The 60948-nt window shown below is 47.0% G+C and overlaps 3 protein-coding genes and 1 pseudogene across 9 annotated transcripts in view; all 4 read left to right on the top strand.

Annotated features, from left to right (window-relative positions):
- The first annotated feature begins 2108 nt into the window (after positions 1 to 2108).
- LOC144111032 (putative hydroxypyruvate isomerase) lies at positions 2109 to 4103 on the top strand. The gene is made up of 9 exons (XM_077644126.1): positions 2109 to 2260; positions 2366 to 2586; positions 2665 to 2776; positions 2861 to 2960; positions 3022 to 3097; positions 3194 to 3243; positions 3319 to 3388; positions 3732 to 3866; positions 3956 to 4103. The coding sequence occupies exons 2-9, from the start codon at positions 2391 to 2393 to the stop codon at positions 4006 to 4008; spliced, it is 792 nt and encodes a 263-aa protein (XP_077500252.1). The 5' UTR covers positions 2109 to 2260; positions 2366 to 2390; the 3' UTR covers positions 4009 to 4103.
- A 3425-nt stretch (positions 4104 to 7528) lies between these two features.
- Positions 7529 to 44142, top strand: LOC144109419 (ATP-dependent DNA helicase PIF1-like). Of its 6 annotated transcripts, none has more exons than XR_013309586.1 (9): positions 7529 to 8263; positions 9843 to 10068; positions 12074 to 12345; positions 15071 to 15236; positions 19542 to 19808; positions 23756 to 24122; positions 25357 to 25471; positions 28751 to 28914; positions 43918 to 44142. XR_013309586.1 is itself a non-coding variant. In XM_077642206.1 (7 exons), exons 1-6 carry the CDS (start codon positions 7733 to 7735, stop codon positions 24082 to 24084), a joined length of 1791 nt encoding a protein of 596 aa, XP_077498332.1. In that variant the 5' UTR covers positions 7537 to 7732; the 3' UTR covers positions 24085 to 24122; positions 43918 to 44142. The 6 variants fall into 6 exon arrangements, 1 of the variants encoding a protein (XP_077498332.1); XR_013309587.1 differs by having other exon boundaries at positions 7537 to 8263; positions 25357 to 25475; XR_013309588.1 differs by lacking the exon at positions 25357 to 25471 and having other exon boundaries at positions 7537 to 8263.
- On the top strand, positions 24798 to 28743 carry LOC144110974 (uncharacterized; annotated as a pseudogene).
- A 2968-nt stretch (positions 44143 to 47110) lies between the features above and the next one.
- The window catches only part of Nelf-E (negative elongation factor E), a 21788-nt gene continuing 7950 nt past the window's right edge, over positions 47111 to 60948 (top strand). For both annotated transcript variants that reach the window (XM_077643907.1, XM_077643908.1), the window contains exons 1-8: positions 47111 to 47278; positions 49446 to 49515; positions 49807 to 49818; positions 49948 to 50003; positions 51519 to 51674; positions 53829 to 54070; positions 56469 to 56523; positions 58236 to 58344. In XM_077643907.1, coding sequence (XP_077500033.1) covers positions 47198 to 47278; positions 49446 to 49515; positions 49807 to 49818; positions 49948 to 50003; positions 51519 to 51674; positions 53829 to 54070; positions 56469 to 56523; positions 58236 to 58344 — 781 coding nt within the window. In that variant the 5' untranslated portion in view covers positions 47111 to 47197. The remainder of the gene's footprint in view (positions 47279 to 49445; positions 49516 to 49806; positions 49819 to 49947; positions 50004 to 51518; positions 51675 to 53828; positions 54071 to 56468; positions 56524 to 58235; positions 58345 to 60948) is intronic.

Here is a 60948-nt window from a genome sequence, read left to right as displayed (position 1 = left end):
ACATGTATCTCTTTGTACACTTCGCGCAGCTTAAACACGTTTTCTTTTAAGTAATTGCGGACAGACCGCGCATCATTGCAGTGTCTTGCAGCCACATCGTGCTTCACCAAATACTGTGCAGGCCAAAAAGGAAGAAGACATCGTATTTATAAAGATCCGGCTCAACGTCCAGGAATCGCATCCCATAAAGCCTCAAGGGTGAGTCTTTATTGCCCGCTGGAGCATATGTCCCAAAAGAGCAGTGCATCCCAGCAATCAATAAAAATGTGTTCTATTGTCTGGTTTGTGACACAGCAAGCAGTCAACTCTCCACTTAACTTGAGTTTTATATCGTCTCCAGACGTGCTGACAACCCACCAAAGCATAACCATGAGCCAACCAGGTTAAAACATGCTTTTGCACGTCTGTATAGACTGTTTACGTTAAAACGTTACTACATTTTTTGGAGACTAGTTTTGTGGCTCTTCTTCGAGTTTAGGACCTGGCAATTAACCCTGATTGGATATTTTAGAGCGAGCGCTGGTCACTTGGGAAAACACGGGGCGCACTTGCAATGGAGCCGGTGACGTCTACTATAGTGCGGGTGCTCCGTCTGAGTCTGTGCCTTCCCTTGGAGGAGGGGGTCGACCACGACGAAGGCCACGCAAGACTTGCAGAGAAGGCGGAGACCAAGGCCCGGTATGCTGAAATTCGGCGGCATCGTCGACAGGGGAATGCCGGACAACGGGCGAGTGTAATGCGGAAGAAAAGCGGCACAATTGCATGCGGTGGATAACAAGACACGAGCTGTAGAAACCGAGATTAAGTGGCTGAAGCGACAGGCGAAAAAAGACGCTGTCGCGTCTACTCTTACTGCGAAGCTAAGGAGTACTTCTAATTCTTTATTGATTGCGGATGCCCGAGTAGTCATTCGGTGTTTCACCAGGATGCTGCGCGGCGCAAAATGGTCTGAGGCTAACCGGGGATGGTTTTAAGGGAAGGGCTACATAACTGATCATAATAATGATTGGTTTTTTGGGGAAAGGAAATGGCGCAGTATCTGTCTCATATATCGGCGGACACCTGAACCGCGCCGTAAGGGAAGGGATAAAGGAGGGAGTGAAGGAAGAAGAGGTGCCGTAGTGGAGGGCTCCGGAATAATTTCGACCACCTGGGGATCTTTAACGTGCACTGACATCGCACAGCACACGGGCGCCTTAGCGTTTTTCCTCCATAAAAACGCAGCCGCCGCGGTCGGGTTCGAACCCGGGAACTCCGGATCAGTAGTCGAGCGCCCTAACCACTGAGCCACCGCGACGACACATAACTGATCAAAACAAGAAAAATGATGGTGGAGATGACAATTACCTAACGGGTGGCTGTTGAAAACGTATAGGAACGTGTATTTAATTTGTTGAGTGCAAGCTCGTAAATTAAAACGGTTTTGAGGAAAGGAAAGGGCGTAACTGCCTCGTTTAATTATCGGTGGACACATAAATCGCGCTATGAGGGAAGGGGAGGGTGAAAGAAGGAAGAGAGAAGAGTTGCCGTAGTGGAGGGTTCCGGAATAATTTCGCCCACCTGTGGATCTTTAACGTGCATCGACATATCGCGCAGCACATGGCCGGGTGCCTGTGCGTTTCGCCTCCATCGACACGCGGCCTTCAAACACCGCAGCGTTTGTGTTTCGCTTTTGCCTACCCTGTTATGTGCAGTTCCGACCGCAGCTGTGACACCAAAGCGTGCCATTTGCTTAAATTTGTAAGCCATGCGGAGGGTGCATTGCAAATTATTTTTACATCGAGCACCGCAGGGTACATTAGCGGTTATTTTGGTGGTTTTCAAAAATAAGCGTCTTTTCAGCAGATCTTTTTTGCCTGTTCAGGCAGATGTTTGGCAGTAGAAGTGACAACACTGGCGGTGTGTTTTCAGTTGGAGGATTGATGCAGCAAATCAAGGAAATGGTAAATTTGAAGAGAAAAAAAATAGTCAGACTATACATTTTAAAAGCGAAATTGAAGGAAAATGAAAAAAGTCAACAATAGAGGTATAGGCTAGGTGGCGCAAGCTGCCGCCCATACAAAGGGTAAAGCCAGCATCATCCATCCATTTATGTTATCGATAAAAGCAAGGTAAAACTCAAAAAGTAAATAGTGGCAGTTGTTATCTCTCGCCTCTCATGCATCTTCAGCATATATCGACACATGTAGATCTTGGATGTTGTGCGCTGGGGCTGCTGCATTAGATGTCGAGCTCTTCTGACTGCCTGTAGGTGCCTCAGGTAGGAAAAGGCATCTCTCTCTGTGCATGGCTTTCTGACAGCTCAAGAGAGTGCACCGTCAGGGAATGCGTTTCGCTTTTTGTTCCCTTTTCTTACTTAACACAGAAATTTGTCCGTCGCTGCATTCAAGATGCCACTGAAGTTTGCCGCCAATATCTCGACCATGTTTCGATACGAACCTGATATGTTGGCTCGCATCCGGGTAGCCAAAGAGAAGGGATTCAAGGCCGTTGAGTGTCAGTTTCCCTACAAGTTCAAGTTTCGAGAGCTCTCCCAGAAAACAGTCGAGTGCGGTATACCGCACGTGCTGATCAACTCGTATCCAGGTGAGCGACACTAACGTAAATGTAATCACCCGAAGTTAGATCACCCGCGGTCACTGATTGCGCTTGTGCGACTTTTAGGCACCATTGAGCGAGGCGAGCTGGGCTGCGCTGCCATACCAGGACGCGAATCCGAATTTCTGTACACCTTGGAGACTTCAATAAAGTATGCCAAGGCCTTGCAGTGCAAAAAGTATGCTTCTTTTGCTCACATGCACCTCGTTGACCTTTCTTTTTAAAAAGGGCGTTTGCTTACTCACCTGTGGTTCTTCCACAGAATACACGTTATGGCAGGGATTACAGGACCCGAGCCAGACGCTGTTATGGAGGCACTATATGTGAAGAATTTGTTGAGGGCAGCTCATTTGTTTGAAAAGGTAATGGTACTGTATGTTGTTGTATGTCTTCTTCTGTAATACCTGCACTGTTGTTTTTTAGGAGGGAATAGTAGGCGTCATAGAGCCCCTGTGCAAGGAAGTCAAACCGGGATACTTTCTGAGTAGTTACGAACAAGGTAACTCATGGGCCATGGTTAATAATTTTTATTTCGCCTCGTGAATTGTGTGCATGCAGAATTGGTTATGCCTAAAATCGTGTTTGTGCATTCCAGCGGCAGGTTACATCAAGAAAATAAACCACAAAAACATACGACTACTCATGGTAATCACAACTTTCAATTACTTTTTTTTGGAGATGGCTTACGTGATGTGCTGAATGTAAGAACATTTTTTACAGGACGTGTTTCATCTTCAAATGACTTCGGGAAATCTGACGAACACTATCACAACTCTTTTTCCATTTGTAGGTGAGTGAAGTTATTGCTCTTAATGAAAAACGCTTCCACATTCTTCACTCCGCAGTGACGAACTGGAAGCAACAGTTGCGCCTCATCCCCCCCCCCCCCCCTCTCCTGTAGAGAGTGAGCAGAATGGAAGGATGTTAACTGTAGCATCCATGGCCAGATGGATTACGTGAGCACAGTTACGACAGCGGCACCACATGACCTGGAGAATACTCTCTCTGCATTGACAGCAGTGCAGTGGTTTAGTGCATGCTGCCTGGTAGCTAATCAAACATTCCCTTGAAGCCCTTCAGTGTGTTGCCTCCTGAGGCCTGAATATATACTAAATATTTTTTCTCCTTTAAAGAGCACATACAGATTTCTCAGGCACCATACAGGACTGAACCTGGTGCACCTGGTGAGATAGATTACAAGTACATACTGAAGGTCATTGAAAAATTGGGTTATACCGACTGGATAGGCCTTGAGTTCACGACACAAGGTAATGATTTTTGCTTTCACTAAAGTTATGTTGTTGGTCTAGGGTGCTGCATATTTCCGTATGCAAATTTGGTTATTCTTTGTTCACAGATGAGACTGCTGACGGCCTTTATTTTTTATCGGAATATGGATACAGCCTGTAAAGACTGCCAGGGGCATTGTATATTGTTGTAAATATTTGGCCATGATAAAATGTATTTCTCTGTCAAAATAAAAATGCTAATTTTTTTTTACATAAGCACTATGGGTATGGAAACCTTTTGTATGGTGATGATGAAAACACCACTCTACTATATTGAACACACATGCACATACGTGCATGCACACACAAGTAAACAAAGGAGGAAGCACAGGCTCCATGAGCCTTTTTTTTCTATGAAATTTTGATGTGCAATGGGCAGATGTGTGGGCACAAAGGAATGGAATTCAGTTTTGCAAAGAAACTAGCTTTCTGGGAAAAAAAATCGTGTATTGCAAGAGATGGAAAACACTGGTTTTGCAATTTTGCACATGCAAGTTTGTTTGGATCTGTGCTGAACAAAACAAAATTTTGTGGAACTGATTCTTTTTGTTTACTAATTATAAAATTATAGGCAAAATGCTAGAGGCCCATGTACTGTGTGATGTCAGTGCACGTTAAAGAACTCCAGATGGTTGAAATTATCTGAAGCCCTCTACTGTGGTGTCCCTCATAGCCCCAGTCATTTTTGGACATTAAACCCCATAAAACAAAGCAATTATATTACAGCTTTTCATTGGAAACTGTGGAAAAAGCTTTTTTGGATTATGCAATTTCTAGAAAACAAATCTATATGTGTTTATAAAGTTATGTCGTTATGTGTTCTAAGAAACACACTTTTCTGGAAAATGTGACAAAAAGGAGAGAACTTGAGGGTGGAATTTTTCCTTGGTGTCCATTGGTCCTTCCTGCTACCAAGAGGCAAAATTTGGGCTTGTAGATGGGTAAGATTTTTAGTTGCGGATCGAAATCTTCTAGAATTTAAGAATTGCAAAAAATGGGAAACCGATTAAAAAAATATCGCCTGTTTTTCTTGAAATTTCACTGAAAGTCTATTACATTGCTGTTGAACAACAGTGCTTAATGCAAGCCATATTTTGTTTGGTTACCACTTATTTCTTTGTTTATTATACCTTCGAAAATTCATGGTACATTTATTCCCGTGGAGGAATTTTAGCAGGGTGGGAATAAATTGAAGAAACAAATGGCTGAGTGCACGAAAACAGTGGCAAGTTTCAACATCATGCAGTCAAGAAAAAAAGCAACAAGCACACTAAGACACATCGAACCAAGAACACTGCAGGTAGGTATAAGGCACAGTAAAGACTAGAAAAAAGAAAATCTACAAATCACCTTAAAATAATTTCAGGAATGGCTGTAATACTTCATTATTTGTAAGTATGTTCCAATGAGTAGCCATTCACATTACTCACATTAGATCAGTAATCATTATGGCACCACTTTCTCTTTCACTCCCACCTTCCTTCCCTTACAGCATGATTATGTGTGACAATTACTCTGTCATTTTCTTTCCTACAAAAAAAAGTCATTTCATTAGGGATAGGAGATGCAATAGGAATAATTAGTTTTGGGGGAAAGGAAATGGGGCAGTATCTGTCTCAAGGGCTGTAAGGGAAGGGATAAAGGAAGGAGTGAAAGAAGAAAGGAAGAAAGAGGTGCGGTAGCGGAGGGCTCTGGAATAGTTTCGACCACCTGGGGATCATCACACAAATTGAATTAAAAATGCGAAATATAGAACCCAAATACACAGTGTAGCTAAGTACCCACCAGTTATCCAAAGGGTACAAGCTTTCCCTCACCCAGTGCTCTTGCTTCTTTGGGCTGAAATGCTTGGAAAATGGATCTCAACCCCAACTTGTGTAAAGAAAAATACCTTGTGCCATGGCACTTTTTTGGCAAAGCTGCTTTTGCGCCATTAAAATTCAACATCATAATTTGACTGGAGTACTGAGCACGAAAACCTGACGGCAACTTGAGGTCGAATGAGATGTAAAGCAGCTCTGACTTCTTTATTGTTAGTAAAATGACTTCAAAGGAAGGCCACAGAATTACTTCCTATGACTACACGATCTATCCAAGCAGGATCAATGCATCATTGCGGGATCAATGCTCCGACTTGTAGAGGCAAGTCGGAGGCTATTATGCATAGTATTTTTGGACAGTAAGGGGGCATTCGACAATATGAATCAGGAAAAACTTTGGGGCCAGGTGAAGGGATACGGTTTAGATGGAAATCTGGTGTTTATACAACGTCTATATACAGATAATGAGGTTGTGGTAACTTCGGAGGAAGAAACTACAAAACCAGCTAAAATAAAAAGTGGGCTAAAAGAGGTCCATCCACTGTCGCCCCTGTTTTTCATGATATACATGAGTCAAATGGAAAAGAAGTTCGAAGCGAGTAGCGAGGTAGGAGTCGACGTGTGTTATATGCAAGGAGGCCAGAAAGCAAATCAGTTTTTAACAGGACTGATACATATGTGGATGACATTGTACTGCTAGCAGAGAAATGGGATAGGTTGTAGGAAGTAAAGATATTTGGGGGGGGGGGGGGGGGTGCGGAAAGTTGTGGCTATGGTTGAATAGAGATAAGCCTGGGATAATAGTATAACAGATCCACTAGACATACAAGGCAGTAAGATTGACCAAGTGGAGAACTATAAGTAACTATAAGTAGGTATAAGAACTATAAGTAGGTCATTGTTAGAGGTGTATGGAAAAGAATTATGGCACCAGGCTTCACTTTCGGTAATGCAGTTCTGTGCATGAAATCAGAAGTGCGGTTAAGCCTAGAAATCAGACAAAGTAGTGTAGGGAGGGTGGCCTTGGGTGCACATTGGAGCACTCCGATTGAGGGAGTCCAGGGCGACATGGGCTGCCCGTCCGAGGTTAGTGAGGATATTAGCAAATTAAGATGTGATCAGAGACTGCCGGAAATGGAGGAAAGAGTGTGGGCAAAAAGAGTGCACAAGTATCTATACATGAAAAGCAGCGGTACAAAACGGTCAGAGTGCGAAAGCCAGGAACAGGTGAGGGATGGGTCTCAGCAAAATACTGTTGTGGAAAAGGCGATAAAAGAGAAAGAAAGATGTAGAAGGAAAGACTGCAAGAAAAATAAGCGCTAGGGCGGAAATAAGAAGCATTTATTTGATAACTCGCGGGGCAGTTCATTGCTTTTCGAAGCTAGGACAATAGGTTGTAAGATCGAAAACGTACAGGGCTAAATCGTTAAATTTGAAATGCGTATATTATGCGCCGCCTGTAGAACTGAAATGATATTACACTTTGTTTTGAAGTGCACAAAGCCTACGTTACAAAGTTGCAGAAAACTTAGTGGCGCTGGGATCTACTGGGGAGCTTGGGGAGAACTGGGGGTAGGGAGTACGTACGTACGAATGTATCAGAAAAGCGCTGCTTTAGAAAGAGGTTAGAAGATTGGTAGAGGAAGTCAAGGGACGAGCGAATTTGCGAAAAAGATGGTCGGATTTCTTGGAAAGAGAAAGACTAAACTGAAGGGAGAAAATTTAACGGGGGAGGATTCGTAGACTAGGTGGCGCAAGCTGCCGCCGGCACAAAGGGTAAAAAGCGGTAAAATCATTATCATCCATCCATTCGCTCAGCGGCTGTTCGCGCTCAGATCATTCCTCCATGGCTCAGATGCTGGCCTGTTCGATTTGCGGTTTAAATCGTTTAAATATCTGGGTACCGGCTTGTAGATAACTTAGCGCATGCAAAGTCTTTTGTACCGCAGTCTTGTAATTCTGTTTTATTCGCTGGCTGATGGTTATTTTCCAGCCTCTTACTCCCGAGTTTAACGCGTTGACTCTATGGAAAACCCGTGTGTACAAATTTCGCCCGTTGCGATCAATGGTACCATCACCGTCGAGTATCTTCTAAACAACGGCGCGCCAGCGCGCAAAGTGACCCATCAGAACGCCGAGGGAACGCTTTACAGGAATGAATTTCGGGACATTCTACTCAGGGCTCACTTGGGTCCCCGCACCGTGGTGTACTCCCTACAGAATGCCGTTGTTCACAAGAAGTTCGCGCGGGAAGGCAAGATATCGGTCGCCCTCAGGGAAGAGAAAGTGCATCTCTATTTCTCGAATTGTCCTCCCGGCAAGTTGTGTGCGTTTGTCAAGTTCCTGGAAGCGAAAAAAGCGACGCAGGGGCCAGCCGCGTCTGCCCGCGAGCGCCTCAAATCCGACAAACCTAAAGCAATTCAGAAAATCAGCCCGCTAATGCTGCGTGATGCTAACGGGACCCAGTCGAAAGGTTTAAAGAGGCCTCTTCAAAATGACGAACAGACCACACCCACGGGAAAGAGGAGTCGGCCTATGGACGCCAGCAGTGTTAAGGTGAAGCGCAAAAAAATTTGCCTCGTAGTAATGCACTAGTTTTTTCCCCATAACCGCAACTATGTTTTACTGAGATTCTCGCTTATCTCGGTAATTTGCTGAATTAATGAAAAGTTCACCAAGGTGGTGTGCGTCGAAAAAATGCGTAGTTAGCAGCTGGCTTTCTCTTCGGCATATCCGAAAGGCAATCTAAATGCATATAATCTGTTGGGCCTCTGCGAGCTTCGCCTGTAAGGAAGATTGTAGGATGGAAATTAATCTAAGAAAGAGAAGCAACTTTTCTGAGCATATATAAAGAAGCATTCTGTATAATATTGCTTCATTCTTTGTGCAATCGTCAGTGATAATAAGCTTCAACATGCAAAAAAGGCCATAAAGTTCAAGGAATTTACATCATCATTTCACAGCAGCTGGAAGGCTAAGCTTTCGCGAAAGAAGTTCAGACTAGTCAACGGTACAAGGTTGGCCTCTTTATTCTGTGTGGCACTATTTCCTTGCCAGCTATCTGTCTTAGTTTCTCCTCAGCACCTAATTTCTTTAAATACATCTTATATACTGACCTTCAGTTCTCCATCTAACGTACTTGAGCGTGGATGTTATAACAAGCCTCATCTTTTCGCTTGTTCATTGCGAATTGAAACGAGATCTGCCACAGAAGTGCTATTTTTTATTTGTCTAGTTCTTTCACAGACTGACCTGCATATTATTGTGCATGTATTCTGTTGAGGCTGCACTGTGTTTGGAGGAGTGCTGATGTTAGCACTATAAACGTTTTGTATAAAAAAAAATGATGCAAGTTGTTTACACCCAGAATTGCACTTGGATTAAGTGCGCTGCAAATTACATTAGCTTTAGGACGTCAACCAAATTGCGCTCTCTGAGCATTTGCCTTCAGTACACTTTTTTTTTTTAAGCGAAATTTATTGCCCCAGGGCATCAATGATGGATGAAGGTGTGATGAATGATATAGTAGAGATTAAATGAATGGAAATGGGTTAGCTGATTTGATGAAGTCCAGTAGAGAACGATGGTACGGTCCCTGCGTCCAGGCAATGTATGAAGAAGGGTTGCTTGGTGAAAGACCTGCTACCATCAGGTGCCAGATCCTTGTAGGCTTGAGAGCTGGGCAGTCCCACAGTAAGTGATGAATGTCGGCCTCAATGTCCTCGTGTTTACATATCAGACATCCTGGCCGAGGAAACAATTCTCAGTACTGAGGCCACTTCCGAGTGATGGCTGGTGTGAGGGTAACCCCGACCCGGATCCTCCTAAGCGCTAAGCGCAACCTCCTCTGCACGTGTAAGACCGCGGGGGAGGGTTGCCGCACACGGAGGGATGAGAGCACGTGTGCGGCGCCGGAGGAGTTCCTTTCTTGATGAAAGGAGGGTAAAATTGTCCAAATGAAGGAGCCGAGGCGGTGATGAGTTTGGATTCGCAAAACGGGTCGCTAAATCTGCCTGGTTTTGATAGGTCAGCACCTTCAGTACACTTCCCTAATGTTGGAGACTCTTGACTGGTCGCATCATTGCTGAACCTGCGATAACTGCATGCTGCACACATTCTCTGCCATTGCTTGCAGCCTGGGAGAAGTCTCAATCCTGTGCAGCTAACGTTGGAACAGAAAACTGTCCTCAGTGCTGTCCTGGCCGGACGGAGCGTTTTCTTTACTGGTGGTGCTGGTACAGGGAAATCGTACCTGTTGAAGCACATTCTGTCATTGCTGCCCCCGCAAGACGCCTTTGCCACGGCTACGACTGGCATCGCGGCTGCTCAGATCAGTGGGACCACGCTGCACGCATTTGCAGGTGACCTGACCTTTGTGCTAGCTTGTGACTGTCACTGTCAACTTTGATGACCTGAAAAAAAAAAAAAAAAACTGATGTGTGCAGTTGCATAATGGTGCCATGGATTACTGTGGTGGCCCTAGGTTCTTTGTACAAGTCTGCAATTGGTTCAATAGCAGGTCACCAATTTAGTATTACATAGGCTAGTCACTTGGCTTGCCAATGTTGCTTGAGGTTGTAGATCTCACTGCACTAATCATGTACACTGCTGAAGTCTGCGTCATATACCAACATGTCACCTATCCTGCAGGCAATACTGCAGCATGCCTTGCGTAACGCTGACATCTGACATTTTTCCTGTGTAGGAATGACATCTGACAATTTAGTTTCAGTTTTGGCTTCAACAGCCAAGCAATAGCGATGATGTCAAAGGCCTGTTTAGGTCATATGAGGCATGAAGAAAACTGCAGTATGGTTGCTGATTCTTCACTCATTTTGAGTCTGGCTCTTGGGGCAGGCTGGCTGTAGCATTGTAGTGAATTAAAACGACGAAGCAATGATTATGTTTTTTTTTCATGCGTCGCGTGACCTTTATTAACCTTTTGCTTAATCCCTGTTTAATTTCGGTTGCAGAGGTCATGTGCTGTTTTGAAAAGAATAAAGACATCATTTGCCTATTTATATTTTCTGTAATTATTTTTTAACTTTGAACAGCAGTGCTCAGTTTGCTATTTGAAGCCATTTATTCTCCATATTCGTATTTGATTCATATCTTAGTATTTGCACACCCCCTAGATAAAGTGTTCAAAGGGTGCAGAGAACAATGCTATCAGATTGCTCTTCTGTGTAAAAATCAACTGGATGGCTTTTGTGGCTGTGTTGATGTTTGTTTGGTAGTAGAAGATGTGTTGATTACTGGTAAAATGAGATTGAAAAATGGTACGAGCATTTTTTCTCTGCTACTGAATTCATAGTTGTTGTGACATCAGTGATGAAAAGGACTTTGTGACCACCACTTGTGAATGGTAGTGTGGCCTAGCCTCAGAGATCTGCAACCAAAAATCAGCACTGACTTAACAGCAGTTGTTCTAATGGAAACCCCCAGTAGAAGCGACACTTTGATTTCATTTTTGGGCTTTTCTAGCTAACTGAGGCCCCATTTTTAATGAAGTCATTATACCATTGTCGTTATACCAAGATAATCGGTTGATGGTGGTATGTGCGGTTTAACACCCCGAAGCGACATATGGACTATAAGGGGCACTGTTGTTGAGGCGCTGGATTAATTTATGCCACGTGAGGTTTTTTTAAAGTGACACTGAGGGCTCCAGTAAATTTTTTACCAAAAATTTATTTTCTGGCTCTTTCTGGGTATGTCAGTGTTTCTCCGGCTGCAAAAAGCCCATTTGTGGGTGAGAAAATTTAATGAAAAAATTTTTACGCCACTCGATTCAAACTTGCGACACCCACATTGAGAAGAAATGCTATTGTTTTGAAGTATTTTGCAGTGTAGCATAGCTTCTATGATTTTTACTAAAAATTTTGCCTCGACGCACGTCACTTACTTGCGAAATCCCCCGATGATGGCGACACCTGTATATAGTTTTTTCTGTCTTTTCTTGGTAGTAAAAGCTTTATTTGCAGTGAGAATGGTCTCTTTGTCATTAGAATACCGTAACCTATCAATACGCACAAACTTCAATTTGCCTTCAGTGCATCAGTGTCCCTTTAATGTGCGATGACATCGCACAGCGCGTGGGCATTTTTGCATTTAACCTGCATCGAAATGCAGCCTCTGTGGCCGCGTTCGAATCCGTGACCTTGCAGGTAATCAGCTGTTATAGACCAACTTTAATAATTTGTTGTCAGTGTTCCTTGAACGGTGTGGATAAGCACATGACTAGAGTCAGCGGCCAGTTGAGGCAAAGTCAGTGCCATGTTTACCACTCCTGTGGTGTGGCTTTTGGAGCACCAGTGTTATTTATCCCTGACCCATTGTGCACTGTGTCGTGCGCTCTTTGAGCAGGTGTCGGGACAGGCACTGCGACGGTGGAGGCGATGGTGCAGCGAGCGATGCGGCCGCCCTGGGTGAACCACTGGCGGCGCTGCAAGGTGTTGGTGGTGGATGAGGTGTCCATGCTGGACGGCCGCCTCTTCCACAAGCTGGAGCGAGTGGCAAGGCTGGTGCGCCGTAGTGACCGCCCGTTTGGCGGCATCCAACTGGTGCTCTGCGGTGACTTTCTGCAGCTGCCGCCGGTGTCTCGCAAGGATGAGCCATCACCAGTTTATTGTTTCCAGGTATGGCAATCCTCTTGATTTGCTGGCTTCCCAGATATGTACGTAGGGATTAATGAAACAAAAAGTCAAGAAACTGCTTAAATGAACTTCTCACAAGTGATGACGCTGCTGTTGCAGAGTCATGCTCTTGCACAGTTATGATCTTGCGTAGTTATGTTGCTGAGAGAGAAAGAGGGAGAGTTGCAGAGAAAGGTAGTATTATAAAAAAACATCAATTCACCACTGAGTTTATGTTTACCCTTGTTGGAAAAGCTCAAAATATCAGTGTGTCTGTGTATTTAACATGGTTCCTTCTGAAGAGTCTGCTTCGTAGCGCTTTTTATTGTGACAGCTGCTAACCGCCCATTGGGTTTCGCGTTGTACTAGCTGTAGTGCTTAATCAGAGTGTGGTTACCAGGGAATGAGGATGGCTACCATGGAAGGAGGACGGTATGGTGAGAGCGTTGGAACGTGTAACCCTCTGGGTGGTAACTGTGTGAGGAGGAGGGTATGGCGAGAGTGGAGCAACCTGCAACCGGAGGGGACTGCCATGAGGACCGCCCAGACCTCGGAATGAGGAGGCTGTTGCGAGAGCGTAGGGAAGCGTAACCAAAGGGTGGTCACCTAGTTAACCATCCTGGGGTGGTTGCCATGGAAGGAATGCATAACTGGAGCGTAGCTGCCACGCGAACTTATTGGGGGTTGGGGAGTGCATGCAAGAGTGGAGGTATCCGGAACCAGAGGCTGCCTGTCATGGGAAGAGGAGGCTGCAGTGAGAGCTTAGCAATGTCTCAATGGAGGGTGGTAACCGTGGAAGGAGGAGGGTATGGCGAAGAGCATAAGAGTGTGCAACCGGGGGATGGTTGCCACGAGAAGAACCTTAAGAGTGGTTACCATGTCAAGAAGAGGGAGAGAGTAGGGCTAGAGCGGATGATTATGGCACGTGCTGTCTGCAGCAGCCAGAGGAGTGGACCAGCAGTGATATTGACACGCACTCGGAATGGCAGACTAGAGAGGAGTGCCAGTTGAAGAACAAGTGTGTGTGAAAAACTAAAAACACTGCTGTATAGGTATGCATATATATGTTGTGGGTTTCTCAGTAGGCACAGGCCACTACCCACCGCGGGTTCGAGCTTCGCGCGAGCCAAGGGCCCCGATCAGCCGTCACCACACGCACCCTGGGGCACCGCTGCGGCGGCGTTCAACCTCTGCAGAGAGGAGAGCGGCTCTCCGCAAGAAACAGGCCTCCAAGTTCACAAAGGAGACGTTTATTGACGCCGTCCTCCAGCGGTACCTACAAACACTCAACAGTCACCCCGTCCCGGGGCGTGCTCAGAGCAAGGCTTTGGTGCGCGCTAGGGGCAACAAGAGAAATGCGCGCCGCTAGCACGCCGCTGCAGGAAATTGTCCCCGCGGCAGTGCTGTGATCTCTCTCGTGTCGGCCGTTGGGCCGTTTGCGAGAGAGAGAGTGGGCAGTCAACGCAAGGTGCGCCTTTCAGAGGTCGTTGGACCCCTGGACAGGCTCGAGCCGCGGCGGATCGAGGACCCACGCTGGCGAGCTCGAGTATGAACTGGTCCGAACGGCAGAGGCCGGCCCGGACGACCAGTAACGTACGCACCTTACGCTGTCTCGGAGGGGTCTCTCTCTCTGGGCCCCGCTCGGAAGGTCGCGCGACCACCCCAAACGGGTCCCGAATTCCCGCCAAAAGTCACCAGTGGCAAAGGCCCTTGGGAAGCCGGGGGCGGAGCTGCGGCCGAATGACAGCGATTAGCCACCAGCCGTCTCTCCGCCGCCCGAGGCGAGAGAAAGGGAAAGAGAGCGACGCGGGATGCCGCGCAGACGCCACGGCGGGAATCTAGCAGGCTTCCCACAATGTATATGCGCCTGAAAGACGCGGGTTCAATCCCGGCCGCGGCGGTTGAATTTCGATGGAGGCGAAATTCTAGAGGCCCATGTACTGTGCGATGTGAGTGCGCGTTAAAGAACCCCAGGTGGCCGAAATTTCCGGATCCCTTCACTACGGCGTCTCTCATAGCCTGAGTCGCTTTGGGACGTTAAGCCCCGATAAACCATAAACCGTATATGTATTTGCAACTGTCAAGCTCTTTACCTCGATATATTGTAAAATGAAAATGCCTCAACAGCTGCTGCTGAATCTTGCGTTACACAGGGGCAACCGTCCTATGGGTTTTTAGGTTGGAAGCACAATTAAGGAAAAAAAACAGTCTAGGCATATTTGATTGGACTGTATGCTTAAAAGTCATAGAAATGAAACATATAATTATTCATTGAGCTGTCTTCTTTTGTCTGTTTGACACATCCCTTTTTGTACTATAAAGAATGGGCAGCAGGTGCTTTATGTGCAAGTAAATTTCGTGGCCTCCTTTGCATAAAGAAAGCTGCAACTGCTCCTTGAGCTAGGAGCTTCCGCGTGCTAAGCTGCCACAGGACATGACTTCAGAGGACCGTACTCTGAAATCAGTCTGCTCTAACATCTTTTGGCTTCAACATAAATCAACCTGTGTTGCATTGTGTTACAAAAGTGTAAATTGCCTCGGGAAAAATGCAGCAGATGTGCTATGCTTGATATTAGAAGATATCTGTCGAACTTGTGCATGCAGTACCATAAGCTTATTGAAGCATCTGAACATGTCAGTTGAATGCACCCATCTAGTGGAGATAGGGTTGTTTTTATGCATGTAAACGTGCGATCCAGAGGGGGCCTTTTTGCACTGAAACCCGCAGACAGCAGCATGGCGCCAGTGCGTCCACGTCACCCTGGAGTTGAGGCAGGTGTACAGGCAGAGGGATCCCAGGTTCATCTCACTTCTGCAGCAGGTGCGGATGGGTTCTTGCCCTGAATGGGTCGAGGAAGTGCTGAAGAGTACGGCCAGCCGTCGTCTAGACACAGGTGCGCTTGCTTTGGTTTTCCAGATAACAGCGCTGCAAGAAAAAAAAAAGAAATAACAAGGACAGTGTTGGGAGTTTCTTTAGCTTCGACCAGTTTCTGGGCCGATTTTCCTCTGAAACGGGAATCAACTAGCCCTTCTTGCTGTTTTTGTTTGCCGCATCAAAACCTTTCCTTTCAGCCGTTACTTTGCTTTGCTACCTGTGCATGCTTCCAGCCTCATAACTTCCAAAGTAAATTGTCTTAGCACTGGTTACCAGGTGGTGTACAGGAATAGAGGTGTACAAGGGCTCGGTGGCCACCTCTGTGATATTGTTTTGCAGTGAAAACAGCACGTGCAAGAGACTGGCCGTGAAATTTACTAGGATGAAGCAGATATATTGACAACGGAAAAGAAAATATCAGCCCGCCGAAATCTCGAGTCACTAATCATCCAGACTATGCTGAACACAATAAGTAAGAATGATGTCACATTGCACCCTATCTGCGCAAAATGTCCAAGAATGATACTAACCGCTACAAAAAGCCCGGGACGTCCAGCTAGTTGCTCATTGTGAACAAGGGAGCCGTAGCGGTCCTGAAACGTCATTATTTGTGTTTGACCTTGGTCAGTGACCAGTGAATCTCATCAAGAGATTGTTTTGTGGTTGAAATCATTACTTCCGCTTTATAAATGAGTAATTTGCGATAAACTTCGGAAGTGCTCACTTATGATCCTAGCAGCCTTCTGCACCTGTTCGGAACGGCCCAAAGAGAACATTTTTTTCCCTGAAGTGTAATCAGTGAAAGCAGACAGTAGGCTTTGCTTTGCAACCAGAGATAACAGGAAAAAATTTGTGAATACCTAACTTAATCTTGGGAAAGTGTAATGTGATAGTGCCAAAGAGTTCCTTAGGTTCTAGAAACACATGATACGGCACGTGCTGACTTCTGGCACCACGCCAAGTGTGATGGAAATTGCCATGGCTCCGCCTTGGTCACGCAGTTGATGCCTCGCCAGCTGCAAGGCACTCTTTTATCTTGTCGAGACAGAGCTTCTCTGTGGCGTTGAGGTAGCATGCTGGGTTCCCGATATGATGTCGGAGGTTTCATTCCACCTCTTGACAGCTGAACTTCTGTAATGTGCAGGTAATTTACTTTTAATGGGGAGACAGCGCTGGGACATGATAGCAGTCTATATGAGGCCCTCAAGAACTTAGAAGGAGAAACCATTGATGCCCTTTTGGGTGTAATAAATGAGGCATGGCAAAGGGGGGAAATTGTGCTGAACTTTTAAGCACTTTGTCATGGTCCCAATTCTGAAGGCTGGGAAACCTCCCACCAGCATACAGTCATTATGACCTATCTCACTAACTCCCACAGTTTGCAGAATTTATGAGAAGTTGATTGCTGTGTGCTTGTCATGGTGGCTAGAGAGTGAGCAAAAATTCCAAGCACGACAAATTGGGTTCCGGCCTAAACTAGGCATGGAAACTGGTTTGGCTACACTGAATGAAGGGGTCATGCATGTGTTGCCTCATGGCCACCTTTTTTACGCACGATCGTCGTTATGTACTTGATGAAGGCACGTGACAACATGTCAAACCGCCAAGATCATGGAAGACATGGACATCCCCTTATATTAACAAAAGTTGTTTGTAACCTGCTTAACGACTGGTCATTCTTTGTCTACCTGAATGGAGAACAAATCCGTAATTACACCTCATATAATGGAATACCACAAGGTTTAGTTTTAGCCGCTTTACTATTTACTGTAGCTTCTATACCATTGGCATGAAAATTTATGCAAGTTCATGATCTACACAGATGATGTCACCATATGGTCCACTGGTAACCACTTGGAGGTGCGGAGTATTCAATTACAAGAGGTTTTAAATACGTCACAAGTGTACATCCACGAAGTAGGATTTGAACAGTCACCACAGTAGTCCAGCTACATTTAACATGGCAAACAAAGATGGAAGAAAGCAGTTGACAACTAAAAGAGTTGTGCTCAGAATTGGAAACCAGCCATTACAAGGAGTGGGCGACGAGCTGAGAGTCCTTGGGCTTGACATTCTTAAGTCTGTTAAATGAACACAATGGCTCCACAGAATGAAGAAGGCAGCAGTGGCTCCGTTACACTTGATCAAACGCACATCATCTAGAGGAGGAAGAGCCCAGACTAAGATGGCCAGATGTCTTATACGTTCAGTACTTCAACCCTGGTTAATATGCCGGGCTTAGTTTCATCAGTTGACCAGCCGACAGTCGGTGGCTCTGGAAAGAATAAATAGGAACGCAGTGTGCACCATCACAGCCCTTCCAAAGCTAATACCTATCCCAATTCTCGAGTAGTGTGCACAGCTCAATACATTGATTGAACTTGTTGAACAGCGAGAGGCAACAACATAATTAAAGAAGTATGTTGTGCCTGTCACAGCCGTTTTTAATGACTTGACAATGAAAACACTAAAAATGACAGATACCTGTCTGGGGATATACACAATAACTAGAAAGAACAGCTACTACTAGCCCGACACACACAGAGTTGTTCATACATCGGAAATGTGTCTCTAACCACCTGGACCCTCTTGTGATGGAGCTCTACGCTATCCATGATGCTATGGAGGTTATAAATAATTTGGTGTCTATAAGAGAAGCCCATATTTACGTAGACTCTTTAGCAGCTACTACTAGGCTATGGAAAAGAGTTACAAAGACACTGAACATCACTTAGGAGATACATGCTCTCGAGAGGAAAAAAAACGAAATGAATCCAGGCACATTAGACACAAGAAGATGTGCAGAGTGCTCACCAGAGGAGAGCAAATGCTCTTAAAACACCAAGCCTGTGTCATGAATGCCTTCCCTAACTAGCCTCCCTTTTGATCTCCGCTCTTCCTATCTTGCCGTACTCTTTACGGAGAAGTACACATGCCCTGATTCCCCTGTTCATTGATTCCCTCCCTCAGAACTTAATGAGATTAGAGAAGGTGTTCGTTACAATGATTAGGGCTTATATTACCCCGTTGGTAATGTACGATGGGCTTTCAAGAAGAAACAGTCCCGAGCGCATGTCCTAGATGTTTCACGCTTACCACTGATGTCGATGTTCGCCACCTGCTGTGGATGTGTCCTGGAACAAGGGCTTCAAGAGCAAGATGAGTATGGGTAGTTGGTCTAACGGCTACCAGGGAGGAAGAGCTTCATCCTGCGGCTGACGGACAACACTAAGAGTACAGAGCTTGCTCGGGTTTCTAGATGAAATTAGCTTTCACGACCTTCTATAGTATATTAACTGCCCCACCTTATGCCTCATGGCAAGTTTTCGAAATAAAAAAAATGTGGAAATGCCTTAATTAACCTTGTTTTTTAATTATAGTCATGACATATTGCGACCTCATAATCACAATATATGTAACCTTGAAGTGCGTGATGGTGTCATTATATATGGCATCCCACACCATGTGACAGCATCCCACACCATGACGCATCCCACACCATGTGACAGCATGGTGTCGCTCCCCTTGACGAATGACGTATGTACTTGTGACGTATGTGTGATGTCATAACCCTCTTGGCCAATCTGAATTATCATCACTTTGTCAGTTCCTGGGTTTTCTTTACAATGGGCATTAATAATTTTGATTCAAACACTTTGCTCCAAACCTGAGTAGAGGCAAGCAAAGAGAAAAACTGCCAAGGAGAACGTCCTGCTTGCAGGTTGCTCGAAGTCCCTGCTTCGGGTATGGGTATGTCTGTAGCAGCTGATGTATTCAACTGGAAGCAAGACTCGTCTTCAGCGCTGTTAGTTCTCATGACTGCCACTGGGGTCACCTTCCTTCGCCTGCTGGCATGTGCAGCCACGAAACTGATTCAGTTCCAATGACGTTGACTGAGAGTGGCTAATATTTCATTTTCGCAGAGCTTACTGATGCTCGTCTAACTGCTTATTTATTTATTTATTTACAAATACTGCAGGCCCTATTCGGGCCCAAGCAGGAGTGGGTACATACAACAACGTAAATTACCATTGCCAATTAGCAATTAAGAACACAATAAACATGTACATACATCTTTGTAACATGAGGCAGGGATGGTAGGAAACAGGTAGTTGCGAGTTGATGGGGCATCAGATCAAGTAGTACGGTTCAGAAGTTAGCCCCAACATGGGATGGGCGTGGTTGTTACAGGAACACTAAGAAGTGCCTCTGTCTGACAGAGGGCTTTGTTGTAGCGGTCATAGATGTAGTTTACAGCTACTGCTGTACATGTGCCTTTACAAACAGGTTTTGTGTTTAAATTGTGATTGCTTTATTGTTTCAGGTGACATACAGGCAACCCGGCTGAGCACACACACGGATGATGTTGAGTTCATGAATCAGAGGTGCTTCGAACAGCTGCCAAATTCACCTCGCGTCTTCAAGGCCATTGACTCGGAGGGGTCGTCAGCAGACTTGCTTGAGACCTGCGCACCTTCCGTCCTGGACCTGAAAGTGGGTGCACAAGTCATGTTGACCAAAAACACTCAAGTCAGAGCTGGGCTTGCCAATGGGTCGCGCGGAGTCGTCGTGGGGTTTGATTCTGCCTCTGGTGAGCTTTGACTTCTCTTTATGCTTGCTGTCCTTCATAGAAGACACTGGTCTTAGACCTGCTTTCCTTATTTTTAGTCCAATCATAATGAAAATGTATAGCCTTGCTCAGTTTCTTGTATTGATTTCAAATCTGAAATTACCTTTTCCCTAAATAAGATAGTTCTGAAGATATATTTTAATTAGTCATTCGTTAGTATCTTGATGCAAAAAAACTGTTCAATAAAAAATAACTTTCAATCCATGGCTACATAATATGGTGAGGAAAGAGTGCAATAATCAAAGCAGTTTTTTCATTTTACCCTCATTAGTAATTTTGCAGCACATGGAATAGCAACATTCAAGGTGTTAATATCGTGCATCGATGAACTTTGCAAAATAATAAATTTTTGAAGCGTCATTCAACAATTGTGCTTAGATAATTGCACACACTAAGCCTTCAGCTTCCCTTAGCAAACAGTATGACATGTCTCTTTGTCCTAGACAATGAGATACTACCAACATACTAAGACAGTCGGGTGTCCAAAACTTTCATGCCGTTAATTAAGTATTCTCCTCCTGCACAAATTCAGCCCACACGATCATCTTAATTCAATGTTATGATCAGAGTACAGATTTCCTGAAAGAAAAAAATTGGTAGACTTGGAGAATCATAGCTGTAGACTCCAGAAATGTAATTTTTACTAAATTGTTTTTTAAGGTAATTTTCTGGTCCTAAAGACCAGTGTCCCCCCTTAAATTCTCTGTAATGCTTGCTGTCCAACATCAGGGTGTGTCAAATTCTTTCATGTTGGAGTGTGCAGAGAATGCAATCACTCATTGCACAAAGCTGTAGAGGTGCAATGACAGATAACAAAGACTTAGTAGTTAAAGGGACTATGCAATGAATAAAAAGTCGCTTGTAAATGTTTTCAATGCTTAGAAATGATGCTAAGAAGCATTCGCACCAAGTGTGAGTCTTCGGAACTGAGCCGGCAATTTATTATGAATTTTTAAAAACCGTGTTTTTTAAAATTCGCGGGCCGATTGGTGGGCTTGTAGTGACCGATTTTGTAACTAAAATCGTGAAAAAAGACGTCACTCTATCCATGACGTCACCAGGCCACCCCACGCTGTCATTCGCTGGAGCCACGGCAGCCACGACGTCACGGGCACACTTCCGGTAGCCGTGAAAATCGTCTGCTCATGCCGCTGCGCGACCCTCTCCGGTAATTGCGAGCCAGCAGGGCATTGCCTTCACGCATATGGTTTCAATTTTGCTCTGCCGCCTCCTTCTGTCGGGAGATCTGGAGCCACTCGCAGTGGCTCGCCGAGTCGCTGCTGTCGTTGCTGGCGTTCAGCCGATATGACGTGAACGCATTGGGCTCGATGCCCATCGCGGCCGTAAGATTGAGCGGTCGTGCCTTGAGGTCTGGGTCCATTATTTGCTAACTACAACAGACGACAAGCAAAGAAACCCGACGCGCGCCGCAATCACGCCACCGACGCTGCTGCTGGGGTGCTAGGAGGGACAACCGGAAGTTTCAAAAGGAACGTCAGCAGATGGCGTATTCATGGGCCGGACCCAGTCCCAGAACTGTTTTCTTTATTTTTGTCTGGTGCCCCGCGTATACGAGTTGAGGGGGGAGAGGAGGAGCATAATTTTTAATCGTCTATATCTTCGCTGTTATTGATGCTAGCTTAAAAATTCTTGCACTGGGGTGACGAGTGATGAAATGCCTATCTCTTGTCAGCTTTACATAATCTCAATTAATTTATTGCATAGTCCCTTTAATGAGTTTACTAGGAAGTCTACAGGAGTACAGAACAGAAGCCATCATCTAATTTTTATGGTGGTGCATATGAATATTTTCAGTGCTCAGCCTGTGACCTGCATAGAAAAACGTACTACAACGTAAGCTTGTGAAGTAGTTTGGCTGTGGAGTTCTAAGGCTGGCGGAATTGCCCCGTGCCTCCACAATTGTTCGGCGCTGTTTATTGAGGGGAGTCGTGACAATGGCTGCAGCAGTGAAAAACAGTCTGTCGAGCGCAGGTCGAGCACAGAGGTGCACTGTAATGCCACTGAAGTGAGTGCTCATCTTGTTTTTGTAATACGAATACAAGATAACAAAAACAAGCCCTGTAAGAATGAGTGGTGTACAGAAGTGGTAATGTATTAACGGCAGCCAAATATAAACACATAGGTGAAGCATTGAAACAATAGTTTATTAATGGTAATTGATGTGCAGTAATTAACACACCAAAAATAGTAGAAATTAATGTAATTAGGTAACATCAAGATTATTAGTGGTGACATATGATTGTGACGTCATACCAAGTCACATGACAACGATGTAATGTGATGTTGCACCAAGTCACGTGAGAACAATGTAATATGATCAGGTACCCTCCCTCCCCATCCCCACCTCCTAATACATGTAGGTGTAGATGAAATCCCAGCGATGGCGTCACTGGCTGACCTCAAAGTGGCGGCAGTATTGCCGACTACATTCGCATCAAAATTTTGAGCAACCGTTCACCGTATAGCGTTCGGGGTGGTGTCACGGCATTTCCCTTTGTATACAGCTTACATATTTTAGTCAAGCTGGAGGCTAGCTTGTAACAGGAGTTCGGACCGATGACATATGCACCTCTAGTTGCATGCTTTAAGGCGCGGTTAAGTTGCCAACCAAGATGTCCAGATGTGAGAGCTACTGTGCCGTTTCCTTTCCCCAGGACACATGCTTTATTCCTCCATGTATGCAGATTTAAGTGCCCTCAGAATTTTTTTATGTGTATGTTTTTGTGGCTGTCTTCATTTCATTAATTTTGTTGCCAAGTGTTATCATGATAACATGGATTCTGATGCATGGCCTCTGTGCAAAGTTATGCAAAGCATTCTGACTGTAGGCTGGCCTACATTGCCCACAGGGCACCTCACCTATTCTCATATATTAGGCCCCTTTTAAAGGGCACTGAAGACAGCTACATGCAATTTTTGTTCTTAGTAGCAATCGTTTGTTTGTCTCTTTTCTGGATATGTTGATGTTTTTTTGACAGCACAAAACGCATTTATTGCTGAAAAAAATTGGATTTAAAAGAAGGACATGTTTTTTTCCCAACTGTTAGACTGAAAAAGACTTGATGATCATTGTTGGGTATTGAATGGTGGTGTATCCTAGCCTCGGAGGTTTGCGTCAAAACAAAAAAAAAACAATATTAAAGGGTTCCTGAAAAGGGTGTTCGAGGTTGTCTATAAAATGCTCGCATTATGTAGAGTACAGGCCAAAGAGCTTTCATGCCGCGTACAAGACCTCAAAAGAGAGCCGATAATTAACAATACAATTTTTAAAACTCGTGCTTCTGCACCTAGCGGCGACCTGCGGTGCTGGGCTTTCACCCGAATCTGCTCTCGTTACGTCATGTGGTGCTTGTTACATCAGGAGTGGACTGCTAGCATTGGTTCGCGTGCGTCGACAGCCGCTGGAGGAGTCGAGTGCGAGGGGCCGGCGGAGGAGCGCCGACATTTCAGCATGCAAAAAGTGATGAGGGGGTAGGGAAAGGCGCGAAGATGCGGAAATTCAAATTTTGACTACAGATAACTTAGCTTCCACAAAACGCATCCAAAAAATTCTTGCTGGAAGATATTTGTGAAGTGGTGTCTATTAGCATCCTAGGCACACTGCATCTTTGTTAAGGCCCCCTTTCACAGCCCCTTTAACGTCACAGCAGTTTGCTTGCAAAAACTGCTGGTGGTGGCAGTACCTGTATTTTATTTTCTGCAATTCTCTAGCTTTGAAGAGCTTAAGTGCAAGATGCTTCCTTGCCATTAGAATGCGGTAGTCTCTTCTTACAGGGGACCTTTAATCTGTCTTTCGTACCATCGTCAGTTTGAAGTGCGATGAGCCTGTCTTTTACTACTTCAGCAACTCAGCGGAGTTCTTGTGTCACATCCTTTGTTATGTGCAGGGGACCCCATCGTGCAGTTCATGAACTCATGCAAGCAGACCATCTCAAGGGAGCGCTGGGCCATCCGAACCGGCTCTGAAGGCAAGTGCCATGTGCGACGGCAGATCCCTTTGCGGCATGCGTGGGCCATGTCCATCCACAAGTCCCAGGGCCTGACACTTGACTTTGCTGAGCTGACGTTGGGCCGCGTTTTCGAGGTGGGACAGGCCTACGTTGCGCTTTCGAGGGTGGCCACCCTGGAAGGTCTGAGAGTGCTCGACTTCAAGAAGGAGTGTGTCCGTGCCGACCCTCGTGTGCTCTCCTTCTACGAGAACCTTGGTGCTTGCTGACCCTGAGAAGACACGCGAACTTCCAGAACACTTGCACAGTAAGTATCCATTCATTCTAAGCAAGGTGTTTTATGCACACATAGCATGCTGCTGTTGTTACTGCTAGATGTCGGCACTGTACACCTGCAGTTGGAAATTTGTGGCATGCAGGATTAGCGAAAAAAAAATTCATATCATTGCCGCCTTTGCACACAGCTTAGATTAGATACATGCTACCTACTTCTGAGAACTTGAATGACACAGTACTCTAGTAAATTGCAATAAACATTTGATTTTTGTTAAGGAATTTAATTTCATAATTAGAGTCGCTTTCCATAAACTTTTGACGCAGGGTGTACGTTGTTAGGCAGTGCTTCTATTGGTTTGCCCTTTTTATCTCCATTTTACCAATCTTTTGCATGTGATATCCTGTCGCTGTGGTGGCTGAGTGATTAAAGTGCTCATCTGCTGACCCGAGAGACGCGGGTTCGATCCCGGCCGTGGCGGTCGCATTTCGCTGGAGGCCGGTGTACTGTGCGATGTCAGTGCGCATTAAAGAACCCCAGACGGTCAAAATTATCAGGAGCCCATCACTACTGCATCCGTCATAGCTTGGGATGTTAAACCCCACAAACCAACAAACGATTTGATATGCTGAGCTTTCTCTCAGCATTCTATCTGGAAAAATCGAAAAAACGGAAAGATAATTGTGGAGTCTCATTCCCGATATCGATATGGCAGACCCAGGTAGGGCACAGAATTGGAGGTTGGCGCTCGAACATGATCTCTTAAATGGTGTTCACTGTTACTTGCTTTTGGGTTTTCTGTAGTGTGTAATCAGTCACTGCTGACTGTACATTTTACAATACTGAATTGGTTAGCAGCAGCTGGTAGCCCCACATCAACCACATTCGACAAACAAATATGAGTGAAAAATTCGCTTTTTCCTAAATATTTTGCAAATGCAGTGATAGTGCGAATGAGTCAGTACAGTCCAGTTCTTCGTTGCTGCACTTCCTTGAGGTACATGTGGGGGATGTGTCATAGACAAAGACCTCACTTTCGGCTCCCGAAGCTGGCATAATACTGAACTGTTGAGCTCACTGCTCACACTTCATGGCTTCCTGAAGGCTGGAGTCTGTTTACTACTCCTGGTGAAGCCCGACGAAGAAACAATTTAAACCACGCTACACACTCTTTTATAGCTTTGTGAGAAATTTCCAGAAGCGAGCGGTGATGCTCAGAGAGGGAGTAGGTGCCGCAGCATGCGATAAGCTACGTCTACCTCTCCAGGTCCTCCTGACTGTGCTCAAAGTATCTCCAACCTTCTGTCTGCACTCGCTACCTCAGCGGGGTCACCACAAGAGGATGGCCAGGATTGTGTGCTGGGATGCACCTACACCTTCTAGTGTGTGCGAGAAATTTTTTTCTTTTTTTTTCTTAGCGAGTGTGCCATAAATGTCCATAATTAGCTAGAGCGGCCTTACATAGGCATTTTAAACTGCATCGTAGAAGTAAATGTGAAGTTCCTTCTTATGGTCCCTTTCACTTTGGGGATATGTGTATCTGTTCCTTAGTAGTCAAAAAGGGGGAGTAACTGCAGGCTGTTGAAAATTGAAAATTGTATTTATTTTTTTTTAAGGAACGTAACTCTAGCGTGCTTATTGGAAAGTCCGCAGCTGGGCTTTAGGTAGTGCATATTGTATTTTAAACTAACAAGAGAATGGTGTAAATGGCATTACTGATGTTTTAGAAACATTAATCTTGATCTTCCATTCCTGATGGCAATGATTAACTTTATTTGTCTTTGATTACTGTGTTCTTATTTCAATGAATTTATGTAGAACAAAATTTGCAAGAGGTAAAAACACTGCAGACTTTGGATTGCCTTGACTTGCATCTTTATGCCAAGGTAGTCATAGCCTTGCCAGATGTAGTCGTTTCGGCGGTAGGCAATGAACTCAACATCACGTTATTAAAAACCTTGCTTGGTTCAGTTACCTAAAAGAAATAGGGCCCTGGCTCGACTTAACTGGCCATCATAGAGGAAGATTTTCCTTCCTCCATGCTGTCCATGGTGATGCTGGCCATGGAATTGGCTATCTATGCGATACAACTTGCATAACCTTGGCTAAATGTGAAAAATATGTCACAAAATATTTTCACATTTTAACACCGGATGGATGTGGCTTGTAACGCCGTTGGAGGAGGATGCTTTTTTCCTAGCTCCAGCGACTTCGTGTGAAGCTAACTGCTTTTGGTATTTGTTTTTGTACAGGTGCAGACAAAAGGAAATGGAGCACGCTGTTACCTTCTAACATTTTTCATGGGCTGCCTAATCGAAACTGGCAGCTACGCTATGGGTACACTAGTAATACATGCTAGTGCACTTTCTGATATACAAATAATATTTCTTTATGTCCGATAAGGAAAGTGTGATTGCAGTCAGAATGGAAAAGCGTGCTCCGTTTACTTATGTCCGTGCCTGTACATGCTGTACGGGCGGTAGTTTTACACCTTGTTAGGGATAGGAAGGCTAGCGGAGGTGTGTGTGCCGTAGGGCTTTGTTCAAGAATTTTGGCGGGCTTTTACGTTACGTAGTCGGCCGGACGATGGGTCGGCAAGCTGGGAAAGCCAGGCTGGACGTGGAGCTAGTGCAGTGCGAGGAGTGAGACCGTTGGTGTTATTTGGACGAGACGGATTTCGGGAGCATAGCCGAGGCAGAGGAGGCTAGTTTCACATGCTGGCTATGTAAGCGTTTTGAGGAGGCGGTTCGGACGTTGGTAGGGGAATGGGCAGCTAGGGTTAAGGAACTCAAAGGGGACCTGAAGGTGGAGCAAGAGGAATGGATTATGCTAGAAACTCAGGTCGCCGAGACGCTTAAAAGGGAGGGAGCTAAGGCCGACCTGTTTGAGCGAGTTGTGGGTGAGCTGAAAGAAGAGTGGGAAAAGCGGGCCCAGGCCCAACTGGAAAAGCAGGTGGAAGCACTCAAGTCGCGGCCGGCAGGTCACCCCAGTTTTGGGCGGCGTCAGGTGGTGGATGAGGACAATGTGGTACACTTAAAGACCGTTGTCCCTCAGGTAGAAGGTTGCAGTAGCAAGGAGGCTTGTCAACCCTACAGCGCGGTAGTGCAGCAGACTTTGAGTGGGGAAGGCGGAAAGGTAACAAGAAGCACGGTGACGCGCGACAGTTGCGTACGGCGGCAGGAGAGCCAGCTAGCCCGATCCGGCAGGCAACAGTCGCAAACAGGAAGCGAACGGTTAGAGAGCAGAAGGGCTCTGGTAGTGGGTGACTTGAATGTAGCGAGGGTTGAGGAGCACATTTTAACGAGAGTGAAAGCGAACAGGCAGGTGCATGTGGAGGCCCAGTCAGGGAAGTGCATGGTAGACGCAATGACCAAAGCCCAGGAGGTGGTAGGGGACAACATGGATAACGAACACCTTGTCGTTATCCATGCTGGTCTTTATGATGTGCTGAAGGGAAGGAGCCAGAACCTCGAGAAACAGTTAGAAGTGGGGATGTATAGGCTTAGAGAGGCCTCTGAGAGGGTGCATGCACAATCCCAGGGGACCAGAGGCAGTCTAGCGGGACGGAAAGGAGGGTCGTTGAGGCTAATAGTGTAATTAGGTTAATGAGTCGACGACTTGGATATGGAGTAATGAAGTTAACAGGGACATGTACAAGGCCAGCTCCCTCCCTTTTGCACAGGACGGCATTCACTACAGTGCTAAATTTACTATGATAGAAGGGTCGGAAGAGAAGTCCACTTGAACTGACAAAAGTGGTGACACTTGCAGTCTCGAAAGTATGCTGGTTCTTGGAAGTCAGTCCTTGCAATGCTTCTCACCTCTGCAGTCTTGTTTAGCTGTAGGTAGGCAGGCGTTCTCAAATTAAATGGATAAGAAAATGCATCATGTGATGAGTGCCAGTGTTCTTTTGCATTATTTTGACCATCCATGATTGACAGTCCTCTTCTGTGGCAATTACTTTCTGTTCTTCTGATGAATGTGCTGTGCCAAGACTTGATTTACCTTAGGGCACTGGATGCCAGTGAGAAATCATCACATATTTATTGGACCTGTACGCTTTGGAAATTCGTGACTTCTGCTGCAGTCATGTGGAACATAAACAGAAAAAAAAACATGGAAAAATTCCAGCATTGTGTGTGTATTTTTGATGCTACCTGTTCTACAGAACGAAACACTAAACCAGGCAGCCACACTGAATATATATCGAAGACCACATGATGGATACTTCGGGTCATAAGTGAGTGCTGGTTCCTTCTAAGCTTGATCAGCGTGCCACATTTTCTTTTCTACCTCAGCATCTTCCAAGTGACTGCATGCTATGGCAAAATATATATCTCTGAATTCAGCCGCAGCTGGTGAGGAACTGAATTCTGGCCAGTGAGCTCGGCAGACAGAAAACCTGCACTGCAGTGTGGTAAGCCGATAATGATGCTGTAGCGGCCTACCACGTGCTATGATGGTCTGGCCAAAGAAAAAGACGACTCGTGCCAGCTTACGCGCAGTGCGCGGGTAGAGGAGATTCTGGCAGTCTGCGCACAGTCTGGTTTGCGCCTGGCTGGTTGGTCCTGGTAAAATATAATTGTGAACACCAGGCAATGAGGTCGGTCTGGTTGTACACCACAAATTGGTGACTGCAGACTTCGTGCCTTCGCTCTCAGCTCTCGTCCGGCTTCTGCCTCAGCCGCTCTGCTAGGCCTCCCGCTGCCGGTACCCCAAGCTCCACGGTCTTCGCCTTTTCTACCTCCTGTGTGCCATGGCCTCGGATTCTGCTGCTGATGTGCTGCCTTCTTCGCAGCTCCAGCCAGTCCTTCCTGAGTCAGGGGTATGTGTTCTCAAGCTTCCCGAATTCTGGTCGTCGGACACCGAACTTTGGTTCATTATGATAGAATCATGGTTCCATCGTCATTGTCAATTTGCAATTGACCATGTAAGACCATGCCATCGGAGCGGTCGTGCACGGCTCACGCGATGATTGGCTCAAACATGCAAGAGTATGGATGATGCACCGCTAAACAATAATGAATGAATAGATACTCGCTCAACGCATCTGGAAGGCGAGAGAATGCGACCCTGGTACATGATATATCAACGACAGACTGCAGTCCAGAAAGATGAAATGGGTCACACCTACCGCAGACATGCACCACTACTGCACCAATCGCCCCTCCCTCGGGACGACGACACAACCGTCATTAGACCGAGAGGCGGCCTTGGAATCAGGCGATAGTACCAGTGAAGACTGAAGAAAATGTAGCAGTTATCGGCATTAGGGACTAAACACATGCTGCAGCTCTGTGCGACCTACAAATGATCACCATCGAACGTGAAATTAAGAAAATAGCGTCACACGTCGCTCAGCAATAATGCAGGGCCGGCGGTGTCTCAGCGACATTCCTGAATGTGAGATGTATGTGCCCTACAGCAAGGCCATCGCTTCGGTGGGCTACATCATAAAAAAAAAATCTCACGATTGGCAAGAAAAGAAAGGGCCAGAGGTGGGCTTAGACCTCACCAGGTGGACTTAAAGTGTTCACGGCGGAACGAATCCCTGGCCCGTCAACATACCGGGTTGGTTCACGACCCTTTTCCCAAGAATTTCGTCCAATGCACCATATCCGAGCACCAGGCCAGGAGAAACCTTGTACCCATTAGAAAACCGGTGAGTTCCCGGCGGCACTGGGGATCGAACCCAGCACCTCCCGAATGCGAGGCGGATGCTCTACCACAAGGCCACCGCTTCGGTGTGTCGCAGTTGCCATGAAAAAGAAGAGGGGCGCGTGGATGCTTATACACTTGGGCATTCGGCGGTGAGAGTGAGCAGAATGCGCCGCCGAGGCAGAGATGCTGCCGAGGAAAATTGCGCCATTCTAGGAAGTTGCATTCTCGCGACGACAAAGATGGCGGCGCCCTTCGATGCAGGACTTCTTGCTTCGGACTGGATTCGTCTCTTCGATTATCCGCCTCTGGCAGCCCGCGGGCTGCGTGCGGGCTGCCAGAGCGCGCAGCCAGGCGCTCTATATTCTCGGGCTGCTCCGCGCACTTCCGATGGCTGCCCAGAACGCGTTCGTTTGTCTCTGGCTAGGCGGTTTCGGGCTGCCTGCGGGCAGCCAGACCAGTATGGCCAGACTCGCCAGGACGATTTTGTGCTGGCAGCGCTCGGGCCACTAGCAGACGACGGAAAGGTGGTATGGTAGCTGGAAGCGCGCGCGGCCATTTTTATATAGACTAGAAGGACCGCGGTTCATCACGAGGTGTTGTGCGCGATGCAGGCGCTTGTTTCGACTAGACCACGGTGCATATCGTCTGTGTCGCCTGCAATCGCGCCTTTTGCGATAGTTCTCGCTGTTTATCTGTTTCTTTTGCGTACGTGTCTGTGATAGCAGTTTGATCGTCTCACCGCCTGCTCACATGCACACATGCTCGCTTCATTTTACGATCGCATATAGTTCTGATTCACAAAATATTTCGGCTGTTAATATCGTGCGCCCGGCTGATATTGCGATGCTGTTCGAGGCCTTTCACGAGAGCGGCCGCAGGTTCCAGCTCCGAATACACGCTCAGACGCGCGCATATGCATGTGTTGAACGTGTTTGGCGAGGTGTAGTTGTTCGCGATACCAGAGCTTATGGTCTTCATGGCGTTCTGCGCAATGCAAAGGCGGATATGGTTTGAGAAACGCTTGACTGATTGGAACATGTCCTTTATTAAAAGCCTTCACGAGCACACTGCTCGATGCATCTCTGCGCGCGCATATATGAGGCCAAACAATTCTGTCGATGCCAACTGTCGTACGCTTGATGCTCTGGCCTTCTGCCACAAATGCTTAAAATATCTTAGATTGAAGAACCGTACGCATAAATCTCTTCACGTTGGCTCATTAAAGAGATAAAAAGAATTTCCCAGCCGCGGACTCATTATCGTGCATGCACACGCGGTACGTGAGGTGCCGACACGCAATTAAGGCCGGATTGCAGCGCCTTTCATTCGAGTGCCAGTCCTCTGCGGTAGACCTGTAGCATTAAGATACGATACGCTGTTAAATTTATACAGGACACCCGCTTGTTCTAGATGAACGTTCAATCAGCTGATCGCTTAAATTTTGTCGAGACTATGCGTGCATTCCTTGCCGGCAGCAAACGCCGGCGGCCGACAGTCTGCAGTTGAACGGAACGCATCCCATTTCTTTTCTTATTACAGCCCTCAGGATGTCACGAACGTAGTATTAATCGCAATGACCACACCGCATATAGTCGATCACCATGCAGGGTCGATCGTTCGCGGTCATACTGCAGTCATACTTACTGCGTAGTAAACAGACCCGCGATAATCCGAGAGTACGGCGTGTCGTCTGGTGAGCAACGCAAGGGCAGTTTTTCCCCCCGATGTCGTGTCGACTGAAAGACGTTAGATTGCGATTGAGGATTTCAGATCGAAGCTTACACCGCACACTGTGCACCGAAGGCACCCGCTAGCGTTGTCGTCGCCGAAGTGTACGGGTGCGAGCACGATCAGCTGTTTGTTCAGCAGTCTGCGGCAGCCCTCAGTAACATAAGGTCGTTGTTTTCGATCTCAAGCGGCCCATTTCTGCCGTACGCGTGCGTAACAACGAGACGCAGCAGCCTGACGCGAAGATACGGAAAGCATATGCCCTCCCTCCGTGATCCGTGTAGCGCTTGCTGCCCTGCAGGCTGGTTCCGGTGGCCGCCAGACCATGTGACCATGATGTCGTTTCGTGTCAGGGGCGAACTCGCTGGCAGCCAGCGGGTGGCCCGAGCCCACCGCCAGGAGAAAACTTTTACCCATTAGAAAACAGGTGGGTACCCGGCGGCACTGGTGATCGAACTCAGCTCCTCCCTAATGAGAGGCGGATGCTCCACCACAAAAGCCACCGCTTCGGTGCGTTACATCATAAAAGTGTCCTCGCGGCTGACCTGAAAAGAAAAAAAAAGAAAGAGGCCCCAAGTGAACGTTGTTACACGGCGGAACGAATCACTGGCCCGTCAACACACCGGCCTAGTCCACCGGACCCTTTTCCCAAGCATTTCGCCCCCAAATGTTCGAGCCGAGCACCAGGCCAGGCGAAACCTTGTGCCCATTAGAAAAACCGATGGGTACCGGCGGCACTGGGAATCGAACCCAGCACCTCCCGAATGCGAGGCGGATGCTCTGCTACAAGGCCATCGCTTCCGGTGAGCATTCGAACCCGTACGGACGTGAATGCTCAACGCATGCGTTCAGTGGGTTTTTGGACTGCGAATTCCACCACTTTGGAGTCGTTCGTGGCCCACATTCGACGGGAACTTTGCGCACGCTGCCTTTCACGTCAGGAACGCGCGCGCAGTCTGACAGCTTCGGCAGCGTTGTGCGCGCACATCTTCACGGAGTGGCTGTACTCCTTTCGCCTCTGATCGCGCGCAAAGCTACAGCTGGACCCATTCCTCTATTACGGGGTGCAACCGCACCTTCAGAAATTCTCTAGGACGCAAATTTTACGCGTTACTAACGTGACAATATTAGAATACACACGCGAGTGCTCGAAATTGTACGCGTTCGTCGCCAGAAGCAATTTTGCGTCCTATTTTGTCCTCGGTACCACTTTGAGGGTATATACGCTTGCTATACTTCTTACAGTTTCAATAAACAGGCTTCTCGGGTGAGCTTCTGTGGTACCGTCGGTTTCCAGCTGTGTGCAGAGGGCTCGCGCGCTCGATCGATCAAATCCCTGCTTACGGGGATACCCGAGGGCAGCACAAGCCATTTTCTTAATTCTAAAAGACTGCCTTCGTCCATAGAGAATAGCAGCTTAGCGCACCTATCTTTCTTTCCCAATTATGATCCCGACTGCCATGCGGGGTTTAATCCCTTCCGGAATGTGCAGGAAATACACTATTCATACTCCAGAAGGCTTCAGCGCTGCAGCCGTAATTTCCTCCTCCAAAACAGGCGCGGCCGTCACAGTGAACGAGTTTTTTTCCGCGCAGGAAACGCGGACAACGTTCTTAAAAGAACAGCTTGAGCACACCTTCGTTTCTAGCCCCGAATCATTGGAAACCGCAAGAATGATGGTGCGACTTGAGGACATAGCCAGATTTGCCTCTGCGCCTGTGGTGCGATTGTTAGACCTCATTAATCCTCGTGAGATGCAAGGATTTTCTCTTTAGAACTTCGAGACTAGTCCTAGCTCTATCATACAAGTTTTTGCAGCGGAGAGAAACTTTTCCTAATGCGGCGCAACCCGTCGGTAAGCACGAATCATCTATACGCACTTCTCAAAGTCGTCAGCTTGTGCCGGCTTGCAGAAATCTCAGTGGGCAGCAAGCATTTGTGAGTTGGAGTATATATATATCTAGCCACACTGCAGGCTTGTGGACGGATGGTTTGGAAACACTCCGCCATCGGCCTCTAAGTAGCCATCCAGACTGCCGTCAATCGCGCGCTGCCTACGTCAGGCAATCATTCGAGTGAATGACCGAAGAAAATGTAGCAGCTGATCAGCATTAGGGACTGAACACTGCAACCTACAAACGATCACTATCGAAGGTGAAATGAAGTATAATGTGACACGTCGCTCAGAAATAATGCAGGGCCGGCGTTGGCGGACGAAAGACCGGCCTAATGTGAAGTGGCTGTGCGCTACAATAAGGCCATCGTTTCGGTGCGCTACATCAGAAGAAAAAAATCTCACGATTGGAAAAAAAAAGGCCAGACGTGGGCTTTGACCGCACGAAGTGGAAGATGGAAGTGGACGATGCACAGCGGGACGAATCCCTGGCCCGTCAACATACCGGGTTGGTCCACGACCCTTTTCCCAAGAATTTCGCCCAACGCACCATGTCCGAGCACCAGGCCAGGAGAAACCTTGTACCCATTAGAAAACCGGTGGGGACCCGGCGGCACTGGGGATCGAACCCAGCACCTCCCGAATGCGAGGCGGATGCTCTACCACAAGGCCACCGCTTCGGTACCTCACAGTTGTCATGAAAAAGAAGAGGGGCGCGTGGATGCTTATACACTTGGGCATTCGGCGGTGAGAGCGAGCAGAATGCGCCGCTGAGAAAAATTGCGCCATTCTAGGAAGTTGCATTCCCGCGACGACAAACATGGCGGCACCCTTCGATTCAGGACTTCTCGCTTCGAACTGGATTCGTTGGGCCTTTTCGATTATCCGCCTTTGGCAGCCCGCGGGCTGCCTGCGGTCTGCCAGAGCGAACGTAGTTCACGAACGTAGTAATCGCAATGACCACACCGCATATAGTCAATCACCATGCAGGGTCGATCGTCTGCGGTCATACTGCAGTCATACTTACTGCGTAGTAAACAAACACGCGATAATCCGAGAGTACGGCGTGTCGTCTGATGAGCAACGCACGGTATCGAGTTTTCCCCTCCCGAGGTGGTGTCGACTGAAAGACGTTAGATTGCGATTGAAGATTTCAGATCGAAGCTTACACAGCACACTGTGCACCAAAGGCACCCGCTAGCTTTGTCGTCGCCGATGGGTACGGGTGCGAGCACGATCAGCTGTTTGTTCTGCAGTCTGCGGCAGCCCTCAGTAACACAAGGTCGTTGTTTTCGATCTCAAGCGGCCCATTTCTGCCGTACGCGTGCGTAACAACGAGACGCAGCAGCCTGGCGCGTAGCTACAGAAATCATATGCCCTCCCTCCGTGTCGAGCTTGCTGCCCGGCAGGCTGGTTCCGGTGGCCGCCAGACCATGTGACCATGATGTCGTTTCGGGTCAGGGGCGAACTTGCTGGCAGCCAGCGGGTGGCCCGAGCCCATCAAAGAGGCCCACTGCCCTTTTCAGCGCGTTAATTGGTGACAAATGGGGCACCGGTCTTTCGCTTCGTCTCGTCTCCAATATTAAAAAACGTATGAGTGACAATTTCTTTTTATTATTTAGAGTGACGATTCTACCCTTTCTAGGTTTAGTAGAAGTGTCGGTTTTGTTGACAATGGTTCCACTCCTAGCAAGCAGATGGCGCCACTAGGCTGGTCTTCGCGAAAATGTATACCGATCTTACGTGTGCCTGTTGCGCACACGCAGTAATCCTTCCCAGCCACGCATTTGCCACTGCGCATGCGCAGCCTCCCCTCTTAAAACCGGTATACCTCTCCGCTAGTAGGTACGTCTCCAGTAGCTAAATTTCTAGAAATGGTGTATAACGCCCGGCAAAACTGCTGCATTTAGCGTAACCGGGTAATGGTAGACAGCGTCGATTAACCTCTTGCCATATCTGTGTACGCCATGGGCAGGCCATGTGGTGGCCGTCATGTGTGAACGACGCAGCATTTCGTCGGTTGCGGATTTTGTTCGCTGTCGCCGCCGAATGCCGAAGTGTGAACGCGCATTTAGGGTTGTTTCACGACGGAACGAATTACTGGGCCATCAACCCGACTCTTTCATCCACGACCCTTTTCCCAAGCATTTCGCCCAATATGTCATCCGAGCATCAGACCAGGAGAAAACCTTTACCCATTAGAAAATAGGTGGGTACCCGGCGGCACTGGTGATCGAACCCAGCTCCTCCCTAATGAGAGGCGGATGCTCCACCACAAAAGCGACCGCTTCGGTGCGTTACATTATAAAAGTGTCCTCGCAGCTGAACTGAAAAGAAAAAAAAGAGAGGCCCCAAGTGAACGTTGTTACACGGCGGAACGAATCACTGGCCCGTCAACACACCGGCCTAGTCCACCGGACCCTTTTCCCAAGCATTTCGCCCCCAAATGTTCGAGCCGAGCACCAGGCCAGGCGAAACCTTGTGCCCATTAGAAAAACCGATGGGTACCGGCGGCACTGGGAATCGAACCCAGCACCTCCCGAATGCGAGGCGGATGCTCTGCTACAAGGCCATCGCTTCCGGTGAGCGTTGGGGCCCGTACGCAAGTGAGTGAACGTGCAACGCTGCGTTCGGTGGGTTTTTGGACTGCGAATTCCACCTCTTTGGAGTGGTTCGTTGCCCACATTCGACGTGAATTTTGCGCACGCTGCCTTCCTCGTCAGGAACGCGCGCGCAGTCTGACAGCTCCGGCAGCCTTGTGCGCGTCTTCACGGGGTGGCTGTACCCCCTTCGCCACCGATCGCGCGCAAAGCTACAGCTGGACCCGATCCTTTATTACGGGGTGCAACCGCACCTTCACTAATTCTCTAGGGCGCAAATTTTACGCGTTACTAACGCGACATTATTAGAATACACACGCGAGTGCTCGATTATACGCGTTCGTAGTAGTAGTAGTAAGTGGTTTTTTTTTTATTAAATTAATAATAGAAATGAAGGAAAAGATTTTTGCTAGCCGCGGCATCTGCCATCGATACTGAAGCACCTGAGCTGGGGCAGCGGAAATAAAGGGCAGCAGGCAGAATGGAGAAATGAAATGAAAGAGGTGAGGGGACAGGAAGAGTGGATAGGGGGAAAAGTAATATACACAAACTATTTACACAGTAAGAAATGTGTCCAGGTTGTGCGCGTGATTAGTCATGTTGGAGGAATAAAAACACGCGCACAGCACCGTGTTGATTACAACTGGAGTGGGGCGTCCAGTTAATAGAACTCGCGGAGCGTTCGGTCACTGCGTGTAACCACCACCTGTTCGTCGCGAGAAGCAGTTTTGCGTTCTATTTTATCCGCGGTACGTACCACTTTCAGGGTATATATACGCAGTTTCAATAAACAGGCTTCTCGGGTGAGCTTCTGTGGCACCGTCGGTTTACCACCGGTGTGCAGAGGGCTCGCGAGCTCGATCGATCAAATCCCTGCTTACGGGGATACCTGAGGGCAGCACAAGCCATTTTCTTAATTCTAAATGACTGCCTTCGTCCATAGAGAATAGCAGCTTAGCGCACCTAGCTTTCTTTCCCAATTATGATCCCGACTGCCTTGCAGGGTTTAATCCCTTCCGGAATGTGCAGGAAATACACTATTCAGACTCCAGAAGGCTTCAGCGCTCCAGCCGTAATTTCCTCCTACAAAACAGGCGCGGCCGTCACAGTGAACGAGTTTTTTTCTGCGCAGGAAACGCGGACAACGTTCTTAAAAGAACAGCTTGAGCACACCTTCGTTTCTAGCCCCGAATCATTGGAAACCGCGAGAATGATGGTGCGACTTGAGGACATAGCCAGATTTGCCTCTGCGCCTGTGATGCGATGGTTAGATCTCATTAATCCTCGTAAGATGCAAGGATTTTCTCTTTAGAACTTCGAGACTAGTCCTAGCTATATCATACAAGTTTTTGCAGCGGAGAGAAACTTTTCCTAATGCGGCGCAACCCGTCGGTAAGCACGAATCGTCTATACGCACTTCTCAAAGTCGTCAGCTTGTGCCGGCTTGCAGAAATCTCAGTGGGCAGCAAGCATTTGTGAGTTGGAGTATATATATATCTAGCCACACTGCAGGCTTGTGGACGGATGGTTTGGAAACACTCCGCCATCCAGACTGCCGTCAATCGCGCGCTGCCTACGTCAGGCAATCATTCGAGTGAATGACCGAAGAAAATGTAGCAGCTGATCAGCATTAGGGACTGGACACTGCAACCTACAAACGATCACCATCGAAGGTGAAATGAAGTATAATGTGACACGTCGCTCAGAAATAATGCAGGGCCGGCGGTGCGGACGAAAGACCGGCCTAATGTGAAGTGGATGTGCGCTACAACAAGGCCATCGTCTCACGATTGAAAAAAAAAGGCCAGACGTGGGCTTTGACCGCACGAAGATGGAAGTGGACGATGCACAACGGGACGAATCCCTGGCCCGTCAACATACCGGGTTGGTCCACGACCCTTTTCCCAAGAATTTCGCCCAACGCACCATGTCCGAGCACCAGGCTTGGAGAAACCTTGTACCCATTAGAAAACCGGTGAGTTCCCGGCGGCACTGGGGATCGAACTCAGCACCTCCCGAATGCGAGGCGGATGCTCTACCACAAGGCCACCGCTTCGGTACCTCACAGTTGTCATGAAAAAGAAGAGGGGCGCGTGGATGCTTATACACTTGGGCATTCGGCGGTGAGAGCGAGCAGAATGCGCCGCCGAGAAAAATTGCGCCATTCTAGGAAGTTGCATTCCCGCGACGACAAACATGGCGGCACCCTTCGATGCAGGACTTCTCGCTTCGAACTGGATTCGTTGGGCCTTTTCGATTATCCGCCTTTGGCAGCCCGCGGGCTGCCTGCGGTCTGCCAGAGCGAACGTAGTTCACGAACGTATTAATCGCAATGACCACACCGCATATAGTCAATCACCATGCAGGGTCGATCGTCTGCGGTCATACTGCAGTCATACTTACTGCGTAGTAAACAAACACGCGATAATCCGAGAGTACGGCGTGTCGTCTGATGAGCAACGCACGGCATCGAGTTTTCCCCTCCCGAGGTGGTGTCGACTGAAAGACGTTAGATTGCGATTGAGGATTTCAGATCGAAGCTTACACAGCACACTGTGCACCAAAGGCACCCGCTAGCGTTGTCGCCGCCGATGTGTACGGGTGCGAGCACGATCAGCTGTTTGTTCAGCAGTCTGCGGCAGCCCTCAGTAACATAAGGTCGTTGTTTTCGATCTCAAGCGGCCCATTTCTGCCGTACGCGCGCGTAACAACGAGACGCAGCAGCCTGACGCGAAGCTACGGAAAGCATATGCCCTCCCTCCGTGATCCGTGTAGAGCTTGTTGCCCTGCAGGCTGGTTCCGGTGGCCGCCAGACCATGCATGTGATGATGTCGTTTCGTGTCAGGGGCGAACTTGCTGCCAGCCAGCGGGTGGCCCGAGCCCATCAAAGAGGCCCACTGCCCTTCTCAGCGCGTTAATTGGTGACAAATGGGGCGGCGCCGGTCTTTCGCTTCGTCTCGTCTCCCACATTAAAAGACGTATGAGTGATAATTTCTTTTTATTATTTACAGCGACGATTCTACCCTTTTTAGGTTTAGTAGAAGTGTCGGTTTTGTTGACAATGGTTCCACTCCTAGCAAGCAGATGGCGCCACTAGGCTGGTCTTCCCGATCTTGTGTGTGCCTGTTGCGCACACGCAGTAATCCTTCCCAGCCACGCATTTGCCACTGCGCATGAGCATCCTCCCCACTTAAAACTGGTATACCTCTCCGCTAGTACGTACGTCTCCAGTATGCTAAATTTCTAGATATGGTAGAGACTTTTAGTATAGCGTATGAGCGCTTGCGGAGGTAACAGAGGAGGTCGCACGACCACATTTGGTTCATCGTATGCCAACCTGAACGCAACGATATCGTTGGTTGCAGTGGCGCCATCTAGTGTTAAATTGTGAAAATCGACAGCTTTTTCTATTTAGCCAAGGCATGGCCAAGGTTATCCAAGTCGCATCACGCAGATAGCCGGTTGCGTGGCCAAATGGTTCGTGCTCTGCACAGTGGAGGTAGGGCCCGACTTTTTTTAGGTAACCGAACCGAGCGAGGTTCTTAATAACGTCATGGTGCGTACTAGCATCCTTTCGGACCCCTACTGGCCTACTGCCTAGCACACACGTGCTACGATCACTGCGACGCAGCGTTGCTGCGACGGGCTTGGTGGCTAGCCTAGACGGGCCAGCTAATAAATAATAATAATAATTGGTTTTTGGTGGAAAGGAATTGGCGCAGTATCTGTCTCATATATCGTTGGACACCTGAACCGCCGAAACGGCTACTTTTGGCAAGGCTGTGACTACATTTCCTTAAGAATCCAAATCAAGGCAATCCGCAGTCGGTTCTGTTTTGTTAGGGTTAAGAGCTGCGGAATCGTTACACAGAATCGAAAATTGGGCAAGTTTATCCCTCTTTCTTTATGCTGTTGGCGAGGCGAGGCAAAGCGAATATCACGTGTGCCATTTAAAGCAATGAATATGCCTAAAAACGCAGTAACATTGACGAATTCTCTCCGAAGCGGGGGACGTGGGCGGCGCCATCTTGACAACGCTATTTTTCCCAGCGTACGCAAGAGCACGAACGCTAAATTCGAGAAATAGCGTACGTAACGCGCACGTACGCTAAACCTCGGTTTGGAATAGCGTTTAGCGCATGCGCAGTACGAAGCACGCTATTTTATAGCGTACGCTATGCCTTTGCGTATGTCTGCGTACGCTATACTAAACGTCTCTGGTGTATAACGCCCGGCAAAACTGCTGCATTTAGCGTAACCGGGTAATGGTAGACAGCGTCGATTAACCTCTTCCCATATCTGTACGCCATGAGCAGGCGACGCGGTGGCCGTCATGTGTGAACGACGCAGCATTTCGTCGGCTGCGGATTTTGCTCGCTGTCGCCGCCGAATGCCGAAGTGTGAACGCGCATTTAGGGTTGTTTGACGACGGAATGAATTACTGGGCGATCAACCCGACTCTTTGATCCACGACCCTTTTCCCAAGCATTTCGCCCCCAAATGTTCGAGCCGAGCACCAGCCAGGCGAAACCTTGTGCCCATTAGAAAAACTGGTGGATACCGGCGGCACTGGGGATCGAACCCAGCACCTCCCTAATGCGAGGCGGATGCTCCACCATAATTAGGCCACCGCTTCGGTGCGTTACATTATAAAAGTGTCCTCGCAGCTGAACTGAAAAGAAAAAAAAGAGAGGCCCCAAGTGAACGTTGTTACACGGCGGAACGAATCACTGGCCCGTCAACACACCGGCCTAGTCCACCGGACCCTTTTCCCAAGCATTTCGCCCCCAAATGTTCGAGCCGAGCACCAGGCCAGGCGAAACCTTGTGCCCATTAGAAAAACCGATGGGTACCGGCGGCACTGGGAATCGAACCCAGCACCTCCCGAATGCGAGGCGGATGCTCTGCTACAAGGCCATCGCTTCCGGTGAGCGTTGGGACCCGTACGCAAGTGAGTGAACCTGCAACGCTGCGTTCGGTGGGTTTTTGGACTGCGAATTCCACCACTTTGCAGTGGTTCGTTGACCGCATTCGACGGGAATCTTGCGCACGCTGCCTTCCTCGTCAGGAACGTGCGCGCAGTCTGACAGCTCCGGCAGCGTTGTGCGCATACGTCTTCACGGAGTGGCTGTACTCCCTTCGCCACTGATCGCGCGCAAAGCTACAGCTGGACCCACTACTCTATTACGGGGTGCAACCGCACCTTAAGAAATTCTCTAGGACGCAAATTTTACGCGTTACTAACGTGACATTATTAGAATACACACGCGAGTGCTCGAAATTGTACGCGTTCGTCGCCAGAAGCAATTTTGCGTCCTATTTTATCCTCGGTACCACTTTGAGGGTAATATATACGCTTGCTATACTTCTTACAGTTTCAATAAACAGGCTTCTCGGGTGAGCTTCTGTGGTACCGTCGGTTTCCAGCTGTGTGCAGACGGCTGGAGCGCGCTCTCGATCGAATCCCTGCTTACGGGGATCCATGAGGGCAGCATAAGCCCTGAACTAAATTCTAAAATGCTGCCTTTCGTTCACAGAGAAAAGCAGCTTAACGCACCTAGCTTTCTTTCCGGTATGATCCCGACTGCCTTGCGGAGCTTAATCCCTTTCGGAACGTGCAGGAAATACATTATTCCGACTCCAGAAGGCTTCAGAGCTGCAGCCGTAATTTCCTCTAAAACAGGCGCGCTCGTCACGTACGGTGAACGAGTTTTTTTTTTCTGCGCAGGAAACGCGGACAACGTTCTTAAAAGCACAACTTGAGCACACCTTCGTTTCTAGCCCGGAATCATTGGAAACGACGAGAATAATGATGCGACTTGAGAACATAGCCAGATATTTGCCTCTGCGCCTGTGGTGCGATTTTCTCTTTAGAACGTTGAGACTAGTCCTAGCTCCATCATACAAGTTCTTGCAGCGGAGAGAGTTTTCCTAATGCGACGCAACCCGTGGGTATACGCACGAATCATGTCTACGCACTTCTCAAAGTCGTCAGCTTGTGCCGGCTTGCAGACATGTCAGTGTGCAGCAAGCATTTGGGAGTTGGAGTGTGTATATATATATATATATATATATATATATATATATATATATATATATATATATATATATATATATATATATATATATATATATATATATATATCTAGCCACACTGCAGGCTTGTGGACGGATGGTGTGGGCAAACCATCCGTTCTCCCCCGGGTGACTACAAGATCGTCATTAGACCAAGAGGCGGCATCGTTTCGGTGCGCTACATCAGAACAAAAAAAACTCGCGATTGGAAAAAAAAAGGCCAGATGTGGGCTTTGACCGCACGAGGTGGACTTCAGGTGTTCAGGGCGGAACGAATCCCTGGCCCGTCAACATACCGGGTTGGTCCACGACCCTTTTCCCAAGATTTTCGCCCAACGCACCATATCCGAGCACCAGGCCAGGAGAAACCTTGTACCCATTAGAAAACCGGTGGGTCCCCGGCGGCACTGGGGATCGAACCCAGCACCTCCCGAATGCGAGGCGGATGCTCTACCACAAGGCCACCGCTTCGGTGCGTCGCAGTTGCCATGAAAAAAAAGGGAGGGGCATTCGGCGATGGGAGCGAGCAGTATCCGCCGAAAAACTCAGAGGAAAGCGCGATCGGTTCAGGACAAATTTATGCCGCCGGGAAAAAATTGCGTCGATTCAAGGAAGTTTCATTCCCGCGACGACAAACATGGTGACGCCCTTCGTTGCAGGACGCCTCGCTTCGGACAGGATTCGTTATTACTGCCCTTTTCAGCGCGTTAATTGGCGACAAATAGGGCACCGGAGTTACGCTTCGTCTCACCTCACCTATAAGAAAACGTATGAGTGATAAAATTTCCTTTTTTTTTATCTGGAGGGACGATTCTGCCCCTGTCAAACACAAAAGAAACGTCGGTTTTGTTGACAATGGTTCCCCTCCTAACCATTAGATGGCGCTACTAGGCTGAACTTATCCGCGTCTTTAGCATATCGGAGATTTACTAGCGGAAACGCGTACCGGTTTTACGTATGCCTGTTGCGCACGGACAGTAATCCTTCCCAGCCACGCATTTGCCACTGCGCATTCGCAGCTTCCCTACGTAAAACCAGTATACATCTCCGGTATGCTAAATTTATAGAAATGGCGTAACGTCCGCCAAAATTGCTGCATTTAGCGTAACCTGGCTGCGGTAGTGAGCGGCACTGTACCTCCGATTAACCGTCGATTAACTTTACTGCGAGAAACCTAGAATCCTTTTAATATAAGCCGAAGGAGATATCCGCCGGATAACGTGTCAGGACATCTAAAGAAAGCACGGCGTGAAAGAGCGGCACATTCCTGCCGTTCGTGATGGAACATATTGCTGCGAATCTTTGCAGTGTTTGCTCATTCTTCCAATCTGCCCCCACGCCACTTTATCGCTTTGTTTGCGATGCGAGACGTGACCAGATTTATCTCGATTGATCGCATCCAGGCAGAGCTGATTCTACGTTGTTCCAGAATGTTCTAGTAGCTTTGCACGCTTTATCTGGAAATTTCGCTATCAGCTTTAAGCTGAGCACGGCCGACAGCTGCAGGCATTCTGTGCGGCGACCGCCGAGCACGCTTGTTGCTACGCCGCCGCCGAGTGATTCGGTCCATTGTGGGCGCAAGTCAGCCCAAGTAAAGAGTTTTGTTTTTAGACACCCTTTCGCAGCCTTTCTGCTCTCCGGACTGCAGTCACCACTTCGTGACAATATGGGGAGGCTTTTGAGTAAGTGCCGTCTCGGGCGCATTGCAAGCATTGCAACACGACGGACATCTCGCAAGTACCAAGGTGTTAAGATCTCTGGCTATGATTCGGATATCCCTGGGATCTGGTATTGTTACTGGGAAGCCGCTTGCTTCCATCAGGATTCCCCCACGCTGCTCTTACCCACATTCTCCTTGAATGCCCTGCAGACCCTCCCCCGCGGGGCCCGGAGCTCCTGACCACTCAGGAGGAATGGGAGATCCTACTGCGCTCAACGGACCCGGCCAGGAAGAAGAACGCCGCTGACTGGGCCGCCCATTGACGTCATGGAACTCCACGAACTCATAAACCTATAGTGCGGTGGGGTCGTGCGGGGACCCAGGGGCCTACATGTCCCAAATACCTTGGTCAATAAAGTTATTTCTCTCTCTCTCTCTCTCAAGGTCGGTGACAGAATTTGGAGTTTTCAACTGCTGCTTGTGCAGCTTGTACAGCCATTCACGACGCAGATGCGATTTTCTTGACAAAATGCGGGGCGCATATGCGAGAGAGAGAGAGAGAATAAACATTTAATTGTAAAATGGAGACCGGAGCGGATTGTGGCTGGGGTCCTCAGCCCAGGACTCCAGTGGCTTCCGCCGACGCTTTAGCTATGGCGACTAGCGCCTCCTGGTTTTCCAGGGTGCCGCTGGCCATCGTCACCTCCCACTGCTCCAGAGCCGCGTTGTGCGGCATGTGCGAAAATTTAATGCGATTCACTGCGACGCGCCGTTGCAGAGACCGATCGCAGCTCGCCGCATGCCTCCAACCGTGTAGATGTCGACGACGGGCCGCGCACGCCGCGTCGCACTGACAGTCCGAGGTAAGACAGTTCGGCCGCGGAACACCGCCACTAGTGGAGTAAGTAGTGTGACATTATATAAGAACGGAGGTGAAGAATGCGGAGACACTAGTATACCGACAAATACTACATCTATTACGTGATGCAGGCCTTGGACAAAGAGGCAGTAAGGTAGGGCGACCAACTATGCGGCGAAGGAGACTAGTCGCCTCCTCTAGACGCTTTGGTGAAGGGACCGATACTTTCTTTGCTGCCCTTTACCAATGTGGCGCTTCCAGTATTCATCTTGCCTCTCCCATCCACCATGCATTGCGACATAACGCGTAGTACAAAGTGCCGCCTTTGTCAAAGGGAACACTCGTCCTCACTACGAGCTTAGGACTTCCTCGGGTGCTGCACAAGAGCCTCATTACAAGCCGAACCTGTGGTGGACTTTATATGTATACACTCTGGGCAAATGCTGTACATGTGTTCATTCCTGCGGATAACTAGCCCAACCCTCGTCCCTTGTCTTTATACGCGGTTTCAAGATGAATTCTAATACTGGTAAGTAATAGATGTAGCGTTATGAGCCTCCGGGACATGAACGTTTGAGCGCAGCCGGGCCGTGCGGGGGCCCATGGACCTGCGTGTCCTAAACTCCCCTGTGTCCATTAAAGTTTTCACCACCACCTCCCACAAGCAACGAGAACAAAAGAAAGACTCAAGAACGAGACGGCAAATGACGTGAGGGGGTGGGGGGTTTAGTGGTAGCCACATGATGGCGCTTCAACTGCACTCCAAACACGGAGGATGTTTACTGGAAATGTCGATCTGTAATTTAGATGCTAATAATTACACATGCACGCCTCTACATATCTCGAAGATATGTTTCTGATACCCCTGTGCATTCACTAGACACGCCTTTATTCAACTTGTACTTCATTATTTATTCTACTTTATTCAAGGCCTACTGGCTGATTACTTTGTAAATAATGTATATAGCTCTTTCCTGCATATAAATGCGCGTAATAAATATCATGCTGGTAAACAAAAACGTGGTGGAGTGGAAGCATTTTCGTTTAGCACTCCGGAGTCCCGGGTTCGATTCTCACCCACACCGCCGTTTACTTTTCATTTTCTTCTGTTCGTGCGAACACGCTCCTCACATCCATGGCTCCCGGTAACGCCACTCATGAGACAAGGAATGCTTTCGAATTCAAACAAAATTCCCGAGGTGCACTTAAAGTCTGCTTAGGTTCAGTAATGCGAAAGCATTTCTTCTACTGCGCGTCCGCCATCTCGCGTCTGCGCGCGCCATCTGCTGGACATACATCGCGAGGGTGGGGGATTCAGTGGGTGCCACATGATGGCGCTACGACTGCAATCCAAGCACGGAGGAAATTTGCCGGAAACGTACATCCGCAATTTAGATGCTCACAATTACTCATGTTGTACACTTCAGCACATATCTCAAAGGTACGTTTCTGAGACATCTGTGCATTCACTAGATTCGCCTTTATTCAACTTAAGCGCACAGTGCGCATTTGAGAAATATTTTTTGAACACCCGAAAGATGTAGGTGCTCCGCCGCGGTGGCTCAGTGGTTAGGGCGCTCGACTACTGATCCGGAGTTCCCGGGTTCGAACCCGACCGCGGCGGCTGCGTTTTTATGGAGGAAAAACGCTAAGGCGCCCGTGTGCTGTGCGATGTCAGTGCACGTTAAAGATCCCCAGGTGGTCGAAATTATTCCGGAGCCCTCCACTACGGTACCTAATTCTTCCTTTCTTCTTTCACTCCCTCTCTTATCCCTTCCCTTACGGCGCGGTTCAGGTGTCCAGCGATATATGAGACAGATACTGCGCCATTCCCTTTCCACCAAAAACCAATTATTATTATTATTCAAAGACAAAACATGCTACGGCAGCACCCAGCAAAACAACCGCCGTCAACGGCGCGGTGCCAGGCGCTCTGCCAGATCACGTTATGCCACCTGGCAGGTTAGTTTAGAGCCCTTAGAGAAGGGTGTCCCAGGATTTCACGCGGTGTTTTGATTCGCGCAAGTATACTGCGTGTGCAGTAGATTTTTAATGAACATGAATCACGTGTCATTCGTTTGTTATATCCTGATGTTTACAGTGAGTGGATTGATTATTGTCAATTGTTTGGCCGCCTTGATGGTCCACAATCCCCCTTCTAGGTTTTCATGGAGTTGCAGGGCTGTACTTCGTGATCCTGTGCTCAAACCACTCACGTGATCCGTAGTGTCCGCGTTTCGATGGAGGCGAAACGCAAAAAGGCACCCCTGTGCTGTGCGATGTCAGTGCATGTTCAAGATCCCCAGGTGGTCGAAATTGCTCCGGAGTCCTCCACTACGACACCTCTTTCTTCCTTTCTTCTTTCACTCTCTCCTTTAACCCTTCCTTACGGCGCGGTTCGGTTGTACACCGAGATACGGGAGACAGTTACTGCGCAGTTACCTTTCATCGAAAAAGTAATTTTCAATTTTCGCGGTTTTTGTCACGTGTTTCTTTGTAGCCAATCAGAAACAAGTTTTTAATTCTCCCGGCTGCCGACAAAATAAAAGTGTCAATCTGTGTCCTGTGTGTGGAGCGTGTGGACGGTGGTGCAACTGGTGTACTACGGTTCTGCTTGCAAAAGAAACCGAAATGGTCTATTTGCACTTCCCATCCCAGTACACGGAAGAAGAGGAAATGCTACAGAAGAAATACCAGAAACTAAGACGCAAGGTGGGTTCATTTCATGAGAAACTTTGTGGACATCGTGCGTTCGTTGGTTTGATGTGCTCTGCTGGTTAATCAGCAGAAGACCAATTTTGTGGATTTCTAATCGTTAGACGTGTGCGAATAGCAGTTTTTCAATACGGAATCGGATACGAATTGTGTAGCTTTACTGCCGCTAAACAGCGAGTCGAATATGAATCAAATATTTTGGCGAATATCCGCTACTCGTGCAAATATTGGTACAAATCGAAAAATCGTGCAAAACAACCAACCGCTAGCCGCTGTGCTGCGGTATGTTGTCACAGTTTCAGCTTTAAAAAAAGGCGCAACGCCCATCTCGCTTAGGGGCAGCAACGCAGTCAGTGTAGACTGGTGCCTGTTGAAGTCGTTAGAAGTGTTCTCTGGTGTTCCAAAACGGTCTGTTATAGATTGTTCTTAGTCTGTATTAATGACATTGCCGAAGTTTAGTTTCCTGTGGAACTGAAGGTTTTTTGCTGATTGTTTAATTTATTCTCGAGGAACACAAGTTGACTACCAGATAAGAGTAAGCCGGGCCCTTCATTCCTTGTTACTTTGGTGCAAAGAATGGGACATGGAAGTCATTTATACTAAGCAGACATTTGTGCATGTTACTAACAAGAGTGGGCTGCCATTTTCTTATAACCTTGCAAGTTAAAAAATTAAGAAATGTGGATGCTTTCAAGTATTTGAGAGTCCAATAACATGTAATTTACACTGGCATAAACCTATCGGTAATGTGTGCTTACTGCTTCTCAAAAACTGCACTTACTGAGCAAAAAAGTTGAAACAATCAACAAACAATGCAAAGTGAATTGCCATATTCATATGTCCGTCTTTAGTGCACAGTTGTGTTGTCTGTGGAGTTCCCGCAAAATTTTCAAAGATGAATGAGAGTGGATTCAAAGAATGGCTGCTTGTTTTAGTTCAAGGTACAGAAAGACTGACTTGATAAAGGCAATGCTACATTCATATGGGCCTGACCAAAGCTGTTATATTTCAGAAACCTCCAAGGACAATTGAAAGAGATATAAAGGATATATGCGTTCAGTTCCCTGGAAAACTATGCACGAGAATAAATCGTAGGAGGGCATTCAAGCCTTATGACACACATGTTTTCAGTATTCTTTATTTACTGACGTCATTGAAAAATGCTTTCCCTGGTGATGTTAAGGATTTCGAATGCTCATTTGACGTTTTATATTGTAGGCGCCTAACTTGATGCTATGAAGTGTCAAATTTGCTTGCGTTGTACTGTGTTGTCTCTCTTTAACGACCCTCAAGCGATGGTTAGGAGAATTGGTAAATACAAGGACAAATATGAGTGAGGACAGGCACAGCGCTACCCATGCAGTGCCATCTAGCCAAATAGAAAACTATTCTCAGCTATTTGCTTTATCGTTGTCATTCTATAGGTGTAGGAAAGTTACTTTCAGTTACTGATGACAACAACGAATAATCAAGTGCCAAATCTCAGTGGGTGAGAGGTGTGAGAGCTGCTTATGAGGACGTTTTTGCAGGCTAGTTGGTCAATTACTGCAGTTAGTTTTAAGCGCAGAACACCACAGGAGGAAACGAAGTTGATGCTCTGTGCTGTCAACATTGTTCTTTCCTGTGCTGTTATTTTGCGCTTAAAACCAATTCCAGTGCTGCTTATGGCGCCGGCATTAAAGGTTGGGCGTCCAAGCAGGCTTTGCTGTAGCAGCCAGAATCCTACATCACGCAATATTAGAGGCCATGTATGAGCATTATGAGGACCACGTCGCAGTCGTGAACCCTCCATCCCATGCAGACCGATCGCGGCAGCATGCTGTGCAGGGTCGGAGTGGGCCCTGTGTTTTTAAACAGGCTTCAATTAAATCTGTGGCATGCCTTATTCAAACATCATGACAGTAATTCTAAAACATTAGAACATATTCGATTCATTTCGAATAGTCTTGTATATGCATTATTTGATTGAATCGAATAAGTGGATATTCGATTTGCTATTAGAAAATTTTGAATAATCGCACACCCCTACTAATGACACAATTGCTATGCGTGACTTCACATCTCCTTTCTGCATGTGATTTTTTGGGCCGAAAAGCCGAATATTTGGTAGTGTGCAGCGACAGTGCAATCGTGAAATGGACTTAAGCTTTCTCTCGGTTTACAGAAAAAGGCGCTTCAGCAGAATAAAACACCTAAACCGGAACCAGCTCCAGTCCAGACCACGCTGCGAAAAGGTCTGCTTGCATTCTATTTTTTAGTTGAATGTAGTTGTGAAAAGGAAGCAGAGCATAAAGTGCAGCCCAAAAATCACCTTAGGCTTCTCCTTTCAATTTGTGATATTGCAGCTTTTATCACGTCAGTATAGCTGACCATAGCTGCCAGTTTTGTGTGGCACGTCATAACTTGCCAGCTTTCTTTCTACTACAATGGTTGTCATGCATTTATAATGTGGGAAGTCATTTTTCACCTTGCTACAATGGCAACGATTTTCTCATATTTTCTTTTGCACCTCTTCTTCATTGCAGGTCAGGACCAAGGTGAGCATCGACGACACATATTCCAGAGCTGAAAATCTCAGGATTTTATTCTGCTAGGTGTGCAAGTCAGCAGTCCTTGCTGTTGACCATGTATCTAACTTATCTGTTTTATTTCTTTTTCATGCTTAGTGTCGGAGTCTAAACCAGATGCTAAAGAAGTTGCCAAGAAGTTACTGAAATCTGGGGTATGTACATGCAGGTTACTGCCTAATGCAAAGCTATAACTATGAGTCCACTAATGGGTCAGATGACCACATGTCCATGAGGCACTGTGGCTTCTGTCAGTGCGGTGCCCAAGTAGTCAGGTGCGGGGAAACAGACTGGACAGTATGCATGCATATTTGTTGATAACAAAACCGGATAGTATGCATGCATATTTGTTGATAACAAAACCGGATAGTATGCATGCATATTTGTTGATGGATAAAAAATTTAAAATTTTCTTGGTTTGAAACTTGCAGAAAAGAAACATTGCTGTCAAAGTCTGTATTTCCTTTTATGTGTTTTGCATGCCCACATGGTTTCATTGTTGACATGTTTCGATTTACAAGTGCGGAGCAGCAGAGGAACTCCAAGTGCCCCTCCAAGTTCTCCTCGGACGGTTTATGCCACTGCATGCAACTGTGATGAGGAAAACGCTTGTGGCTAGCTAATGTCACACATGCCTCCACGTTAGCAAGTGCACCGCTCGCCATGTTCTCTTTGCCAACATATTGACACTCTGCATAGCCAGCACTAGAGGACTATTATTACAGAATCTAACTATGTTCGTGTGCAGCAGCCATGACGGTGGCTCGGCAGTAAAGCTGCCGCGCCAGTAGCTTGATTTGCTGCCAACGCTACCGACTCCTTGGCGCTTAAATACAGACCCGCCGCCTCCACCCTCACAAGTATCGCACGCTGTGTGGGGCTGAGGTCGGTCTAGTGGAGTGTGCAGTTCTTTGCTTGAACTTCATTGATGGGATCAGAAACGATGTCTATCGTAATGCTGGTGAAAACTTACATCAAGCAACTACTGATAGTGGCCTTCAATGTCCGGCCAGTGGTAGTTTTCATTTCGGCTTCTTCTGGGCTGCAGCGCTCGTGAACAATAGTCACGGAGTCTACATTTTCGTCATTTATATCACTTTTTGGCTACTTCATCATCAGAGAGCCCAGAGTTTCAGCCAGAGCAGTAGGAAAAAATTATTCCATAGCCGAATCCAAGTCTCTTAGCATTAAATACATCTTTCGCTGCCGGACAAGCGACAACAAAGCTATGAAATGCCGAACTGTCAGATTTTGCTAGCAACAAAAACTATAGAGTAGTCCTCAATGTAGCTTTAACGGAAGCCTTGAATGCAGAACTCTGGAACACTGCTCTGTACAAATTTTTGATGTTGTATTTTAAAGTAACTGTCCAGCAAAAACAGTTTTGGGGTGGTAGTTTTGTAGATTAGTCCTAACATGCATTCAATTGACAGCACAATGCTTGTAATATGCCTGAAGCACACCAATTTATACATGGCAGAGTTCTTTGCAGTGGCAAAAAGCAACATACATGCTCAGTAATCTTTTCACACTGCTGGATAAGCTGCACAGAGTGCGCCCATTTCAACAGCTCAGCATTGTGTTGCATTGAGTGTTGTGTATTCTGTTTCTTCTTTTGGAAGTACTGAATGTAGGATGAATACTTCTTTACTTGTCATGCTTGATTTCAGGCTATCAGCGCCATCAAAGTTGAGAACAAAGAGCGGCATGGTTTCAAGCGGTCTAAAGCGTCTGAACGCAAGCGTAGCCTGAACGATCGCCCTGGAGGTATTGGCTACCAACCTTATGCAGCCAACCACCCCACAGACGAAGACTCGGAGGCTACTGTAAGTTCCTCACTGTGCTTGTTGCTTGCCAGGGAGAGTTTCTAGCCCGGACTGTGGTCAAGCATAGGGAGGAAATGTGGCCTGGAAATATTGGGCATAGCTGCCTAGGGCACTGTTGTGCTTATAGTATCGCTGTTTGCCAAGCTAACAAACTTATGTAGAGGAGAAAAGTACGGGCACAGTTTTCATCTCTGTGTGATCTTGGTTGTGTGTAATGTTGCTTTGCATTATGTTACGGCACACATTGCTTTTCCAGTGACATGTCATTTTTACAGGATTAAACACTTCAGGCACCGAGAAGGACCATAAGAGTACTGAGACTGGGGAGCGCTACAATCAAGACAAGGGGTAACACCACATAAGAACACCACGAGACACGAGCGCAAACTGAGTTTATTTTCCACATGGCGCATATTTATACGCATCTAATCATGTGACACACAAACATAAAAGCGTGAGAGCCAGCCAAGATATCAAAGCAATCACCTACACCATGCGAGATGTAAGCTATCCTGTGGTTTTAACAAAAAAAGAAAAATTGTTTTTAGCCGGTCATGTGTGAAATTCATGACTTGCGAGGATAGCTTATATCTTGCGTGGTGTACGTGATTGCTTTGATATTTTGGCTGGCTCTCACGCTTTTATGTTTGTGTGTCCCATGATTAGATGCGTATAAATATGCGCCATGTCGAAAATAAACTCAGTTGAAAGTTTGCGCTCATGTATCGTGGTGTTCTTATGTGGTGTTGTCCCCTTGACTTGATTGTAGGGCTCATGTATCGTGGTGTTGTCCCCTTGTCTTGATAGTAGCGCTCCCCAGTCTCAGTATGTACAACCAACTAGCCCCCTACAAAGCTTTACTGACCATAAGAGGGCACGAAATTTTACTAGTGCCGAGAACTATGTCAAGAGGCTCATAATCTCTTTATGCTCAGTCAGAAAACCAGCATGGTTCTAAAATGCGTGCATTCCAGTGCTGTAACAAATGGTATGATTAGCGGTTTTAATTGGCCCTTGGTTGGGTCTGTTAGAAACCACACAAACGTTTGTCACAACTGTACATTTTCTAGCTAGCCAATTGACGTAGCATGATTGGTTTGGTTTGCGGGGTTTAACGTCTCAAAGTGACTTGGGCTATGAGGGACGCCGTAGTGAAGGGCTCTGGAAATTTCGACCACCTGGGGTTCTTTAATGTGCACTGACATCACCGCCGCGGCTGGGATCGAACCTGCGTCTTTCGGGTCAGCAGCCGAGCACCATAACCACTGAGCCACTGCGGCGGCTCTGAAGTTGCATAAGCATACATGACATGGCAAATTACCTGTAATAACACACTGGCCAGTTTTAATGCCTCGTTAGAGGAACTTTCTCCAGTGAATTTACGCATGCATAACCTCACTTATTCCTGTCTCGGATAGGTGGGGTCTCGGATGTTGTAGTCATTCATAGGTGGTGCAATTTCCTGCTTTCTGCTCTGACCGTGTTTCACATGGCACTTGTCTGTTTGATGTACATATATGCCATGCCTGATGCTGTCTTTAAGTGTGGGACTATAATGACAACACTCAAGACTAGGCTCCGCAATCACATGAGTACCTACTAAAGTAGAAGGCAGGATATCCGCCATTGCAGCACAGTTGTCTGTGTGCCACATGACATGACGCCATGGGTTTGGTTCTCTCTGATGCTGCGTTTTTTCTTCTTTCTGTCAAATTACCTGCTGTCCCTAACAATTGCCAAATAGCTTTTTCTTTTTAGTTAAGGGAAAAAAAGCATCTCACTATACGTTCCTTTCTTTCGAAAAACTCTTGGCTCCTTTTGCATGCACGCATGTGTGCTTGAGTGTGTATGAAAAAGACAGATGCAAATTATAAATTCGTTTTCCTAGTAAAGTTGAACACAGTGTAGTCCACAATTACGGTTTGTTTGCTTTTACAAAGCAAGCAAAGCTCATTTGATGGAAAAAAATCTTCCAGAAGTACAACTCATCACATTTGCCAGTGCTTCACTTTTGTTTCGTGCCTGCTAAGAATGATGACTACTTAGAAAATGTGTAGTATGATACAGATGTAGTTTTCATTGCATTTTTTTAATTTCTGGGGTCTTTAAGTGTGAGAGAGGTTCTGAAGTAAAGCATGCTTACTTGTGGCACAGGGTTCAACAGCCTCAGCTTCACGACCAGCTGTGAAGTCTTTGTATGAAAGTTTTGTGAGTGGAGGCAACTTGGACGAAGATGACCCGAAACACTTGGACGCATCGAGGGACTCGGGACCTGAAAAACCACGGCAGAAGAATACTCTCTATGTACATGGGGCTGGTGTGAGTGAGGACCTTTTGCGAGGAGCCTTTGAACCCTTTGGTGCCCTCTTGAATATCTCCATGGAGCTTGACAAAAAGTGAGTATGATGTTTGTTTTTGTTACTAGCGGCACGGATGGTCCTTGCACGGTCGCTCAATGGAGGTGCACTAGGTGCATCCCATTGCGTCGCCTGAAAAAGCCATGTTGCCTCTAGTTCTTATCGCCACCGCTCCGTGACGAGGCCGGGTGGAGAGCTGCGCGCAGTGGCCATGGCTGTGTTTTCGTTTAGGCGTTCGCGCGGTCGGCGCTTGATAACTTCTGGATTTATGAGCTGCGTTTCACTCATTATGGTGATGCCACATGCAAGTTTGCTATTGATAGCGTGGTAGCGGCATGTCACCAGCACTGTACTTTTCCGACTCTCACGGGCACTTGCTTTTACACCGAGAGTCGGGGCAGCAGTGCGCTTCGCTAAGAGATCACCCATTCCGTTACGGGCGTTTCAGCCACTTTAATAACTTAATACATATTGCAATCTTTAACTCAAGACAAGGTTTGCAATTACATATTGAAATCTTTAACTCAGGACAAGGTTTTCAGCCAATTATTCAACGTGCGTTTTTTGGAAACTTCCATTTCAGGGCGTAGTGTTGTTCAGCATTATAGTTCAGCCTGTTCCTTCGCTTTTGCTTGAAATAATTTTGAAGTGGGTACCACTACTTGAATATAGTAGCTGGCACAAACTGTTGCAAAAGAAAAAAACACGAGAAAGCCACTTCAATGAGATGCCAGCAGGCTCTGCCAATTTTTTTCGTTTTGTCTTGATGCCACGTAATTTAAAGAAGAAATTCAAGCACAACTTAGAAGCGAAGAACTTAGCTCGAAAAATGTGTATTTGCAAGTATGATTTTTCCAATGTGAGATTGATGTTCCTTGCCCAGTTTGTCAGCAGTGACCGCATTAGTTTGGTTAGAACATTAGTTTGGTTAGAAATGCTTTGCAGGTGTCCTGTATAGTCATCTGTGAAGTGTAGTGAGCATACCAGTGACTTGTCACTCGGCTCCCACTGAGTTCTTTTTCCGCCCGAGCCCTCCCTAGATATGTTTTTCAGCCACGCTGCTCGACGTTGTAAATCGTATGGCAACTCATGGTAACCGATAGTTGGGTCTTTTCTTGCGTTTGTGGTGTACAGCGGCACGCAGCAGCTGCGTGGCATGGTTCCACATACGCTGAGGGCACTGCTGACACAGGCACTGATGATACACGTACGCAGAGCTAGCAGAACCACACAGTCATGCAGGGAAGCCACACCGAAAACACGTGCCAAGACAGCCAGTGCACACCTTCTGTGGCGAGTGGCCGTCCATACCGGCGGCACCTTGTCACTAAGTGGTGATGCCCCCACGGAGAATGACGGCGGAAACTGTAGCTTCTCTCAGCCATTGAGGCGCGACGTGACGGGCTGCAAAAAGTGCGCCGCCTCCATTGAGCGGCCATGGTCCTCGTTTCCGGCAGGCGCATTGTTTTTGCTCATTTACATTACCAACCACTTTGCCTAATTTTAAATGTTATTACTTTATTTCTGATGCCTGCATTATCTTTTGGTGTAAAGTTACTGATACTGATGCAAATGTAAGACCAAAACTATTTGTATAAATGGTGCAATATTGGCTGATGAGAGGAAATGTTAGAAAGAGCAACGTAACCCTGTTCACATACGCTCTAACAGTTCTCTCTTACTGGTTTCTTCCCATGGATTATTAAGCCATCATATAATTTAACCTGGTCCTTTGTATTCACTAGATTGTAGGCTTGCACATGCTCCAGCTTTTCTGCCCCTTTAAAGCAAGCACTGTCTAAAACTCCTGTTCATTGAAGATGAGTGTACACTGCTGCGGTATGGAAACCGTAACGCTGACGAATTACTCTGCTTGACCTGGTTCAGAAATAACTCTGCTTTTTTTGTCTGTGCTTGTTATCACTGCACTGCCAATATAACATCTGTCATCAGTATTTCAGTGCTAAACTGGGTGCCTAAACATGCTTCATAAAGTGTATTTTCACCTTGTAGTGAATGACAAACTCATTCTTCAAGAGCCTCATTGTGTTTCTGACCTCATATGTTGCTTCCTCTTATGTTGGTATCGAATCTTGCAACGCAAAAAGGCTTCTTTTGTTACGTTGTTAAGGTAGGAATTTCCCTCCCTCCTAATCGTTACTATCTTTGACGATGTCGGATTTGAAATTGCAGTTACTAATAATGTGTAGGCACCAACTTCCATGTGCTGTCTTCGGTTTTTTGTAATGGTGAAGTCTTGATCCTGAGGGTTGTTATGAAACTTAGCAGTATGCATGGTAATGCATTTGTAAGCAAATCTTGCGCTGCACTGCTTACTGTGACAATTGCTTAGATCTGTGTGCGGCTGTTGGCAATAAACTGGTGCTTATGTCCTGGTAGCTAAGTGTTGTGACCGTGGAATTTGTTTCTTGTCCAGCTGCGGCTTTGTGACTTTTGAGAAGATCGAATCTGCAGAAAAGGCTGTTGGCGAGGTGAGTGAATGTACACAATTCTTCTCATGGCTGTTAATTTGAGTACTTGTGAAAGCTGCATAGTTAAGGTACCTTAGCTATTGATGACAGAAAATATATGGGTAGTCTTATCTGTATTCAGTGGTATTGGAAACTGCTAGTGGTGGATTAACTTTTCTGTAGGGGTGTGCGAATATTCGAAATTTCGAATACGAATCGAATATGTTTCATATTCGGTTCATATTCGTATTCGAGAAATGATATTCGGGAATTTTCGAATATTCGAAAATTCCCGAATACTCGGCAGCGATCGTATACCGCGCAGACTTTCGTAAATTTGTTTGTGGCAGAAGTGCAATATCTGGGCAAATTATCTGAATATAGAGTTTAAAGTTCCAGGAAAACAATATAAAGGCCCTGTTTTCTTTTTTCTCCATCGTTTATTGCGTGGGCCAATCACATTCCGATGCCGCTGGACTTGACCTTGTGCGCAATTCCGCAAGTGGGCTTTCCCACATACTACACGTGCTGCGAACGAGATGAGGGACGACCCGCTTCTAACAATTGCAAAGCGAAAGCGCGTTTACTTTTATTCTTCCATAATATGTTACCTAATTAATGCCCACACCCATGGCATTCGTTCTGTCACCTTAACTCTCTAAGCGTGACCACCGCCATCTTATTTTGGTCAACTGCGCTATGCGGGAAAGCCTACTTGCGGAATTTCGCGTGAGGCTCTCGAATGGGCGAGTCGAGGTGTCGCAACAGGGCAAGTGATCCTGTAAAATCCCGCCTATTGCATGGTGCACTGTAACTGATGCACCTCCTAAGTGGGCGTAACGGCAGGCGTGACAACGTTCGGAGGGCCCCTGTCACTAGGTAAAAAAAATAACCTGGCCGCATAGTTTTGGCTTCTGAGCTTCGCCACTCGCCCGTGGCAATGGCAACTGTCGGCCCGTGCATTCGCCAGTAGTCCAATCTCAGCACCGTGCCGTTTTCAGACGCTGACTGACGTGTCGTTGGTCTTTTTTTTTTTCCTTTTTAGAAGTTTTGCCGTTCCAACGTCAATGTGCGTTCCCATCTTGCTTACGTTCACAATGTATTTAGGCACGCCGAAACTCGGTGCTTTTCACGGGATTACAGGTGTTTGCACTATAAAGCCGCTTCATAAGACTACCACATTTTCGGTAGTTTTTTTTTTTCGGGGCCGCGGGGCATTTTATAAATCGACCTTCGAATTACCCGGGCATTTCTGTCGGTTCTTTGAACTCCGAATTAATGAGGGTTAACTAGCCATCATGTTATTTTTGTTTCCACTCTTGTCATGTTATGAATTTCATTTTGCCTGACCACATTACAGGTTGGATACTGTTATGCTGTTCAATTAGGTAGTCTACATTTCTGCGCACATCATGTTTATTTTTTTTTATATGGTGCTCAGGCAGTCTAGTTTTGTTTATTTCATTTGCAAAGGCCATACACTATTTTTAAAAAAAATATGAGCAACAATGTTCGCTTGTTTATCTTTTCTGAATTTATTTTTTGTGCTGACCAGATATTCAATATTCGATTCGATATTCGAAGCAATTTTTTCTTCATACTTGTATTCGATTTGTATTCGAAAATTTCAATATTCGAACACCCCTACTTTTCTGGTAATGAATTTTGTGTCAAGCAGTTGAGGATGTGAATGTGTGAGCATTCAGAAGTTAATCATACTTCTGTTATTGCAGATGAACGGTGCCACCGTGTCGGGAATCAAATTGAGAGTGTCTTTTGCCCGAAGGCAACCTCTGATCCCCCAGCAGGCCGATGGCTCACCAGCTACTTGGACCAGCATGGGTGAGGCAGAAAATTATTTTGACCTGAATTAAAATACACTAGTTCTTACTACACTGAGCAAAAATGTTGGTTATTAGTTTTTCTCATCTGTGGTTTAAAGTGTTTCAATAGAAACCGGGATTATGGATGTGCCTTACATGTGTCCAAGTTAACCTTGCGTGAGCAGGTGTGGGTTTGGCAAGTGATTCCTAGGAATGAAATCGAACATGCTGTAAATTTAATTATGTGAAGTTGACTGCCACCCGCTTTCTTTGCTGGTTAGAGCCGCAGAGATAATGTTACTGGAAGAAAATTAGCTGTCAGCCAACACCAGTCGTGCCCATTACAGATAAAGTGTACAGCTTGCTAAAATGATATAGCCTCGCTTCTCTACACTTGAATTCCTTGAAACAGAAGCTTGGACGAGTTGGTAATCCTTTGAGTAGAAAGCAGCACAAATTGAGATTGAAACGTATTTCTTGCTTTGCGTGTTTTGCTTTGCACTTAAAGGGGCTGTGAAACACTGCTTGAACGGATGCCGGCTGTACTTCAGGTGCAGTCTTTGTCACAAAGATGCTGGTTCAGAAAAAAATTATAGGAATCGTCGCATAGGAAAGGGAGTTATTCAATGAACAAATTTCAAAATGCGAGCAAACAAAATGCTGCCCCTCAACTCGATTTTCATGTGCTTTCCATTCTCATTTCACTTTGCCAATGACGACATTGGGTGGGACCAATCAAAACAGCCTATCTGACGTCGCTGAAGTTTGCACACCATGGCTGCCTCTTCACTGCAACTTGCTCTTTTTAAGGCTGGCAATGTCGTTTCCATGGTTACAAGAACTACGGGGCCGTCCAGCGATGCTTCATCGCCACGTTGGCAGTGCAGAAGAAAACATTGACCAATGGCCTTCCCTGACTTACCCTAACTTGAGCGCGAAATATTACAACGAAGTGATGACGTGTGCGAGATACTAGACACTTTAGCATAAAGTGTACTGCTAGCGCTTACCGTGTACCGTTGCCCACCTCTACACACTCGCTTATTGGTAGCAGCGAGCAAGGTGCGCGTGCTGTTGACGGGAACGTGGCGCCATCAGGTGCCGCCGCCGCCCGGTGATCCTTCCCAAGCTGACGATAGGTGCTGGCAAACACACTCGCTTATTGGTAGCAGCGAGCAAGGTGCGCGTGCTGTTGACGGGAACGTGGCGCCATCAGGTGCCGCCGCCGCCCGGTGATCCTTCCCAAGCTGACGATAGGTGCTGGCAAATGGGAAACGAATGGCTTTTTTCTTTGCATCCTTCCTTGGGACCGAAATGGACGCTTGTAGAATGCAATAGCTCAATCAGACCAATTCCGCCAAGCCATTCTCAGATACATAAAGAGTTAGCCATAAGTTCTGTGTGCTAGATCATAGATGTGAATAGAGAGCTGCAGTCCTGCAGTGCAAAACAATAACCAGAGCCTCTGGTGGTGTTTATTTTGTTTTACTTGATTTGCTGTGCTTTTGCTTAACGCAAATGTGTTGGTTTTATTGACCTAATTCAAAACGCAGACACATAACAAAACATATCTTCATTTATTAACACAATTTGTAGTATATTTACCGTTTGTCCAGTCATCAAGCTACCACCCAATGATGTCATATCCACTGCTGACAACCGCCACTGTGTGGTGACACCATCAACGCCATAGATTTGTTTTTGCAAGCTAATTAAAATATTAAAAACTGGAATATACGCAGTACGATCAAAGCTAATAGCATCACTATAACTCACTCTATGCAACCAACAGGTAGTAAAATGTACTGCAGTTGTGTTTCACGGCCCTTTTAAGGGGGGACGCGGGTCTTGAAATCGCGAAAAATGGTCAAAAATGGCAATTTTCAAAAATTGCGATTTTGAAGTCTTTAATGTCCCAACTATGCCTCTACAAAATATTTTAGCTGAATTCCAACTCAAAGTATGAAAAAAACGGCAATTTAGAAACGTCGGTGAGCCGAAATTGAACGCCAAGCGCGAAGGTTTGCCCCATTTTCAAGCTGCCGTAGCTCCGCTCGACGCGAACCGATCGGCGCCATCTTGGTCTCGTTTGAAAGCTGGTTTCCCGCTCTCCAATTTGGCGCCTTACGGCAAGCTGTAGACCCTCGCACAGCGGAGCTATCAGCACCCGTCCGCAAGGGGGGAAAGCGTCGCGAGACGGCCGCCGATTGGGTAAAACGGGCGCTCCTCGAGGCGCAGCCCTCTGATTGGCCGTGACGCATGCTTTGCCCCCCGCGGCCGCGTTGTTCGGCTCCTTCCCGTCGTCTGCTTTCGCCTGCACGCCCGTCATTTTTCGCGCTCCTCTTTGTTTCCTAGTATTTTTCGTTCTGCCGTTTTCCTTATCGTTATTGTAGACATTTTGGCTATTGAATCGCTTCTTTTAGCCCCGAATTTCGCGCTTTTGCGTGTATTTGCCTGCCTGGTGTCTTTGTTCCGTGTGTCACGATGGCCCGAGACGCGCGCTTGAAAGCAAGCACGCGAAAAACAGTCGGCAAAAAGAGGCGCATGGAATAAGTAGAGCGCTGCATCGTCGAGAACTGCAGCTTCGGTGATGCCGCAAGCTGCTGTACCCTCGGTGGATGCG

This window comes from Amblyomma americanum, chromosome 11 (assembly GCF_052857255.1).
Source record: "Amblyomma americanum isolate KBUSLIRL-KWMA chromosome 11, ASM5285725v1, whole genome shotgun sequence".
Classification (NCBI taxonomy): Eukaryota; Metazoa; Arthropoda; class Arachnida; order Ixodida; family Ixodidae; genus Amblyomma; species Amblyomma americanum.
This window is presented reverse-complemented; position numbering and strand designations above follow the sequence as displayed.

Bases quoted from the DNA above. Each gene is read 5' to 3' on its own strand.
- LOC144111032 (XM_077644126.1), top strand. From the start codon at position 2,391: ATGCCACTGAAGTTTGCCGCCAATATCTCGACCATGTTTCGATACGAA. The intron at 2,961-3,021 runs GTAATGGTACTG...GTTGTTTTTTAG, and splicing joins CAGCTCATTTGTTTGAAAAG to GAGGGAATAGTAGGCGTCAT. The intron at 3,244-3,318 runs GTAATCACAACT...CATTTTTTACAG, and splicing joins AAAACATACGACTACTCATG to GACGTGTTTCATCTTCAAAT.
- LOC144109419 (XM_077642206.1), top strand. From the start codon at position 7,733: ATGGAAAACCCGTGTGTACAAATTTCGCCCGTTGCGATCAATGGTACC. The intron at 8,264-9,842 runs GTGAAGCGCAAA...CATTGCTTGCAG, and splicing joins TGGACGCCAGCAGTGTTAAG to CCTGGGAGAAGTCTCAATCC. The intron at 19,809-23,755 runs GTGAGCTTTGAC...TGTTATGTGCAG, and splicing joins GGGGTTTGATTCTGCCTCTG to GGGACCCCATCGTGCAGTTC.